This window comes from Sorex fumeus, unplaced genomic scaffold (assembly GCF_029834395.1).
Source record: "Sorex fumeus unplaced genomic scaffold, SorFum_2.1 ptg000002l, whole genome shotgun sequence".
NCBI classification, from domain to species: domain Eukaryota; kingdom Metazoa; phylum Chordata; class Mammalia; order Eulipotyphla; family Soricidae; genus Sorex; species Sorex fumeus.
Genome location: NW_026606059.1, coordinates 61,926,133 through 61,998,221, shown reverse-complemented (window position 1 = coordinate 61,998,221; position 72,089 = coordinate 61,926,133). Strand labels below are relative to the sequence as shown.

Genomic DNA, 72,089 nt, shown 5'->3' with positions numbered 1-72,089 from the left:
GTTGTGATGTCCCCTTTTTTAATTTATGATTTGGTTTATTAGGGTTCTCTCTTTCTTTGTGAGTCTTGCTAGTGGGTTATCAATCTTGTTCATTTTCTCAAAGAACCAGCTCTCAGTTTCATTGACCTTTCGGATTGTTTTTTGGGTTACCATGTTTTTAATTTCTGCTCTAAGTTTTTTTATTTCTTTTCTTCTGCCAAATTTGGGTTCCTTTTGTTGTTCTTTTTTTAAGATCTTGAGCTGTGAGGTCAGTTTATCTATGTAGGCCTTTTCTTCCTTCCAAAGGAATGCTTGCAAAGCTATAGATTTTCCTTTTAACATGGCTTTAGCTGCGTCCCATAGGTTCTGGTAGCTCGTGTCTTTATTCTCATTTGTTTTCAGGTATCTTTTAATTTTGTCTTTGACTTCCTTCCTGACCCACTCATTGTTCAACATTGAGTTGTTTAATTTCCAGGTGTTTGATTTGTTCCTCCATGTCTTTGTGTGATTCACTTCTTTCTTCAGCGCAGTGTGGTCTGAAAAGATTGTTGATGCTATTTCTATCTTCCTAATTCTATTGAGGTGTGTTTTGTGACCTTAAATTAGCCAAAAAAAAAAAAAACCCAGACACACCCCTTTCCATAGGTAGGTGGGTCTGTTTGCATGAACAGAGACCTGAATGCCTCAGGCAGAGGTGTAGTAAATAAAGGTAGGACCTTCTCAATAATCTTCCACTACTGCCAAGGGATATCTTCCTTGGGAGGGAGCATGCAGATGTAATATTGTATAACAGGGAAGCAGAGGTGGGTTATGAAAAGTCTACGGGTTATTGTAAAAGATAGAGGTGATATCATTTTAAAAACTAGATGTAGTCATTTTATTTCTAAGGCAGTAAAAGTTCCTCTGAAGCTTGGGGATTCTACGGGAAAGCAATTCTTTCTTTAAATTCCCAGGAGAAAATGAACTGTACGCTGCAGTTGTCGCTGGCCATCTATTCTACCCTTTCCTTATTATGTCTCAGCTCAAGGTTCAAATGGGACCAATCTCGTGCCTAAATCAACTGGAATAATCTCATCCTCCTTACCATAAGGCAGTCAGAGAAGACTGCAGTCAGAAGAGTGATTGAACTGGTCTTTGAAAAAGAAAAAAAAAATTAAGTGAATAGTAAAACATCGGCCGAAGTGAAGAAATGGGAATATACAGTTTATTCACGAACTATGAAGAAACATTTTTAACTGGAGCAAAATATTACTCTGTTGTTATTTCTCAGAGTTGGTCATGCGATTAAACTCAATTCTTACATTCAGTAAGAAATTATTGAGTGTGACATAGGACATATTTCTGTAATAGACAGCCTCCAAAAAGATTGAAAAAAACTCTGCTGCAAAGTAAGCTCATTGATTTTAAAACTAAAAGGACCCAAAATGTATATGATGTTGTGCAATGACATTCTAATAAAAATATTTTTAAAATAACTAACATCCTTTAAAAAGCTTATCATAATTGTGTATGTTTTCATTAGGGGGACATTTTATTTTTTCTCCAATATGTTATTCAATTCATATATTTTCAAATACAGAAACTGAGGGCCAGATAGAGTATATGAAAGTAAATCATAATGCATAGAATGAAAAGCTTAAGTCAAAAGAACCACTTGCACTCTTTCTAATTACTGTCACCTTAAAACTGGCAGTTGAAAAAGTTGTTGTAGGAGTTAGGGGGATAACTTAAACAAAGCACCAGGCATATGACAAAATATAAATATCCCTTTCATTTTTCCCCTTTATTGGTATAACATATTATTAATTCTAGAACAAAGTTATGAATAGGAATATGCTACTTTGACTTCCAGGAAAGTTTTCCTTGCACAGGATAACAACCCTAGGCTATGCAAAAGTGCTTCAACTTTCTCCAAAAAAAAAAAAGCAGATTTTGTCACACATTGTTTTCTTATTATCTTGTGCATATCCTAAACATATTTATGTTTGTATCTGTGTATGTCTTGATTCCAAACACCCAGAACTGCAACAAAGTTATTCTTCCTCATTTCCAAAAATCTAAATTCATTCAATTTATCACTTATTTGTTCAGATAGGATGAATAAAGTTATCAACCATGGGAACTACCATGCTAAGATTTGAAATTACAGTGCTAAAGAAAAAAAATACCTATCTTTAAATTCTATCTGGGTCACAGTCTAGTTGGCTCACGAATATACACGAAAATTTAAGGAAAAAGATTGTAGAAGTCTGAGCATAATATTCTGGGAATATAGGAAAGATAAGGCTAAGTCAGATTCAAGCATCATATTATTCTACTTTATTTCCAAATTCTATATATAACAATGACCACACATAAATTTACCCCCTAAAGGTATACTGCTTCCTAATATTATGGTGGGGTCAGGATGTAGGCAATAATGATGTTCATTTAGTTATAAAGTACTAAAGCAATCTAATTAATAAAATAGATCAAGAAAGTACCTTAACTTAATTTTTAAAAGAAATAGGAGTATAGTTTACCAGGATTATAAGAAGAATAATTCCTTAATAAAAATTATTGGTTTATTGAAGTAGTGTTAAATCTTAGTTTCACATAGGAATGATCTGGGAAGCATCAGAAAAATAAGTATATCTGGACCTTATCTTAGATTATGGAAGAATTTAGAGGGAATGAATGACAAACATTCAGCTTTTCAGGTGAATTATTGTTGGTTTTGATGATTATTTTCAAGATTTATGAAGTACTTGTCTATTTTTCCCCCAGATTTTCACTGTAGCACTGTAGCACTTTCCTCCCATAGTTCATCGATTTGCTCGAGCGGGCACCAGTAACATCTCCATTGTGAGACTTGTTACTGTTTTTGGCATATTGAACACGCCACAGGAAGCTTGGCAGGCTCTGCCTTGCGGGCAGGATACTCTCGGTAGCTTGCCAGGCTCTTGAAGAGGGACGGAGGAATTGAACCCAGGTCAGCCACATGCAAGGCAAATGCCCTACACGCTGTGCTATTGCTCTAAGCCAGATTTACTGTATACTGAAAATAGATGCAAATAAGCCACAACCAATTCTCCTCCTATCTTAGGAGACAAGTCTCTATTCTCAGGAAAAATAAACTTTATAGGTGGTAAAGACAGTTAAACCATGACATATAATCAATCAGATTAAAGGGAGAGAAACAAAGCAATGAACTCAGAGATACCCTAGCTGAAAAGTTTCAACTTACTCTTCAGAAGCTTTTTAAGGGGATGATTTATTTGCAACTAGATGAAGGGATACATAGGAGTCTCACAAAAGAAAAAAGTGTGGAGGACTATCTCAAGTTTCAAACTGAGTCTTCAGTTTATATGGAGCTGAACTGGAAAGACAGGTGGCCCATGTGTATAGAAGACCATTGAGAATTAGGGATGAGGATTGGGATGTTGATTGACTGCATCGACAATTTATAACTGTCTCCTGCAGCAATCTCATTTCTCATAGTCAGTCATGTACTGGAAACCTCTATTTCTGAGAAACAACATTTTTTTCAGTGGGAATCCAAAATAAGGAGTCATGAATTTCACAACAATGAAGACTATGAAATGCTCCCTGAGAAACACAGAAAGATGATTTGAAGTCTAAAATAATTAAATAGAGTTATCAGAGAAAGAGAGTACCATAGCAGAATCATTTGAGAGTGCAAGACATAAAGATGGGAATAAGGTTCTTAACTTTAGGAGACTTCAAATTCAATATGGCTAGAACCAAGCTCTGAGGAGAGGTAGCGGCAATGAGGCTGAGGAGGAAAGTGTGGTCTTAACTTCACCTTCTTGCCCTGTGGAATTGTGGTTACTTTATATGGGTAGTGATGGATTCTGATTTGTTTTGATCAACAGGTTGTTCTAAGAATCTGCATTTTCTTTCTCCAAATTGCATTCTCTTTCTCCAACTTACAACTTAAGGCATGCTATCAACAGGAATCTTATCTTGGATATTTTTTTGGTATTACCAATTGTGCTTAGCATAGGAAAAAGTAAGTATGGGGATGTCAATGGTTAATGTATTCATTAAATGACTAAGTGGCACAAACGTACACACAGGTAACTGATGCAGTGTGAGATTCTTGATTTTTTTGATAGCTTGTACCATCTTAAGCTGATCTTAATTTTAAAATGCAGTCATCTGAGAAGCTTTTAAAAATGGAGATTATGACTTCTTATGTCCTGAATGGGGCTGAGATGCTATATTGCTAAGGACTTTCTAGATGCACTGGTTCTATAGATTCCCAAATTCTCAGCAGCAAGGATCTTAACATTCAGTTGCCCTATTTAAAAAAAAGTTCTAGTGGTGAGATCATCTATGGACTGTGTGGATTTCTCCTGGATTATAGAGGTTTCATCATGAGGGACTGCACGTCCCTGGCTAAGACTTACACAGTTCCTTTGGGATTGATTTCGAAGGCATTGACATCTCCTTGCAGTCCCTTAGGTAGACATTGATGCTATTTGCCTTTAAGGGAATTTCTGCTGCTGCTGTCAGTTTCTTTTCTGCACTGCCAACTACTGAGTTCCATGCGAAAATCCATTCGCAACAGTGGAGTTGGTAATGGAACAGCAGATAAAGGCAGAGTTCTTGAAAAACAGTCTGCCATCAGCGTGAAATTTGTTTAGGCCTAAGTAGAACAGAATCTTTTCTCAGAATTTTCAAGTCTGAAATTGATTATGGGAAAGTTCATAACTCCTTAATTTTTTTCCTCTCTTCTCCGTTCACTTTCCCAAAGTGCCTGCCAATATAATGGCAATCTTTATGTCCCCAGGATCTCACCAGCTCATATGCATAAAGATAGCTTCATGAATTAGACTTCTGGTTTGATACCACACTGGGCTGACACTCTGAGTTACTATAGAGCTGGGAATGCAATTTGAGGTCCCCCTGACTTTTCTGTTGACTCTCAGAGAGAGAAATCTGAGTCCATAGACCTTGGTTTCCTGCCCAATGTTAATGTGAATTGTTGCTTTCCGTTCTCCCTCATTCAGCCATAGACCCACAATCAATGGACTCAGATTTCTCTCTCTGAGAGTCAACAGAAAAGTCAGGGGGACCTCAAATTGCATTCCCAGCTCTATAGTAACTCAGAGTGTCAGCCCAGTGTGGTATCAAACCAGAAGTCTAATTCATGCTTTATTTCAGATATCTCCCCAAGATATTGTCAGTCTCCGTTGCAGTTATTCCATTCATGACTATGGTTATTTCTCTCTTGGACAAAGGCTGACACTTTCTTATGACCCAACACCTAATTCTGCTGCTCCTCTCATTTAAATTGGTAGTTCATCAGAAAGAATTGTTTCTGCAGATATATTATCAGGTGCATTTTCCTATTGTTCCTGCTCTTTTCGATACTTTCTTTTTTGAAGTCCCCATAAGCTGTGTGAGTTGGGAAGGTTATTTAAGTACTCCAAACATTAGATTCTTTATATATATATATACATATATATGCATATATATATGTCTATTATATATAATGGGGGAAACTGGAGTTCTAAATGTTAAAATTGTTGAGAAAATAAGGTATTCTGCTTCACATTTAGCACTTCATACCGAGAATATAGAAATTGTTAAAGAAGTTTAAAATGTATTATTCTCATTATAAGATTTCCGTAACTTGACTTATGGTTCAAGAATGAAAAGTGAATTAAATCTGTAGAAAAATCCAGGTATCATAGCTCTGGGTATGTTCTTTATTGCCTACAGAACTTCCATTCTATGTCATAAGATATTTTCCCTGCATGTCTATAGGATGTTTTTACCAAGGCTTAATTTGACTCCAGACTCCTGGAGATTCACTTCTTTTTCCAACATTATATTCTTCTTAGGGTTATCACTGAAGGCATCTGCAGTTTCATGAAAGAGCATTCATATTACTGAAAGGGATTCCTTCACCATGGAATGAAGGAAAGTGTCTATTTCACCTTCCCAATCCTACTTCATAGGATTTCTTTTTGTGAATAACTGTACTCTCAGATCAATTTATTCTCTCTTCAGATGTATATAAGAAATTACCAATAACTAATAACAAGAGTTCTTTTCTCATGTTTTTCATCTCATTGCCTCTAAAATTATCTTTCTAAAACATGGTTGTCAATTTCACTTCCTGCTTATGGCCATTTGCTTTGCCAGGCTCTTCAGAAACTATATGCTATGAACTTTCCTGAGATACCATTTTTTCCTGTTTCCTCAGGAAACACCCATTCATTCTTCATCATCTGCTCGAATCTGACTTCCTCTTTGTATTCTTTCTAGAATCTGGTTCCCTGGAGGCCTCCATGTCCCCAGATCTCAAAACTCCCTTCTTCTCTCCTTCCATGACATTTTGCCCTAATTCTGCTGCTCCTCTCATTTAAATTCCCTCTGTGAAACAGGATACTACGTCTCATCTATTGTAGGGTCTCCAAATGTCTTCTATAGTATTTGTTAGTAGATATGGATCATAAATTAACTAATATTTATGAATTATTTGTGATCTACTCTGCTGTGATCTTTGCTATAGGACTCTGGGTTAACAAGGGAAAACAGTGCTACATCTCTGCTTATTTCTGAGAAAAGGAATTGGCAAAAGTGATAAGACCATAGTCATCCACCATTCCAGTGAGTAAAGACCGAAGTAAACTCAGATCTATTGAGTTATTTAAATTTTGATTCCAGTGATCCTTTTCAGTACTTTAAAAAAATAGCCTCCTTTTCACAAAAACAGTACCCTCATAGGAAAAGGATGTCGTCTAGTCTTCCCCAAAGGTAACTGACATCCAGCTATGTTGGGCTGAAGAAAGAAACAATGAGAAATAACTGTTGCAGAAAGACTAAGATTCTGGTTCATAATCTTTGGGTGTGATGAGGACTCGCGAAGATGCTCTTTAACTAGAACAAGGTGAATGGGACTCGGGATAGGAAAACATAAAACCAGATTGCACTTAAAATTTGTTTTCAAATCCCGCCTTGCAGAGCGTTGGTTCTTTCCAGAAGCTCTCCGGTCATGCTAAGTAATGATGGATTTTTGGTAAACTTGTATAAAATTCCTGAGCTGTTACTAAGAATCCTTTTTTTAAAGCCAAAAGCAAAACAAACAAACATGAAGTCCTACAGAGTCAAGAATAAGCATCAGAGAGTGAGAGCTATGGAAATGCTGGCATGGAGAAGGAGATCGCAATGTACCTTGTTTCAAATTCCATAAGCTTTGTCACCTCACCCACTTGTAGGTCTTGTGGGTAGTCTGATCTGAGCCTAGGGGTCCTGGAAGAAAATGCCAGGATGGAAGGGTACCGAGCAAATTCAGACTCAAGCCAACATCCACGGAGACCTTGAGTTATGTCATCGGAACTGTCTGAACTTAAGGTCCCTTACGCCAACTGAGGTTTCCGGAAAAAGGGTTTGCCACATATTTGGAAGCTGATCAACCAAAAGATGTCTAGTCGCTTTTGTGCATAAGATTTTTTTCATTTGTGAAGATCATATGATTTTGCTTAATTATGGGCTTTAAGGACATGGCAGAGCCCAGCGGAAAAAACATGAGCTCTGGGGTCAAGACCAGGGTCTGAATCATGGATACACCATCTTCTAGCTGCAGGACACTAAATGGTTGGCACCAGTCTCCTGTTCATAACTGAAAATTGTTTTGTAATTATTATCCCTTTTAGAGCACTTGTTAGCATTATATGATTAATACATTCCAAAAAATATTGATATTGTTCTGCTATTCTGATAATTAATATTCCGTAGTTATAGTTAAATGACAATAACTTGACAAATGAGCTTTTACTGATTCAAAAGAAGGTGTGCAGTGCTGTTATAAATATTTGACCAATTTTTTGCTTGTAATTTGTTTTTTTAATATTAAATTTTCATTTCCTGACAGAAATTGCCAATATTGAGATTCAAAATTCCCCCACATGCTTACCTTTCCTAAGGAATGTTTTTATTTTTTTATTTTTTTCTTTCTCTATTTTTTTTAAATAATTTATTTCTTTATTGAATCACTGTGGGAAAAGTTACAGAGCTTTCGGTTTAGGTCTCAGTCATGTAAGTATCAAACACATTTCCCTTTACCAATACTTATTTTTGACAGCGAACCCCAATAGAACCCCACCTCCCACCCCTCCCAATTCCTGTGAGCAGATGAGTTCTAGTTAATACTCTATCTACTTTGACTAGATACATTGTTTCGATAGAAGATGCACAATTATTGTTTAAAGTTTACGACCCGCCCCCCCAATCATACATGCTGAAACAGCATTGTGAAATGATTTGCTTTCTACAACTTGGTTTAAGAATAAAATGATGTTGTGGTTTTGGATTTCTGCTGTTTTACTTATTAACCCTGGAAGTATTTCCATTAAAAGTTAGATAGTTAAGAGATTGGTTTCTGGCCATCTTTGCAGCACTCAGCCGAAGAGAAGGACAACATGGAGGGCGGGATCCACAGATCCCGAAGGAAAAAAAAAAAACAGGTTCCAAAAAGAGCCAAGATCATCGGGAAGTCCCAGATGGTGTAGGTACCGCATCCCGCCTCCCCCAGATGGAACCCCGGTGACCAGAAGCCTCTACAAGCACAGCTCGAGTATGCGGGAACTAGGACTTTTCCTCAAAACCGCGCGGCCGCGTAAGTGGCCGCGTGACTTCTCTCTATATACAAAGTGATCCATGGGAAGTAAACCACCCAACCTTTCTCCCTGAAAATCAGAGTTAAGTTTGGAGCATGGCCACAGCCCCAGAAACACAAGGACTTAATGCATAACCCAGCAGCTTGGAGCAGAAAAGTGAATGGGCTATGCGTTAATCCAGGCCTTCATGTCTACCCGGAGGAGAAAGGGTGTTGCCCCATTCGCCCTCTCTTCTCTGGAAAGAAGGATGGCGGCCGCATGGGGGCCTTGTGGACAGCAGGTATGAGCCGGGGGTGTGGGGGCGACTAAAACCTCATGGGAAGGGGGGCGTTCTGGTCCGTCCTTCACGCCCTACCGAGGCCACCAGTTGCCCCCCATGAGCAGCTCTCCAGCATGGCCACAGCCCCAGAAACACAAGGATTTAATGCAGAACCCAGAAGCTTGGAGCAGAAAAGTGAAAGGACTATGCGTTAATTCAGGCCATCAAGTCTGCTGGAGGGGAAAGGGTGTTGCCCCATTCGCCCTCCTCCCTCTGGAAAGAAAGATGGCGGCCACATGGGAGCCTTGTGGACGGCAGGTATGAGCCGGGGGTGTGGGGGCAACTAAAACCTCATGGGAAGGGGGGCGTTCCGGTCCGTCCTTCACGCCCTACTGAGGTCACCAGTTGCCCCCCGCGAGCGGCTCTCCAGCATGGCCACAGCCCCAGAAGCACAAGGACTTAATGCAGAACCCGGCAGCTTGGAGCAGAAAAGTGAACGGACTATGCGTTAATCCAGGCCATCAGGTCTGTCCGGAGGGGAAAGGGTGTTGCCCCAGTCACCCTCTCCTCTCTGGAAAGAAAGATGGCGGCCGCATGGGAGCCTTGTGGACAGCAGGTATGAGCCGGGGGAGTGGGGTCGACTAAAACCTCATGGGAATGGGGGCGTTTCGGTCCGCCCTTCACGCCCTACTGAGGCCACCAGTTGCCCCCCACTAGCGGCTCTCCAGCATGGCCACGGCTCCAGAGCACAGAAACCAATTTCTTAACTATCTGACTGACTTTCAGTAGAAATACTTCCAGGGTCAATAAGTAAAATAGCAGAAATCCAAAACCAACATTTAATTCTTGAACCCAGCTGTAGAAAGCAAATCACTTCACAATGCTTTTTCAGCATGTCTGATTTGTGGGGGGGGAGTAAACTCTAAATAATAGAGGTGAATCTTTTATTGAAACAATGAATCTAATCAAAGCAGATAGAGTGTTAACTAGAATTCATCTGCCCCACAGGGACTGGGAGGGGTGGGGGGTGGGGTTTTATTGGGGTTCTTCATGGTAAAAAATATTGGTAAAGGGAAATGTGTTTGATATTTGCATGACTGAGACCTAAACCTGAAAGCTTTGTAACCTTTCCCACGGTGATTCAATAAAGAAATAAAAAAAAAAAAAAATTAAAAAAATAAAAAAAAAATTAAAAAAATTTAAAAAAAAAAGAGATTGGTTTCTGTGCTCTGGAGTCGTGGCCGTGCCGGAGAGCCGCCCGTGGGGGGCAGCTGGTGACCTCGGTCGGGCGTGAAGGACGGCCCAGAACACCCCCCTTCCCATGAGGCCCCTGCCGCCCCCCCCGCCCCCGGCTCAAACCTGCTGTCCACAAGGCTCCTGTGCGGCTGCCATCTTTCTTTCCAGAGAGGAGCGGGCGCTAAGGAATGTTTTTAAAATGAATCTTTATGCTGAATTTTTAGCATTTTGGCAATTTGTTAACTTGTTTTTTTAAAATTTTTTTTAAGTTTTTGTTCTTTAATTGTATCACTGAGAGATACACAGTTACAATATCACAGATACACAGTTGTGATCAGGTATTAGTCATACAATGTTCCAACACCCATCCCTCCACCAGTGTACATTTTCCACTATGACTTGCTTTTTAAATTTATTTTTGTTTGTTTGCTTTTTGGACCCCACCTTACACTGTGTGAGGTTTCCTCCTTACTGCTCGGAGCTTATTTCTGGCAGTGCTCAGGGGGTGATATTTGGTGCTGGGGATCAAATTAGGGTTGGCCACAGAAAAAACAAGAACTTTACCCATGGTACTATCTCCATGTTGTTGATTTTTTTTAAATGGCAACAAGTTACTTTGTAATCATCTATGCTATGATTAAGGAGACTTTTATATTTTTTAATTGTCATAAATGACATAGCTACATAGTTAATAGTATTGATACAGAAAGTTACAGCGTCCCCCCAGCACCAAGGTGACCATAAACCTCCATCACTCTCCCTTAAGTCACCTCTAGTCCTGTCTTCATTTTTCACCTTCTTTCCTATTATTGCTTGGAAATCTGAGTTTTGCAAACTAAGGCCAAGTATTTGTTTTTGTTTGGTAATATTTCTCCCATTGTTCTGTCTCTCTATATTCCACAGAAGTAAGATTATCTGGCATTTTTCCTTCTCCCTCTGACTTATTTAGCCTAACAGGATAAACCCCCAGGTTACTTTTCTTAAGAAAGGGATGCTCCCAGAAAGAAGATAGAAGATTTTATCTGTATCATTCAGTCTTTCGCTAAAGGGGATTAGACTCTTTAGCTCAAGTATAACAATTTGTCTTATGAAATTTACAAAGGAATCTTTTCCCCTTGATCTTCCCCTGGATCAGGGGTGCATTGGGGAGGAATCAAGAAAGGTCATGGGGGAAAGAATTTTTATAAGTTATAAAAATAAGCAAACACAGGTTCTGACATGGTTTTTGTTGTGGATCATTTTTATGTAAACAAGGTTTTCTTGTGCAGTGGCTACCTAACTAATGCTGTTGTCTGGCCAGTGTTCCATGCCCGGGAGATGCTTTGAGGTTACTTAGTGCCTCTTGATTCCACTGGGTGAGAGGAGATTGGGCAGTTTTCTTGGTAATAGTCTCCTGTGATTCATTTTTCTTTCAGTGCCCTTTGTGACCTCTGAGCATAGGGTGAGAAAGTAATTTCTTCTTTGTAATTGTGTAAGGAATAGTCCCAAACATTCAGCCATCTTTTGTTTTTGTTTTTCCTACTTTCAGCCCTATCTATCTGAGCAGTCACAGAATAAATCTATGCTACTGTGAAATTCAAGTTTATTGAAAACGTATTCTGAGTCCATACTCTGGGAAAGACACAGAATCTCCTCTCCACTACTGAGATACTGTGAAGAATGTACATCCCTCTTTGAAGATGGTTGGCTTGAAATAGTGCAGTAATTAACAGAGCATGAAGGTTAATAAGTGACCAAAAGGTGCTTGTTTCTTCGTTGAGAAAGTTTCTGTTCATCTCTTCTCCCTATTTTTGGACTTTTTTTTTTCTTCTATAAAACCCAACTCCCGGACATCTTATTATGACATCTTATTATCTCATTCCTACTTTGAACAAACTGGCAGGCTACCGAATGTAACTTGCCCACATGGCAGAGTCTGGCAAACTCCCTGTGGCGTACCCAATATGCCAAATACCAGTAACAATGATGGGTCTCATTCTCCTAAAGAGCCTTGAATATGGCACTTTCTTAAAAATCTCAGGGCTAGAATGAAGGAGACGTTACTGGGGCCTTCTCGAGGCAATTGATGAATAAAAATTTCTTCTAATGTTCTATCGTGATACATGTTTATGATATATATGTGTACACACACACACACACACACACATATATATATACAAAACATTAACCCTTTTACAAGATGAATGTTGGGTAGACATTTTTTTCCCATTCTGTGGACTCTCTTCCTTACTGGTGATTCATTTTTTGAGGTGCAAATACCTCAACTTAATGTAGTCCCAGTTGTTTATCTTTGTTTCTTCTTGCCTGGCCAGTAGTGTTTCATGTATGACGGAAACTCACTATGAACAATTCTATAATTGTGTATCTTACAGTGATTAGATTTTTTAAAAAAGATACCTGTTACCTATACCTTACTTTTCCCCTTACATTCTGTTTTCGGTTTCTCCTTTCAAAAAGGTCCCTTCTTCCTCACTCTTCCTGAACTAAACTGTCTAAAATTCAGTAGACCAGCCATGAACTTCATAAGCCTAAATCATTAACTTCATTAGGAGTATTCACAATACCAGAGAGAGTTCTGAGAGGGGCCATGAGAGTTTGCTTAGCTCCAGAAAACAATCTTAGATTCCTTCCCCTAGGCCTGTCTCCTTGCCAAGCACTTAATTTTAGTTTCAGTAGGATTCAGGTTGTACATTTAACTTCCAGAACTATAACAAAATTCATTTAGTTCGACATCAACAGGAAGTTATTACTGTGACTTCAAGATGAAGGATTTGGAGTAATGTGTGTTTGAGTGAGAAATGCTATGGAACTACAGATTAGATTAGATTCTTTCCTGTATGACAAACCACCTTCCATCCATAGCTTATGCAATGCCTTTTTAAGGCCCACCATTATTGCTTGGAAATGACCTGAGATTTAAACTCTGATCTCCTGTACTCCAGAGCTAATGCTCATTCTAATGAGTGCTTTTTCCTCCTTGAAAAGACAGGTTACAATTCTGGTAGTTTTACTGATATTTTCTTAAACACAAGGCCAAAGAGAAAGTTAAGACTGAGGGGGAAAAAAGATACTCATAGAAGTTGGGTAGAAAAAAAAAATTGCAAACCACTTGAATGTTTTAAGAAGATTGATCTCCTCTTCCTCTTCATCCCCAATGCCCTGCCGGTCTTCTTCCCCTCCCAGGTCAGTTAACCCACCTGCATTCGAACCCGGGACTTGGCTTTCGCTGTTCAAGTGCCCCAGGCGTCCTCTAGGTCGCTGGGACAAAAGCAGCCCTGAGCCTCTTCCCCTTTGTCCCCAACACTCTGCCGATCTTCTTCCCCTCCCAGCTAGTACCCCTCCAAACACCAGGTTCCATAGGGGCATGGCCTCTTTATAAATGGGAGTGGATCATGCAGAAGTGGGCGTGGACTAATTTCATGCAGGTGGCCAGTCACATCACACGGCCACAGTTAGCTTACTTACACCAAGAAATCTAGTGTAACATCTCAGTTCCCATACCTACACACCAACATGAAGAAACAACGCAAATCACCATCACGTGGGACAAAGATGAAAAGAGTCCAGAAGCCCCAGTAGATGCTACTTACCTAAAGGACCTCTCTGAGATTGAATTCAGATATGAAGTCATGAAGATGTTCAATGAACTCAATGAAACAGTCAGACAGATATCCAGCAACATGACAGAAAAAAATCGACAAATTAGGGAAGAAATGAGAGCAGAAATGTCATGAATAAAAGACTCTGTAGATGAAATAAAAAACTCAGTCTGTGCCCTCAACACTACAATGACCACAGCTGAGGACAGAATCAGTGAACTGAAAGATCAGTGCACCAAGCCAACAGACAACAACAAATAACAGCAAGAGACCTCAAAATAGCTCTAGAGAAAATGAGAATCCTAGGAGATGATTCCAAGAGGAACATTAAAATCATTGGAATACCAGAAGCTCAGTGAAACAATCCCAAATGAAAAAGCCACAGTTAAACAAATCATTGCTGAAAGATTCCCAGAGTTGGACAATGCAACCATTCAGATTCAAGGAGCCCGAAGGGTACCAGCTGAAAGAGACCCTAACAAAAACACTCCAAGACATATCATAGTTAGAATGATCGATGCCTATGCTGCTGATAGCGACACAATACAGAAAGCAGCAAAGTCAGAGAAGGAAATCACATACAAAGGATCACCCCTTAGATTCACAGCGGACCCATCAGAGGAAACCCTCCAAGCCCGAAGGCAATGCTGGGATAAAGTGAAAAAACTCACTGAAATAAATACTTCACCAAAATACTCTATCCAGTTAAACTCTTACTCAAACTCGAAGGAATGGTACACTATTTTATAGATAAACAGCAGCTCAGGAACTTCATAGACTCAAAACCAAATCTAAAAGAAGGGCTAAAGGGGCTACTATAAGAAAAGACAAACCCTACAAGCACAACTCACCCTTACAGAAAGATGACACAAAACCCCATAACAATAATATCTCTTAATGTCAATGGTCTAAATTCACCAATTAAGAGACAGAATGGCAAAATGGATTCAGAGACAGAACCGAACATTCGGCTGCCTACAAAAAACTCATCTCAACAGTCAGAGCAAACACAGACTCAAAGTCAAAGGATAGAAAACAATCCTGCAAGCAAACAGCTCCGTCAAGAAAGCTGGGGTGGCCATACTAGTAACTGACAACATCAATTTCAGGTTGAAGAAAATTAGAAGAGACAGCAAAGGCTATTTTCTATTCATCAAGGGATACATACAACAGGAAAAAAATCACACTCTTAAATGTATATGCACCTAATGAGGGAACTGCTAAATATTTAAAACAACTGCTAAGGAATTTTAAAGAGGGCATTGCTAGCAACACAATAGTAGTTGGAGAATTCAACATTGCCTTATCAACTCTAGATAGATCAACAAGAACAAAACTCAGCAAGGAAACATTGGCTTTGAAAGAAGAAATAGATGAGAAAGGGCTTATAGACCTATACAGGACTTTATACCCCAAAAAGAAAGAATACACATTCTTCTCCAAGGCACATGGAACATTTTCCAAAATAGACCATGTGCTAGGCCACAAAACATACCTCAATAGAATCAGGAAGATAGAAATAGTATCAATCTTTTCAGACCACAATGCACTGAGAATAGAAGTGAATCACACACAGACACAGAGAACCAAATCAAACGCCTGGAGATTAAACAACTCAATGTTGAACAAAGAGTGGGTCAGGAAGGAAGTCAAGGATGAAATCAAAAGTTACTTGGAAACAAATGAGAATGAAAACACGAGCTACCAGAACCTATGGGATGCAGCAAAAGCCGTGTTAAGAGGAAAATTTATAGCTCTGCAAGCATTTCTCAGGAAGGAAGAAAGGGCACACATAAACAACTTGAATTCACAGCTCAAGATCTTAGAAAAGGATCAACAAAAGGAGCCAAAATCAGACAGAAGGAAAGAGATCATAAAACTTAGAGCAGAAATCAATGACATGGAAACCAAAGAAACATTCCGAAAGATCAATGAAACTAAGAGCTGGTTCTTTGAGAAAATAAATAAGATAGGAAAACCACTAGCAACACTCACAAAGAGAGAACCCTAATAAACTGAATCAAAAATGAAAAGGGGTTTCTATCACAACAGAAACCAAAGAAATTCAAAAGATCATCAGAGACTACTTTGAAAGTCTATATGTCATGAAACAAGAGAACCTAGAAGAAATGGATAAATTCCTGGATTCGTATAATCTCCAAGGCTGAATCAAGAAGATCTAGAGGACCTGAAAAGACCAATTAACATCTAGGAAATTGAAACTTTAATCAAAATTCATCGCAAAAACAAAAGCCCAGGTCCAGATGGATTCACTAGTGAATTTTTCCAAACATTTAGAGAGGACCTATTGCCAGTTCTTCTCAAGCTTTTCAGGAAATTGAAGAAGCAGAAACTCTCCCAAACAGTTTCTATGAAGCCCATATCTCTCTCATATCAAAAGGAAACAAAGACAGCACAAGAAAAGAAAACTACAGGCCAATATCCCTGATGAGCACAGATGCAAAGATTCTCAACAAAATACTAGCAAAGAGAATTTAACAACTCATCAAAAGATCATACACCATGACCAAGTAGGATTCATCCCAGGGATTCAAGGATGGTTTAACATTAAGAAATCAATCAACATAACCCATCATGTCAACAAAAGAAAAGATAATAACCATATGATCATATAAATAGATGCAGAGAAAGCATTTAACAAGATCCAGGTAACCGTTTATGACGAAAACCCTTGCCAAAATGGGATAGAAGGGACATTCCTCAATATAGTTAGAGCTATGTACCACAAGCTACAGCAAAGATAATCCTCTTGGGGAAAAACTGAGATCTTTCCCCCTAAGATCAGGGATGAGACAAGGATGCCTGCTCTCTCCACTGCTGTTCAATATAGTACTGGAAGTACTTGCAATAGCGATTAGGCAAGAAAAAGATATTAAAGTCATCCAGGTAGGAAAGGAAGAAATCAAGCTTTCACTATTTGCAGATGATATGATACTATACTTAAAGAACCCTAAAACCTCTACCAAGAAACTCCTAGAAACAATAGACTTGTACAGTAACGTTGCAGGCTATAAAATCAATACCCAAATCTCCATGGCTTTCCTATACGCAAATAGTGAGAGAGAAGAAAGTGACATAAAAAAATAATCCTGTTCACAATTGTGCCCCAGAAAATCAAGTACCTAGGAATCAGTTTAACTAAGGAAGTAAAGGACCTGTACAAAAAAACTACAAAACGTGGCTTTAGAAGGGGGGCTTTGTGGGCCGTCCCCCACGCCCCACCGAGGTCGCCAGCTGCCCCCCACGAGCGGCTCTCCGGCACGGCCACGACTCCAGGGCACAGAAACCAATCTCTTAACTAGCTAACTTTTAATAGAAATTCTTCCAGGGTCAATAAGTAAAATAGCAGAAATTCAAAACCGCGCGGCTGCTATTGCGGCCGCGCGACATCATTTTATTCTTAAACCAAGTTGTAGAAAGCGAATCATTCCACAACGCTGTTTCAGCATGTCTGATTGGGGGGGGGGGGTCGTAAACTCTAAACAATAATTGTGCATCTTCTATCGAAATAATCTATCTAGTCAAAGTAGATAGAGTATTAACTAGAACTCATCTGCCTCACAAAGAATTGGGAGGGGTGGGAGGTGGGGGTCTATTGGGGTTCGGGGTTAAAAATGAGTATTGGTAAAGGGAAATGTGTTTGGTATCTACATGACTGAGACCTAAACCCGAAAGCTCTGTAACTTTTCCCACAGTGATTCAATAAATAAATAAATTATATAAAAAAAAAAAAACGTGGCTTTAGGAAATGAAAGAGGACACAAGGAAATGGAAAGATATCCCCTGCTCATGGATCAGGAGAGTTAACATTGTCAAAATGGCAATACTTCCCAAAACACTGTACAAATTTAATGTGATCCCTATTACGATACCCGTGACATTCTTCAAAGAAATGGAGCAAACACTTCTGAAATTTATATGGAACAATAAGCCCCCACGAATAGCTAAAGCAATTCTTGTGGAAAAGAAAATGAGAGGAATCAACATCCCTAACAGGGCTGAATATACTGACATCTCCCCCCAAACATATGATCATCTACTCTTTGATGAGGGAGCAAGAAATGTGAACTCTAGCAAGGAAAGCCTCTTTAACAAATTGTGCTGACAAAACTGGACAGCTACATGCAAAAATCTGGGCTCAGATCTCTGCCTAACACCATGTACAAAAGTAAGATCAAAATGAATTAGACGGGAGTCCATAAGTTACATTGAAGACAAAGTTGGCAAAACTCTCTATGACATTGAAGCTAACGGTATTTTCAAAGACGACAGTCCACTGGCCAAGCAAGTGGAAACCGAGATAAACAAATGGGACTATCTTAAATTAAGAAGCTTTTGCACCTCAAAAAATATAATAATACTAAAACAATATACAGAATGGGAAAGGATATTCACCCAATACCCATCTGATAAGGGGTTGATATCAAGGATATACAAAGCACTGGTTGAACTCCACAAGAAGAAAACATCCAACCCTACCAAAAAATGGGTGATGAAAATGAACAGAAACTTTCTCAAAGAAGAAATCTGAATGACTAAAAGGCACCTGAGGAAATGCTCTACATCACTAATCATCAGGGAGATGCAGATCAAAACAACAATGAGATATCATCTCACACCACAGAGAATGGCTCACATCCAAAAGAACAAAGACAGCCTGTGTTGGCACGGATGTGGTGGTAAAGGGACTCTCCTTAACTGCTTGTGGGAATGCTGACTGGTTCAGCCCTTCTGGAAAACAATATGGATGATTCACAAAAAATTAGAAATTGAACTCCTATTTGACCCAGCAATACCACTCCTGCGAATATATCCTGGAGAGGCAAAAAAATATAGTCAAAATGACATCTGCACTTCTATGTTCATTGCTGCACTGTTCACAACGACTAGAATCTGGGAAAAATACCAAGTGCCCAAGAATAGATGACTGGCTAAAGAAACGTTGGTACATCTACACAATGGAATACTATGTAGCTGTTAGAAAAGATGAAGTCATGAAATTTACATACATGGAAAGTATCATGTTAAGTGAAATGAGTCAGAAAAAGAAGGACAGACATAGAAAGATTGCATTCATCTGAGGAATATAAAGTAACAAAATAGGAGACTAACATCCAAGAATAGTTGAGATTAGTGCCAGGAGGTTCACTCCATGGTTTGAAGGTCAGGGCCACACATACTAGGGGAAAGGGCAGCTCAGATAGAGAAGGGAAAACCAAGTAAAGGGTGTTGTGTGATCCTCCCAGGATGGAAGATGCATGCTGAAAGTAGATTATACACCAAACATGATTGCCGCTCAATGCCTCTTTTGCAAACCTCAGCAACCGAAAGGAGAGAGAGAATAAAAGGGAATTCCCTGCCATGGAGGTGGGATGGGATGGGGGGTTGCGAGGGGAGGGATACCGGTATCATTGAGTATGGAGAATGAGCACTGGTGGAGGGATGGGTATTTGATTATTGTATAACTGAAATCCAGGCACAAAAACTTGTAATGTCCACAACTGTTCCTCATGGTGTTTCACTAATAAAAACTTAAAAAGAAGTAATTCTATTTGCAAATTTTTAAAAAATGAGAATTGAGGATGCCTGATAATAGGTTTTAGGAGAGGGTGGTAGCATAAGATAGTCGATCTGACTACCTTCAATGACAATGCATGTTGGGAATATCCCAAGTGATTAATGGTATCTTTTGATGCAAATTAGGTGACTATTAACAGACTCATGTTTTTAGCATGGGGTGGTCATGAGACTGAGCAATCACTTTGTTAACCTTGGCACTTTTTGATAGCTTGACTTGTTGGGTCGCAGAAGATCTAGAAATTGATTATAACCACTCCCACTTATGGAAAAAAAATGTTGGTTTTCTGTTCTGTGCCAGGCACCAAGCTTTTCAATTCTTCCAGTCTACAGAGGAAGACTTTAATCTAGCCTCTGCCTGAATATGGGTTGTGGTGTTTGGGTCCAGCTGATATCAAATAGATGAGTGAACAGAACTAGCCCAGTTTGGGGACCCACTCACCTTTCCTCCTACTACCAGCGAATTTTTCCCCTGGTTATGTAACAGGAAGTTAGTAACAGCAGCAGTTATGTAAGTTTTGCTGAATGATGCCTGATTCAATGTAAGGCCTGATTGAACATCAGCCTGACTCTCATGTAGCATAACCATGGTCATATACCCCACAAAATCCCATTTAAAAATCTGAACACAGAGTTTTCTGGTTTGATAAATTATTGATGAAGAAAATGCATCTGAAATGATAAGGAAGGGGCATGGAAACTCTATAGGGGACTTTCCATATCTTGCTCCTAGGAATATCCTTTATAATAAAACTGTCACCATAAATAGATCACTTTCCTGACTTATTCTAGCAAGTTATCTATCTTGTGGGGATAACAGGTACCCCTTTTTGTCAAAAGTGTGGATGACTTAGCTATCCAACGGTGGGAAAATCTCAGAACTATATAAAATCCATTTCTCCTTGACATTAGGACAAGGGGAAAAGGGTAGAAACCATCAAGTGCAGTTTTTAAAGGCCCTCCTTTTGATTATATTTTTTTGTCCTCCAAGGAACATTTTTTTAAACAATAGTAATAAAGTCGTCATTTTATAGTTGCAGAACAGTATACCAATCCCTCCATCAGTATTTCAAGATTAAGCTCCCTCAAACTTCCACAATTCCTTTGGGTCAGGCATAAAATAAATGTCAGTGGTTCTAAAGAAAAAATTGGGTTCAAACTGTTACTTGTTATAAAATGGTGAGCTTGTAACTTATTCTTTCTGAGTCACAGTCCTTTATCTTTTAAAACAGGAATGTTTAAGACAAATTTGTAATTCTGTTAAGAGAATGAACATAAAAGGGCAAGATTTCAGCCCATGACAAATGCTCAATGAATTTTCTTTTCTGCTGTCCTTTAAGATTGTTTCCAATTGGAATGGTTCTTTTAAAAAGATTTTCTTTTATCCAGAGTCATCAAAAGGAAGCCAGAATGATTGATGTGTCTTCACTGAAACTTCCAGGAATTGTCTGACTTTGGGTTTTTCTTTCTGGGCCTGGGGGATCCCTGCTGGGGATCTGCTGACTCAGTCTCTCAAATGTCAGGGGTTGTCTTAAGAGGGTTTTACCAAAATTGAAAAATTCATCACTCTGCTATGCATGATGTGAAGAAAGATCATTTCTGCAATGACTCCTTGTAGTCTGTAATGTCTGTCACTATTAATACCTCACAGATTCCCTCTTTCTAATGACTGTTGATGTTCTCTCTCCAATGCCAGCAGCTGCTCCCTCTGCAATGCCTACAATATCAACCTCTAGAAAATCGCAACAGTCTTTCCAATGCCTGCAGTTGCCCTCTATCATACCTGCACCTTCTGAGTGCTACATTTGTCAGAAACCTCCTGTTACAATCATACTGCATCTAAATTCTCATGGTTCCATGGTGCTGTTGGCACAGCATAAGTTTCAATTGTGTTGTCCAAGGAGGCACATTAAGTCTGGACCCCTTAAAGGAAAGCCCACCTTGTAGCTACTTCATTCTATCCTCAGCAACCTCCTCCTGATTTTTGCCTCATCGAATCTGTGACCAATGCTCCGAATCAACCAATAAGCATAGTTTTCTTTCTTGGCTCTCTCTGTCATCCTGTTGCAGAGCAATATTTGCTTCTCAATCTTCAATTCAAATGTATAATCAACACAGATCATAGAGTAGTGCAGCAAACATTGTGGCCCACTCAACCAGCAGACAATAGGAATTCAAACCCAAAAATGGTAGATGTCAGGGGAGTCAATATTTAATAAAATGGTGATAAAATACTTGGGTCAGGAATACAGCTAGTTGGATTGTATTCAATAAAGCAGTGTTGTCTAAATGTTGGGTAGTTCTCTGAGCAAAGGAAATTTACTATAAATATAAGGTATTCGTAGAAGCCAAATCTGAAGTTCAATTAATGATTTCTAGCTTTTGACTTTATGGAACATTATTTTCTAAGAACATAAGTGGATCCAGGTTTAGAGATAACAGGAAAGTGTATACCAGATGATAGTTATTATTATTGCCATTGTTGTTATTACCATTAGCATCTGTAATGAGGGACTGTTAAGCCATTAGTAGATAAAAATAATGATAAATATATGTACCATGTGGTTAAATGTGCAAAGAGAAAGATGGAAGATGGTTGTTTCCCATCATCATTAAAGAGAAGCACAAAAGTAAACATTTGTTTATATTTCTTAACAATTCCTTAGTAGGAGTAAGGAACTCTGAGTTCTGATACCAGCTGTGCTAGTGAATGAATCAGAGTTTCAATTGAATCCTCAATGTTTACAGACAACAATATTTCCCAAAATTGCACAACAAGAATTTTAGCCTCTCTTTCTTTCTTTCTTTCTTTCTTTCTTTCTTTCTTTCTTTCTTTCTTTCTTTCTTTCTTTTTTTTTGGATTACACCCAGTGATGCACGATGAACAGGGGTTACTCCTGGATCATGCACTCAGGAATTCCCCTGACGGTGCTCAGGGAACCATATTGGATGCTGAGAATGGAACCCGGGTTGGCTGCATGCAAGGCAAATGCCCTACCTGCTGTGCTATTGCTCCAGCCCCTAGTCTCCATTTCTGATGCATGGGATCAAAATAATTTTGAAATGATGCTAGGCATGTATATTCTGATTATCCTAAATAGTGCAGATGATTAAGTGTGTTTGAGAACCACTGTGCTGAAATCATTAATAATGGCCCACCATCTAAAAAAAATTCCCCCAAAGTAGAATTTTCTATTCATTTAGCCTTCTTTTCCATCTTCAATTTAAGAGGGAGAGTTTTTTTTATATCTGAAACTCTATTTCACTGACTATATGTGTGTGTGTAGTAGAGGAATTGTCTATATCAATAATGTATTTTAAGCAGTTAAATTTCAAGTTACTCTCCAGGCAGCTTTAGTGATGGTTGTCTTCAGACAGGAGGGATGAACAGGTGATTTCATGTCGTCTCTCAAAAACTATGATTTCAAGAGAATGACACGAATGTTATGCATGATCTGCTCTGTTTACCTAGTCTTGTCTGAAGTCAGTGAGTCACGAAAAACCAAAATTGCTATAGAAACGTCAATTTGGAAGCTGCTTTGTTTTCATTACAAGAATTTTTGAGGGAATGGGACTTACACTTTTGTGTCTCAAAAGATAAATTGTATTTCCCGGGGATGAGACTCAAGAAAAATGAAGGAAGTGGGAGATTTACTTCGTATTAAATACTTGGCAAAAGACAGGCTTTTGGTCTGTTAGTCAGAACTAAATACCCAGTGATGGTGCACTATTCTGATGAAACTTCTGGAAAGATTAATGGTTCTTTAATGTGACCTTTCCTTTCCACTCTGGGCTGCTACGTCTAGTCTGAGTTGTCTATTTACCTCATGGCTCGGTTGTTCTGTTAACAAACTATTCTGGTTTGTCTCTAGCCTATTTATGCTCCAACCCATTCTTTCTGCTCCTGCCAGAATAATCTGGAAATTCTACTTTGAAAACATTAAGGCTTTTCTTAAAACCTCAGTGGTTTTTAGTATAACGGTTATAAGTTAGTGTTATAAAATGAAATATTCTCAGGTGGATAATACCCTCAGAGTCTTCTTAATTAGCTTCTCCAATGCAGCGTTAGCATTCACAGACCTCTTACATATCTAGCGTATTACTCAGGACTTTTGTTTCTGAATGACAGTCACTAGCTTTGAATGAGAAGGAAAAGTTCACAAAACTAAGAGGAAGAAAACATGTTGCTAAAAATGGAAACTGCTCGTCAAATTTTTATGCCTGTCTGTTCTTTCTACTTCTCTCTGCTAACTCCCTCTCTGTGACCTCTCACTGCTTTAGGCTCATACGTTTAGAGATTTTCAGTGGATAGGGAAAAAAATCTTGATAACCGCAAATGCATAGGAAGGTCCTTAATTCAAACTTGGATTAAGAATGAGGGAGGTCAGAAAGATGTTAATTATTGCCAATGATATTTAAGACTGCATGTCTCTGTTGAAATGTTGGGTGGGAGAAAGCTATTTCATACAAGAATGAAGTACCAAATAGACTAACATGGAGCTTGGTAAAACAATTATTTTTATTTATTACAAAATATATCTGCATTATTAAATATCTATAAAGTTTATTTTATACTATTATTTGAATTTTGTATGAATTACATGACTCTAGTCAATGTATTTTTGGCATGTTATACTCATTTTACCCTAGATTGTTTTCCAGTAAAATTCCCAATTATAAAATATTTTTTATTTTCATTTTCATTTTTCTTTACATAGGTGTATCTACAAGCCAGGCTAAAATATGACTGCTTTTTGGCCTACCTTGAGATTCAGAGGTAAGAGGTAGTTGATGACTGTTGAATGTTTTATAAAATTCATTTGGCACTGAGCACGTAATTTATGGTAATAACAATTATTCTGTTATGTGTTTATTCTGTCTCCTCAACTAGATTATAATCTTAGAAATGTTTACAGTTACGGAAATCATTCCCAAGACTTATTATTATGGTTAAATCTCTGTTTACTCATTTCATAGATTTAGTAAGGCAAGAATTTGGAATCCAACAGCAGAAAGTCAAAGAATCAGAACACAGTTTTAGTCAAGATAAACATACTTAGTAGGAGTTGAACTATAATAGCCATTATTATGAAGTTTAATTAAGGAAGAGAATAAGAAGTTTATCCTGGTTGAATTTGGCTACCAGTGTAGGACACCTCATCAAAGGTACTAAGAATTTTGGAAAGGAGCTAATTCTCATGTTATAGATGTCTGTATTTAAGTTAAGTGAATACTTTGGCTTTAGACCTCTTTCCGCACACTTATAGTCATGTCTAAGCCCACTAAAAATATCTTTTTGTTTGATAAAAGTAGTTTCACAGATAGAAAAGTAAAACAACCAAAAACTGTACTTTTCAAGGTAATGATGGTGAAAACTCTGTTTTTTGCCTGACACAAAGTGCACTATTTAAGCACAGCAAGTTGTTGCTCTCTGTTAGTTAAAGAAAAGCATGGCATATTGAAACAACTTTCAGCATAGACTGATTTTTTTTCCTATGTGGCACATTTCTGGTTATAAAACTAGTCACAAAACTCGTATATTTTCTAAATGAAGGCCTCAAATAGTTCTAAAATTTTATTTGTATTTGTTCATTTATTTTTCTTATTCATATTTTCCAACTCAGTGTCATAGGTAGTCAGGGTCTAGTAACACACAAGACAGGACGCCACCATGGACAAGAAACTCTTAAATTATTTAAATATTAAATTTAAAGATTAAACTTCAATTTAATCATTTCAAAAATCATAAAGGCACACTCATACTCTCCTAGATTCACTCAGATTGTTCCAATCAAGTCATGCCAGTGAACTGAATATGCACATCAATGGGAAGTTGGAGGAAACTGGAGTACATGGAGAACGCCACACAGATCTGAGACTGATCTGGGGGCCAGAGAGATAGCACAGTGGCTTGGGTGCTTTCCTTGCACATGGCTGACCTGGGTTAAATCCCCAGCTTCCCTTGTGGTCCCATGACCACCCTTTGGAGTAATGTTTGAGTGCAGAGCCTCTCCAGGTATGATCGCTGAGTGCATAGCCAGCAGTAATCCCTAAACACCTCTGGGTGTAGCACCCCAAACAGAAAACAAATCAAAAAAAAAAAAAACGCAATGAAGAGAAATTGACTTTGTCGTATCAAATGTTACGAGAGTAGCTTTGAACCAATGACACTGAAGGTCTTTAACTGGCACTGAAAAACATTTATTATTTTGGAGGGACTTGAAACACACTGGCAGGACTTACTTTTGACTCTGCACTCCTATCAATGCTTGGGAATTACCCTTGGTGGTACTTGGGAACCATTTGCAGTACAGGGAATGCAACCCCGGTTGGCATGTGCAGGGCAATGCAGTACAGAGAATTGAACCCAGGTCGGCATGTGCAGGGCAAGTGACTTGCTGCCTGTACCGTCTCTCTACCCTACAAGATTTTATAATACTTGATTAGATCTCTTTACTCTAGAAATGTGCATATTTTATTCACTCTTTAGAATATCTGTTAATTTAAAATATGCTATGAATAAATCTAAGAGAAAATTTTACTTACATATCTTATTTACATATTTTTGGAATTTGGAACCACCCTCTGCAGTGCTCCTGGCTTTGCACTCAGAGGTCATACCTGGAGAGGCTCAGGGGATCATATGGGTGCTAGGAATCAAATCTGGGTCAGACACGTGCAAAGTAAGTGCCTCCTTTGCTGTAAAATCTCTCTAGTGCCAAAGGGAACATTTTAAAAATAATTTATTTTTAATGAATTAATATTTTCCACATATGAGTACTGTCACTGTCACTGTCCTCCCTTTGTTCATTGATTTGCTCGAGCAGACCCAGTAATGACTCCATTGTGACACTCGTGACTGTGTTTGGCATATCTAGTATGTCATGGTAGCTTGCCAGGCTTTGCCACGCTGGCAAGATACTCTCGGTAGCTTGCTGGGCTCTCTGAGAGGGGCGGAGGAATCGAACTCGGGTAGGCCATGTTGGCTGCGTGCAAGGCAAATGCCCTACCACTGTGCAATTCTCCAGCCCACATATGAGTAAAACATTAAAAATAGTTTATTGAATGAGATGCTTTATAAAATACGTAGAATAGAAAATGTGATTATAGAAATTTAAAAAACATTAAAACTGTTTGTGATAGATCTAGAATGTCACTGTCACTGTCCTCCCATTGTTCATCTATTTGCTCGAGCAGGCCCAGTAACGTCTCCATCGTGAGACTTGTTGTTACTGTGTTTGGCATATCGAATATGTCATCGGATAGCTTGCCAGACTCTGCCATGCAGGCGAGATACTCTTGGTAGCTTACCAGGCTCTCCGAGAGGGGCAGAGGAATTGAACTTGGGTCGGTTATGTTGGCTGTGTGCAAGGAAAACAACCTACCCGCTGTGCTATTGCGCCAGCCCAGGCCTAGAATAAGGATTTCAAATGGGTTTTTATTTGCAGGGGGAGATTTGCATCATTTAGTTCATAAGAATAGCACAAAAAGGTTTCAACTTGTGTAGGCTTCTGGATAGATAAAGAGAAACATTGGATTTGAACTCAGGGAGTTTTAAGTCTTCTCCAGTCTTACATCTGAAAACTTTTAAAAACAAAACCAATACATTATGGCTTTTGCCTTGGAGTAACATAAAGAACTGGAGGATCCCAAGAGCTGGAGTTGTGATACTCTAAAACCTATGGCAAAATAAATCAAATTAATTTTAAATTTCTGACAAAATTTAACAATTATGGCAGTGGTAGGGAGGGATGGGGGGAAGGGAGGTGGGAGGGATACTGGGACTGGTGGTGGTGGAGAATGGGCACTGGTGGAGGGATGGGTATTCGATCATTGTATAACTGAAACCCAAGCACAAAAATGTGTAAGTCTACAACTGTACCTCATGGTGTTTCACTAATAAAAATTTAAGTAAAAAAAGTATGACAATTAAATGACTATCACCAAGATTGAATTATAATATAGATCATGGGCTGGGTGATTATGATGTGCAATATGGTTCATTAGTTGTTAATTGCATCAGTTGCGTACTCCATTGGTGGAAAACATTGATATGATAAGGGCTGTGCAAGAGCAGGGACAGAGAATATATGGAAAATCCCTATATCTTAGCTTCACTTTTGCTACAAAAATTATACTACACTTTAAAAATAATCTTAATTAAGCAAGCACCATGGAGTGATAGCACAGCGGGTAGGGCGTTTGCCTTGCACGCAGCCAACATGGCCGATCCGAGTTTGATTCCTCCACCCCTCTCGGAGAGCCCGGCAAGCTACCGAGAGTATTCGATATGCCAGACACAGTAACAACAAAGTCTCCAGTGGAGACGTTACTGGGCCCGCTCGAGCAAACAAGCACCATGAGATATCATCAAATAAGTGACTTAAAAATCTAAGAGGTAATGATTACCAGTAAGGAGGACATAAAACGAAGTGTTTGTTTGGAATTGATGTAACTGGACACTAGTAGAAAGAACTCAGGAGGGGAGGCTTAAATGTTGATGAAGGCTGTGTGTGACTGGTAAAACAGTGTGAAATTCCTGGCGTTGTGAAACTATGAAGAATCTGTATCCTGTAGATGCTTTCTCAACATGCCTCCTTGTGCAACCAGAGAGTAAATCAGAAAAAAAAAAAAAAAGATAATCTTGGAGGAAGAAATAATAGCTCTGTGCAGAGGGCAAGAAGAGTGAACCTGAGGAAAACAAGCATTAATCTATGGGGGAAAAGCAAAACTGTGTGACTGATAGATACTCATTGCAAGGGCCTGTGTGATAGTATAGCAGATACCTACTTTGCATGCTACTGACCAGGGTTCAATTCCCAGCATCATAGATTGTCTCCTAAGCCCCTCTAGGAGTGAGGTGTGGCCTCACAGTAAGGTGTGGCCCCAAGACAAACAAAAAATACTCATTACAGTGGAAGGAAATAGAAAGTTACAAAAGCTTGTTCCTTAGCAAATAGACAGGACTAGATACTGAGTCTACAATAGTAAGAGGAGAGGCCAGGAGAGTAGAGAAAGGCTCACACTGTGACACGGATATGCCTGAGAAACAGCCTTAAGCAGTACAGTAAAGCTACATCTGTACCTCCCAAGACTGAAATATTTCAAATGGTTCATAAAAGATGGGAAGGGGGCAATTGTCTACAAAGAAAAGGTCCTTAAGGCATAGCTTAAAGAGAATTAAACTCAGACCAAACAGATGTGGCTTAGCTTCACTTCTACCACCCTATAAAAAAATGACCAGTGGAACTTGGAATCTATATGTACTTAATACAACCATAGGAAAAACTAAGCAGATGACCAAAAACCTCAAACGCAATCCAGTTACTAACTAGATTAATGCAAAAACCTTTTTTTAAAATTCTCACCGAAAGTAAGAGATTTACCTCAATTTCTACTGCTTTGCATATTGTACTTGGATATGAAGCTAAAAAGAAAGGAAAAAACAAAGAAAACAACCATACCAAAAAGGCAAGAAAACAACAGAGTAACCACTGTATCACTGTATCACTGTTATCCCGTTGTTCATCGATTTACTCGAGTGGGCGCCAGTATTGTCTCCATTCATCCCAGCCCTGAGATTTTAGCAGCATCTCCTTACTTACTTTTCCCAACGGACAGAGTAATAAGCAAAAATAATTTTAGAATACAGAAGGAGAGCGATGAAGAGTGCAATATTATGAAAGAATAGATTTAAAAATGGGTGGAATAAAAGAGAGAGTCCATAAAGATACCCACAGAAGTAGCAACAACTTATTTTTTATAAAGATAAATGGATAATTAGTTGAAAAAAATGCTACTTTTAAAAATAAATTATACTGGGACTACTGGATGACCATAGACCTAAAGCGAGAAGGGGGTGGGAAAGAGAAAGATGATTTTAAAAGGATATATCTTCAGGATATATCTTCAGGATATATCTTCAGGATATATATTACATAATTTTATGTTTGGGGGGGTTGAGGGCCACATGGAGCGTACTCAGGGCTTACTCCTGACTCTGTGGTCAGGGATCACTCCTGGTGGCATGTAAAGTGCTAGGGATTCAAATCTGGGTATGCCACACTTAAGGCAAACACTTAACCACTGCACTATCCCTCTGGCTCTGCTACGGCAAATCTTAGATAGAAAATTAATAGTGTGGTGGCAAAAGTGCCTGCCTTCAAGCATGACACCAATATTTGAGCCTTGGGACCACCCACGTAGACTTAGGACAGTCCTCGTAGCTCTGCTCTCTAGAATGCCCTGGTGCCTCCGAAGAGGTGTGTGAATACCATAATAACTAAAGTGTCTGGCCCCTTTGAACACTACGTCAATATGTGAGAGTTCCACAACCCAGTGTTAGTGGGTCCCTGGTCATCACAACAATAAAGCGAAAGGAATGCAGGGGACATGAACTCAGTTACCAAGGTTAACATTAACAGTAATTCTTTGGGCTGGTATCATGTGCTCCCAAAATAATGTAATGTAAAGGGCCACTGCCTACATGATTTTCTTCCCACAAATCCATAGACATTGGTCTATTCATGAGAACACATCAATGCATGTTTTACAAAATTTATAACTTGGTGGAGGGTATAGAAAAGGAACTTTTATTATGACTTACCTATTTTATCTCCCTTAGAGGGAAGCTTGCGGCAGACTGAACTCAGGATTCCGGGGAAGCCATCACAGTAGCGTTTTCACAAATTACATTTGATGCTCTAAACTTCAAATGTTTTCTTAAACTCAGATGCTATGTGGGCCATTTCATTTTCTGCAAATGGGAATTTGAGTGGAAGAACTGGAGCTTTTGAAGGGAAAGTTAATGGTCATTAGCTAACTCCTATTTGCCTGTTCATAGCTTCAGAACTTCAGTTCTGTCCTACTTTTCCCTGTTTCAAGGACTGAAACACTGGGAACTGCAGGTTTGAGTTTCTTATCTTCATCTCTGCTTTCTATTTCCCTGCATGTTAAGTTTGTGTAATATTTGCCTGGATTTGCCCTTTATTGAAGTAGCCACAACTGATACGCTTTTGCAAAGACAGGACTTTGTACCAACATTATATTCTAACTCAGTATGGGAAAAAAAATAAAACAACAAAGAGAAATAGATTGGGAAAGGATGGGAAATGGTACAACTAGTTCATCACATAAGTCACTCTTGGGAGTTGCAACTGTTTAAAACAAAACAAAAAGTAAAATAACAAGAACAACAATAAAAAAGACCCTCCTTGGCCTTGTCTTTAAACAGTCACAATTTAGGACAACCAGAGTCTTTCTTCTAGGGATTGGAAATTTTATTTATTTTTTTTTATTTAATCATTTTTTTATTAGTGAAACACCATGAAGTACATTTATAGACTTATAAATTTTTGTGCTTGGGTTTCAGTTATACAATGATCAAGTGCCCATCCCTCCACCAGTGCCCATCCTCCCCCACCACGGGTCCTAGCATCCCTCCCCCCCCCATCCCCCCCCCCCCCCCCCCGTCCCACCCTGCTGCTGTGGCAGGGCATTCCCCCTTGTTCTCTCTCTCTTCTTTTGGGTACTGTGTTTTGCCAGAGAGGCATTGAGTGGCAATCATGTTTGGTCTATAGACTACTTTTAGCATGTCTCTCCCACCCTGGGAGGGTCTTCACAACACCCTTTATTTGGTGTTCTCTTCTCTATCTGAGCTTCCTTTTCACCTAGCACATGTGGCTGGCCTTCAAGTCATGGAGCAATATTCCTGGTACTAATCTGAGCCATTCCTGGGTGTTAGTCTCCCGTTTTGTTGCTTTATGTTCCCCAGATGAATGCAATCTTTCTGTGTCTATCCCGCTCTTTCTGAATCATTTCGCTTAACATGATACTTTCCATGTAGTACCACTTGTATGTAAATTGGATTGGAAATTTTAAATGAAAACATGGATAACTAGAAACCATGGGGACCTGGGTGATAATATAGCAGGGAGGGCATTTGCTTTGCATGCGGCCAACTCAGATTTGATTCCCAGCATCCCATCTAGTCCCTTGAGCACTGCCAGGAGTAATTTCTGAGTGCAGAGCCAGTAGTGGCCCCTGAGCATTGCCAGGTGTGACCCAAAAAGCCAAAAAAAAAAAAAAAGACCACAGGAGAAAACACTATTACTTTCAGAGCCATCTTAATTCTGCCATCTCTGTGGTTTGGATATGATCCATGTTGCATTTTTGGTGGCTGATGAAGCAGTTACTACCAGCACAAAAGCAATATGTGCCAGAGAGTTCAAAGGGCTGAGTGCATCTACAGATTCTATCCCAAGCACTGCCGAGTGGGCCCCATAGCACAGAGCCAGGGATAGTTCTTGAGCACTGACAAGATCAGCCCCCAAATTAACGAGCAAACAGAAAACAGAATTGAGTGTTTTCATAGAGTTAGGAGCCAGAAGTCCAAAATTAAGATGTCAGTAAGCTGTACTCCACACAGATACTCTTTAGGGGGAAAATTTTTTCACTTCTCCTACTTTTCTTGGGCTGGAGCAATAGCACAGTGGGTAGGGCATTTGCCTTGCACGCGGCCAACCAGGCTGACCCAACTTCGATTCCTCTGCCTCTCTCGGAGAGCCTGGCAAGCTACTGAGAGTATCTCCCCTACATGGCAAAGCCTGGCAAGCTGCCTGTGACTTGATTGATATGCCAAACACAGTAACAACAATTCTCACAATGGAGACATTACTGGTGCCCGCTAGAGTAAATTGTGAACAATGGGAGGACAGTGCTACAGTGCTACTTTGTATGGCAATGGTTATAATACACCATCTCTGTCTTCATATCATCACCTCCTCATTTGCCTTTCTTCTATTTGTGAATAATTCAAGATACTTTCTTTCCCTCAAGACCCTTAACTTCATTTATGAAACACTTTTTCTAATTAGGTTAACAGTTACAGATTCTAGGGAACATGATATAAGATATGTTGGAATTTGTTTAAAATGCACATTTCAACCTTCCTCTACAGGGTTTCTCAATATTCCGGTACAGCAAACTTATTTAACAATTCTAAGATAGCCCTGATGATAAAATAATAGGAAAAATTGTGGCAACTCTGATCTATTAATGTCTGATTCAAATAAAAGCAAGAGGAAAAGCAATAAAAAATAATTTGATGAATTTAATGATGTTTATATAGTAAAAACATAAAATCTTTTAAATAAAGTACATTCAATTTCTCAGAGCATCTAATATTCAGATAACTTATATTTCATCAACTTTCCAACATTAAACAATTGACTTAATAATAATGAATTTTCTATAAAATGATATTACAGCTTATACAAGAAGAATTATATTACAAAGCCACTCGACACAGGAAGAATGGCAGTACCTATTAAAAATGCTACGAACTTCATTAAAAATATATATTTTATCTCTTTCATTTATCATAATAATAAACAGAATATATTTTTTCTTTCTAAAAATTGTCATACACAATTTCCCCTTAGAATGATAATATGTACAAACATTATATCTGAGTGAATATAAATAGCAAATACTGTAATAGTGTTACAGATATATTAGTAACTTTTACTGAAAAAAATATGGCTTTCTAATAAAAGCATCTAGAATAGGTGAAAACTCAAAGCTATTTAAGTTAGACATTCCCATATTAAGTAAGGCACAATAGAGGCTAGTTTCTTATTTCCAGTTGAATTACTGCACATAGTAATAAGGGAAAACAATGGTGGGTAGACATTGGATGAGATCTTTCAATTGGATAAACTATTTGGAAATGACTGAACTTGGGGGTGGGGAGGAGCTCTTAGTTCTTCCGCCACACCATAGCTTCTTGTGTGTTTTATGGTCCAGCCTAACTTGGTGTTGAGAAAGATGTCATTGTTCCCATCAAGTGCCTGAGAAACAGTTCACGTATCCATCCAATGTGGCCCAGAAACAGCTCAATGACCATTCCCCATTATAAGCAGCTTGTTTTTACCGACTGAACCTGCTTCCCAATCATTTCCATAAATAGCTTCTGATACAGTCTGGACATGGTGAAGCTGCGCAGGAACCGAATGGTCTTCTTCAGACTCTGAGTGACCGTTTTGGGAAAGTGGTATGCTTTCAAGTGTTTGAGGGCCTCCGACAGCCCCTTCAGACTGTCTTGGTCACCATTTTTTATTCTCCACAGGCTGAGCAGCTTCAGGACCTGCTCACTGGAGGAGCACATCTTTGTGGTTTGCTCAATGTCTTCTGGGGGCACTTTCTTCCCTGGCAAGCTGTCCATCAGCCTCTGAAGCAGCTCGGGGGTGAGGTTTGCCTGCCCCATGTGGCACTGAACGCTGCTTTCACAGAAGTCAATGTCTGCATCAAGAAAACACCCAGGATCAGTCACATGACATCTGTCCTTCTAAGCCACCCCCAAAGGACCTGAGCACACATTTCTCTCAGAGTTTCAAACTTTCAGTACAAAGTTTTCCTCTGTTTTTTTGTTAGGGTGGGGTGATATTGTGGTATGTGGCATGGGTTAAGTGATGTTAGTTTTTCCTGAGAACTGAGATCAATATTATTTTGTTTTGTAATAGACTGATGTGAGTTCTAGGCATTCACCAGATTTTCTCGAAAAGCTCTTGTTGTGAAAAAAAAAAAGAACCAAACTGTAGAAAGCTAGAGGCACATTCTATTTTTTAAGGAAAGTTTTAGGAAATGAAGCCATAACATTTTGGATAAACATAAGGCATTTAAATTAGCTACTTGGTAAGATTTCTCCAGTTGATAGTTAACAGGAACATACTTTGAAAGTGGCTTCAGGGGCTAGAGTGATAGTACAGTGGGTAGGGCGTTTGCCTTGCACATGCCAACCTGGGTTGATTCCCAGCATCCCATATGCTACCCTGAGCACATCCAGGGGTAATTCCTTAGTGCAGAGACAGGAGTAACCCCTGTGCATCGCTGGGTGTGACCCAAAAAGAAGAAAAAAAGAAAGTGACTTCAATGGGTATTTAATAAACAGCACCAGCAGGGAATTATCACCAGAAAATAGGATGAGTACAAGGAGTACCCCTGGCCTCGAGAACACTTCATTAATGAGGCAGGGCACAAAATGAGAGGGAGTAACCAGTGTTCTTATTAGTGACATGAGTCATTTTGTGTCCCTGAGCCGGAAGGCAAGTCTGTTCAGCTTTCTGGGTTGAAATGTCCTAAATTTTAAACAGGGATTTTTCCCTTCTGATTCTAAAAGTCTCTGATTCTTTTTATTTTGCTTCAGGGCTAATTATTCTTTCAAAGAATACGTGTTGGCCAACAACAGAGGAAAAGTTTAATCTTTGCCCAAGTGGAAATGTTCGGCTGCCCAAGATCTCAGTTTCCTAAAACTGACTGCTTCTATTTCAGATATTTTTACTGATGTGCAGGATTCTCTAGTCACTGATCAAGAGAAGTATAGATGACTCCACATCACTGTCTGATTTATGATAAGCCTCCCTCATTTTTCTGGCATGTCCTTCTATTGTTTGTAGAAGGCAGAATTCTTCTTAAAGCTTAAAGTTCATACTGGGTAAAACTTGACATTTACTCTTTGGATTCTTTGCTATCACCACTACCACTGTCACCCACATCATCCATCTTCTTTTCACTCTCTCATACTCTTTATAAACTTTAAAATAAGAGTACATGGTTTTAACTAGCCCTTTCTCTCACAAAACTTAAATACTATGAAAACCTTATCTCATTAATCCTTACAACATATGCTATTAAAATGGTAATTTTAAAACAGGCCATGTTGTGAGGATTAATGAAAGGATGGATATCTGTAAGACACTTAGAAGCTCTCTGGAGAGAATTACAAAATAGATGCAATATAACTTCATAATATAACGTCAAGGTCAGTTCCAAAGTGGTTAAAGAGCTTGCAGGTACACCAGAGGGTATGCTAATAAAACTACTGAGGAATGAAAGGCAGATTTCCTGGGGTCAAGTTCTGCATTTGGTTTTATTCACTTGGGGGAAGTGGATGGTGGAGATGACAGTAAAACCATGCCTAATATCTCTCAGAATAGCATCTATATTATCACTTGGAAATAGTCACTGAAAAAGGGAAACCATCGTGGATCAATGACACTACTGGAACATAGCTTCATTTCTGTTTTATGATAAAAACAGAATTTATGATAAAACAGGGTTGAAGCAATAGCACAGTGGGTAGGGCATTTGCCTTGCATGTGACCAACCTGTCCGACCTAGGTTTGATTCCTCCGCCCCTTTCGGAGAGCCTGGCAAGCTACCGAGAGTATCTCACCTGCATGGCAAAGCCTGGCAAGCTACCCATGATGTATTCGATATGCCAAACACAGTAATAACAAGTCTCATAATGGAGATGTTACTGGGCCTGCTTGAGCAAATCGATGAACAACAGGAGGACAGTGCAGTGCTATGATAAATGGATATCTTTGCTTTCTGGTCAACTTGATTATTTTCGATTGCCATACCTTGGATGATCTTCTTGACCATATCCTGGTCTTTGTTTTCATGTTTCCATAACTTTAGCAGCTGGAAAGTTTGTTCTTGTGAGCTGTGTCGGCGTTTTATTCTTTCTATACTCTCCGCATTTATTTTGTTGCCAGGCAGATTCTCTACCAGGACACTGAGCCAGTTAGGGGTAATTTTGGGAGGAACAGCAAACCTGAAGAATGCCTCCTCACAAAGAGTAACATCTAAAGGAAAGTGGAAAATCCAACAAAGTTTAGTCAACAACTGGATTATTCAAAGCCTATTAAATAAAATTTTAAAAATAAACAAATCCACCTTGAATTTTCCAAGAAATAATATTCTAAAATGAGAAATGGGAATAAAATAAACCTTCTATTAATGGATTTTTGGCATATTCCCAACCTCACTGGGCTTATATCCATTACAATGTTCTTTTAGTGCATTGGAGGAAGGATTTAATAAATATCTAATAAGAATACAATAGTGTTATAAATGCTGAAAAAAATGGTAAGAATCAATGTAGATATTAACATTCTATCTAAGATTTTTCTAGCTCCTACAGGGTACTTCAAGATCAATTTCAAAACAAATATAATCAGTGCCTTTAAAAGAACTTGAAAAGGAATGTGGCATAGTGTACTATTTCTTGCACATATGTCAGCATGGATTTTACCTTTGTGAAAAGGATGACAATAGGCATATCAGCATGCATTAAGTAGGGAAAAATGAACATTAAAAACATACCACTATGCTGGGGAGAAAGTACTGTGGGCAGGGCACTTGCTTCGCATGCAGATAACCTAGGTTTGGTTTTGACACACTATATTGACCCCTGAGCCCTGCCAGGAGTGATCCCTGAGCACAGAACCCTGAACACTGTTGAGTTCCAAAGCAAAACAGAAATGAAAAGGGTAATTACTATGGCATGAATTTATAGATAGAAATATTTTCAATTTTGGGTTTTGTTTATTTATTTTTTGGTTTTGGCTACCCCCAGCAGTGCAGTGATCACGGGCTACTCCCAGATCAGTGCTCTGGGTTTTAATCCAGTGATTCTCTGGGAAACATACAGGGCTGGCACCTCTGACATACAAACAATGTAAACTGAATCTTTGAACTATCTCCCCAAGCCAAAGAATTTATCAGATTCATCAAATCTGGGTTCGAATCCTGGCTTTGTTCTTCACTACCTATATTGAACCTGATCTAGTGTCTGATGAATGTTGAATTTTTTAATGAACTTAATAAAGATAATATTAAATTAAAAAATTCACTCTTAGCTCCACCTCTCCTCATTCTATATTTCAAATAAGGTAGCCTTAATACTAAAAGACTTGCTTAGGGACTGGAGTGATATTATAGTGGGTAGGACATTTGCTTTGCGCATGGCTGACCTGGATTTAATTCCCAGCATCCCATATCATCCCCTTGAGCACTGCCAGGAGTAATTCCTGAGTGAAAAGCCAGGAGCAACCCCTGTGCATCACTAGGTGTGACCCCAAAAGCCTAAATAAATAAATAAATAAAAGATTTGCCTAAGATTTCAGTTACACAGTACAGAGATGCTGGGACTGGGCTGTAAAATCAAAATCTTAACTCTCCCAGCCCACATTCTATTTGGCACAAGCTTCTGTGCCATACAAAAATGTGCAAGGTGGGTCAAGTTGAAAAATGTCATACTAGTTAAATCAGTAGTTAAATAGTAGCTAAACAAATTGCCAAGTGGCTGATACCAACTTCTAGGGTAACTTGCGAGATGTAAGCAGTAGTACCTCAGGTGCAGCTAGGTTGAGGGGCACGGGCATGAGCTTTCTATTTATTACGTTTCAAAAAATAGTTCTCTGAGGGCATGGGGGTGGGGGACAATGAAGCACTTTTTTTCCCCCAGAAAAGGTGGTAGGCCATTTAAGTTTGGGAACTTCTGGAAATACTCAAAGGCACATCTTCCTTGTTGTTATTTCAGAAGGGCTGTTATTAGTTTAGGGCTGGGAGGGATAAGGTGAGGAAACCAGGTTGATTGGTGCCCTAAGGACCTGGGGTGCATTTGAATATAGGTCACTCAGGCTTGGAATCAATGACTTTTCCTGAATGAAAGTGTGAGGAACTTGGAGCTTCCCATTTAATAGATGTGGTATTATTGAATTTAGCAAACGTGGCCATGTTTCTAATTTATCATCAAAGACCTCACTTTGCTTCTTAGCTGGAAAGATACTTCTGCAATTTGACTCTGATCATGAAGCTTCCCATAATTTTTTTTAATTTTATCAAATCACCGTGAGATTAGTTACAAGCTTTTATGTTTGGGTTACAATCACACAATGATCAAACACCCATCCCTCTACCAGTGCACATTCCCCACCACCAATATCCCCGGTATGACCCCCTTTTCCCACCCACCCCCGCCTTCATGGCACACAATATTCCCTATACTCTCTTTCTACTTTTGGGAATTATGGTTTGCAATACAGACACTGAGAGGTTATTATGTTGGTCTTTTATCTACTTTCTGCACACATCTCCCATCCCAACCGGTTCCTCAAGCCATCATTTTGTTAGTGGTCGGTCACGGTCCTCCCATTGTTCATCGATTTGCTCGAGCGGGCCCAGTAACGCCTTCACTGGAGACTTTGTTGTTACTGTGTTTGGCATATCAAATACATCATGGGTAGCTTGCCAGGCTCTGCCATGCGGGCAAGATACACTTGATAGCTTACCGGGCTCTCCGAGAGGGGCAGAGGAATCGAACTCAGGTCGCCATGTTGGCTGTGTGCAAGGCCAATGCCCTACCACTGTGCTATCGCTCCAGCCCGTTTTGTTAGTGATCCCTTCTTTATTACAGCTACCTTCTCCCCTTTGCTTATGAGACAGGCTTCCGGCTATGGAGCAATCTTCCTGTCCCATGTATGTACTATCCTTAGGTGTCAGCCTGATGTTACGTTGTTTTATACTCCACAGATGAGTGCAGTCCTTCTATGTCTGTCCGTCTCTTTCTGACTCATTTCACTTAGCACAATACTCTCCATGTCTATCCATTTATAAGCAAAGTTCACTACTTCATCTCTCCTGACAGCTGCAAAGTATTCATTGTATGGATGTACCAAAGTTTCTTTAACAAGTCATCTGTTCTAGGGCATTTGTGTTGTTTCCAGATTTTATAGCTTCCCATAATCTTAAGAGTCACCCCATTTCCTTGATTTGAATCCAGTGTGAGAAGAAGAAAATAAGAGGCTGAAATTTTATCTGAGAAGTTAAGAACCTTTGGGCAGCTTTTGCTTAACAGGTTGGAAGTGATGCACTGAGAATAGTCAGAGCTGGATAAAATTCAGGAAAGTTAAAATATGAATTTCATGTAGGATAGCCAGTGTTCAACTCATAGGTGGATAACAGATTATACTGTAGCACTGTCCTCCTGTGGTTCATCGATTTGCTTGAGCGGGCCCCAGTAACGTCTCCATTGTGAGACTTTTTGTTACTGTTTTTGGCATATTGAATACACCACAGGGATCTTTCCAGGCTCTGCCATGTGTGCAGGATACTCTCGGTAGTTTGCTGGACTCTCCGAGAGGGAAGGAGGAATGGAACCTGGGTCAGTCGCATGCAAGGCAAATGCCCTACCCTCTTAGCTATTGCTCCAGCCCTGCTATCAGTCCAGCCAGTAGATTATAGCTAATATCACCAATAGATTATAGGTAATATAATTATAATAGAATTACCTATTCCACATCTCTTAGTCGATTCACTGCTTTCAGAACATATATTGTCATGGGTCGCATTTCCTTTCTGAGTCAGCCGCAGACCAAATGCACTGCAATTTGTGTGTCTTCTACAGGGTGCTTTGGCTGATGTCTCATTCGAGAAGAACCCATATGGACATCTTTTGCAAACTGTGTTTCGCTCCGGGGTTCCTACAGAAAATACCAAGAAATTTAGTACCTTCTCAAATACTCTCACAGCAGATACCCTCTTAACACAGTTTCTGAAAGTGGTTTCACTTGGTTTTTACTGCTACTAATATGGTGCACAAAACTTCAGGCATTTTCATTTTTCACTTCATTAGACAGGGAGAAGGAAACTTCTGCAATTGAATCCTTTAGGCGGTCTCTCTTCCTCGTTCAACTTTGTTTTTTTGTTGCTCTCACAGTACTCAGAAAATGAGAACGGAAATAAAGATAGAGTGTCCATTAGTCCCGCCTTTGATGATGTGTCCATAAGATCATGTGGGCTACTCTACGCTCCACTCCATGATTCCTAAGAAACCATGCTGGAATATAACTATTATGTAACTGCAGTTTGAGCTCAGGGTCCAGTGAATACTACATAGTTAAATTCCAACTGTTTTCTACTGATGTCCTCTCTTTCCTGAATCCTAATTGGGAAGCAACTCAAATAAGTATGCTAACCTTGAGGGGTAAAAATTTACAATATTATAATACACTCTGGAAAGTGCACATAAAGTCGGGTGCTATCGGAAAAGTATGATGAGCCAGCAGTTAAACTACCCAGTAAGTGGAAGATGATATACACTGTGGCTTAAACCATTGAGTTTTAAAGACGCAGAGTCATTAAAATTTCAGCCAAGGGTGACTACAAGGGCATTTTATTTTGTGGTGAAAGATACTTGATAAATTTGAAGAAATCACTGGTAGGAAAACTTGAATCTGTCAACAACGAAGGATGAAATTAAAAATAAATACCTTCATACCCTTCACTTAAACATGCACAAAGAGAACTTATATTATATTTGCATATGAAAATACCCCCACCTAGTGTAAGCTAGTTGAACAAATTTGGTCTTCAATATTCAAATATAGCTTTCAAAGGCCAATTCTGGCTTATGCAAGATAACAAATCCAAAAGAGGCAAATGAAAGCAAGCAAAAGCAAATAAACTTCATTTCTGAAACATATTTTATCTCCGACCTCATCAAATCTTTAATCAAAACTAGAAAAATTAAAAGGGTGTTTTTTTTTAATCTCCTTCTATCCTTTTTAAAGGCATGATGCTGTTTCAGTAATGACCAGTGACAGGCAGGAAAAAAAGAGAAGGGAAAGCCATAGGCTAGAAATCCTCACATAGTAAATAAATTTCCAGGGCTGCTATGACAGCACCTCAGGAATCAATCACTGATTTTTTTCAAAAGTCCATTTAAAATAGTACTTTATTAGCATATCTTTCTCCTCAATTGTGTTTCTGCTTGACACCAGATTCCAATATGTTATAAGCAGACATGTTTAGACAGGGATTCCAGCGCACTCTATCTTTAATAATTTTCTGGTAGATTTGGACATCCTGGATATCTGGATCTTGCCCTTCCGTTACCAACTGACACATATTCTAAAAAGCCAGCTATCATTGTTCAGGCAGGATGTAATGACTTGAGTCTACTCAGACATCCTACTGAGGAAGTCATAGGTATAAGGCACTCTTTCATCTAATTTAGCCTTTAAATTTCTTTGACAAAAGGAAACTTAGAGTGATAGAAGTCAAAAACTATTCATCTACTTAGAAGTTTCATATAACCAATGCTCTCAGCTTCCCTTCTACTATAATTGATAGAACTTTTCTACAAAAAGAGATCTATTCTCCCTTTAAGTAAATGAGCTTGTCTTATTAATAGCAATACATATATAAGAAGTATGATCTTGCAGGCAAAATAGAAATACCACAAAGAGGAAAGAACTTTTGCTTTGGAATTGAGAATGTCACTATGTTAGCTAAATGTAGGTAATTACAATAGAACTGTGGGATTAACAAATATAATAAGAAAGAAAAATGGAGAGGTGACGGTCCGACTTCAGTGCAACAACAAAAAAAATATTGAGGAACTGGAAAGATAGTACAGGTTTTGAGGCATTTTTTTGCATGCAGCCAACCAGGGTTCAATCCTTGGCACTCCATATGGTCTCCTGAGACTCTGCTGATGTGGAGTAAGGGTAAGCCCTGAGCAGAGCCAGATGTGGTCATCCTCCCAAAAAAGAAAAGAAAATTTCTTGGGTAATATTCAGAGTAACACTACAGGGACTTCAGGGACTTTCATTTGTTGGGTTCTAGAAACCTTTGATTTCCCATGGGTAATCAAACTACACTACAAGCTTTTAAGGGAGGAAAGTACCATCCCCACTATAGTGCCCCCGCCACCCCCAACATGTGTACCTTTGCCCTGTTTCTTGGCTTTCCCTTTTTATTTTATAACATTTTTATAGTTTTGTGAAAAAAATCTTGCCATTTCTATTATTTTTTAAAATATCCTCATTTACAAGCCAAATAGTTTCACCTTACTTAATTTATCTAAGTGTACAACTACTGCATTGAATTAAATTGCTATTTTTATTGGATGGATTTTCTTATTCCACAGCTTGGCTTAGTTTTGAGTCTCAAATTATCATCGGATACAAATCAGGATGTGTCACCAATTTCTCCCTTAAATACTCAAGAGTGTTATTTTTAAGGACTCATGCAATTTTCACATTCTGTGATTAATTTCATTATTGTCAAAACTTTGGAAAGTTAATGTACTTCAACTTTTGAATAATTGGCTTGATCTGTCAACTGAAAGTATTTGTCATCAAAGAATTTAAACTGCATCTCACCATGTCTAAAAGTTAAACCAATAACAATTAATTAGCATCCTCTAAATCAAAGGTTTTAGAGATTATATCATCTCAGGGGCAAATGACAATTCCAGGAAGCATTTTAGTTGTCACAGCAGGGAAACATTGCTATTGGAAATTAGTGTCCCAAAACCAGTGATGTCTCTATAACTGCAATGCATAAGACAGATGCCCACAAAGAGCATTACCATGCCCAAAATATTAATAGAGATGAAATCAAGGAACAATGCTTCCAATTAGCCAGATTATACACAGATTTTTATTACTTCCACAGAAGTAAATAAATACTCTTAGTTTTCTTCAGTCATGAAAGGATACACACTAGCTTGAAACTTCATGAATGTGTCAGGGAAAAACCAAAATATGCATTGCAACTACAGAATATTCTATGTATTCTGGCTTTAACCTGTGTGCTGCTGAAAAGCAGATGGTGAAAGTACTTGGTAGACAAGTTCATACTCTTGGCTTGACTATCTCTTTTGTCTAAGGTAAAGAATATACACATTGGAGGGATATATCTACAACCTTTGTCCTCCCACTCAACTCCCAGGCCGAAGGGAGAACTAGCTTCATTTTTAATAATGGAACACATTTCCCTAATCATTCTCATTTCTTACATAATTAATGATAACTGCTCATTGTTGCACTCTAGAGTCTCATTAATATCAGCATAATTACTCTCTAGGTATCAATTAACATTTCTGATGTTTGTCAAAAAAAGAAAGGAAAAAACCATTGCCGTTTGAAGCCGTCCAGGCCGAAGAGAAACACAGAGGTACATGGCGACCGGAAGCATGCAACTCACAATGTATGCCTTTAAAAAAAGAGCAATCCATCACACATCTCATTAGAGAGCAATTTGCTGCATTTGAGATTTGTCACTAAATTGCCCTGTAGTGCCAAGGTAATCCTCTGAGAAATGGTCCTTTGGCAGCCATCCAGATGCAGAGTACGTACCTAGCAGGTTCCATTACCTTAGCAATTTGCTTTCCTCTAATGTCCCCTGGGTGAGTGTTCCCTTAAACTTTCCCAGCTCTCCTACTTTGTCGTCTACTAATGCATGTTTCCCTCCATGGCAAAACAGATGCATACCAGGGTGGAGGACTCCAGACCCAGGGGGGCAGCTCCTGTGCTTCAGGCAGAACTCCAGCTCCAGGTAGCGGCCTTCCTCGCATTCACACACACGGTTGTGGGTGGCGTTGCACTCCTGCTTCACGTGCTGCAGTTCCTTGCACACTGGGCTGCAGTAGAGACACTCCTCACTGATGTGCCAGCGGTCGGTGTAGTGGTGGGCCTGGCAGGAGACACACACAGTCTTCTGGCTCGCTGTGCAGTGCTGTTTGAGGAAAGTGCCGGGAGGACACTGGTCACACATCAGCTGCTTGGAGGTTTCTGGGTCATAATGAAGATACTTTGGAGGAATGGTTTCCTGGGTGGTCCACTTAACGGAAATGTCCAGGAGCTAGAAGGAGGAAAGGAAACAATGACTTTTAGGCATGGACACAGAGTCGTTTTTCTGAACAAAAGCATCATTAGATTCAATATTTCTTTGTTAAACACAAAATAAGCCATGGATTTGATGTCAGTGATGTGCACTTATGGGACAGCAAGGAAGCTAATTCAAATAGAGACACAACATATTAGGAAACAGTGACGTATTAGGGTTTATAATAACTAATGAGAAGTTAATTTTTAGGATGATTGATAAAGGGAAATCCAGACTCTTGGGTATCTGGTGTGGAAAGCTCAGGACAGGAGTAATTCCACTTTGATGCACTGCCAAATAATCCACATGCATGAAAGATGCTTTATCTCCCTGAGTTCAAGGATTATGTTTGATTTACTGAGTTGGTTGGACTTGTGGTTTTCTGAATAGCTATATATAAGAGTTGTTGATAAAAATGTACATTCCCAAGACTCATAACCCTAACCCTTCTTATCTCTTAGGTTTGAAGTAAGAACTGGGATTTGGCAAAGTCCTGCATAGATTCCTATGCATGAAGTTCATACTAAAAATTATTCATGTATTTATTTACTTGATTAATAATGACTAAGCCCATAATATTTGTTGGGCTCTCTTCTGGGGCACTTGGGGTATAGCAATAAAGCATGCCTAAGAAATTCAGTTCTTGTGGCCCAGAAGGGAAAATAAGAAAATGGTAATTCACAGATGTTCTCTGTTAGAAGATGAGTGCGGTGAAAACAGAGAGGAGAAATATTGAGAAGGTGGCGTGATGATAATCTTCAGATGCAGTGATTACACAGTCATATTTAAGATCAAATGACAGCACCCTGAGCTTGCTCATTCCGAGAGATGCTGATTCCAAACACATAAAACGTTGGCAATACTTGGAGATATGGTTACATGAACAGTCATCCTGATAAAGCATTTAGTCATGCAGCAGACATCCATTGAATACTGACTAGGAAGATCCCAGAAATATGTGAGTAAAACATGATCCTTATTCCCATGGAGACTGCTGTCCTCTGGAAAGATTCCTAGAATGCTAAGACTCATACTTTCTCTAGAAAATCCTATGGTCTAAACTTGTCTCCCACTCATGAATGATATCTAGAGGGTTAAGCAATCATCTCTCTTCAAGTTAATGGGGAATCGTTTCTCAGGGCAGCCTGGGTTTTGGAAGTTTTCATACAGAAATGCAGCACAGTTTGTGCAGCGGGGCAGAAAGGATGTCACAGGCTGGGGTGCTGCTTGGGAGGATAGCATCATCTAAGTATTCTATCTTGTATTTTAGATCTCAGAGGGTCTTCAGGGTGACCTTGAAGTAACTTTTCTCATCATTGATAGAGACTGGGGGAACAGTGATATTTGTGTATTGGGGAGGTCTGTTTGACTTTTATTGTTGGTTTTGAGTTTGGGGATTCACATGTAACTGTGAGAGGTCAAACACAGTCCTTTTTGCCAATCTCTCTTCCTTGAAGAACTTGAAAAACCTCACAGGAACATGCCCACCCCAAGAAACTCTTGGGAACAATATGTGAGACTTGAGTAACTGCATAGGCTCTGATAGTGCTCAAGGACTATTTCTGGCTCTGTGTTCAGGAGTGACTCCTCACAGTGCTCGAAAGACCATATGTGGAAGAGTGAATTTGAGCTGGAAGCAGCTGGATGCCAGGCTCCCACTGAACTATCTCTCCTAAACTCTCTCTCCTGTCCAACAAAAGGCCTTCTTCATGGGCATTTGGACATTGTATAAGAACTTTATTCACTTTATATTGGAAAAAGACAAGAGTTAGGAATGATTGGACCTAATATGAACCAAAAAAGCAAAGAAAAGGACAAATCATCTTACTTTGGACCATGAGTCTTTTATTTGTATTTATTTATTTATTTATTTATTTATTGACACCCACCAACTGCCCCCGGCACCGTGTAATCCCATCAACAGCCAAGACCCAGAGACTATAAAACCCTGCTCCTGGATGAGAACAGCGCAGAGTCTCCTGCCTCCGCCTCTGGCTTTCCTCACCGGGGCCCCTTGGAGGAGGGTGGGTTGAGTTTCCTTCCCCATCCCGAGCAGAGCACCGGTAGCTGAAGACCTCTGGTTCTATCCACAGTCATGCTTAAGACCGCTCTCCACACATTCTGATGAGCCTCACACATGAAGGAACCGGAAGAGGAATCCAGATGTGCGGGACCCGGGGCGTAGATCTCCAAGCCTGCTCGGATTGGGACTGGGGCCTCCTTCACCCAGATCCCCCATCTTTCACTATGTAGGCGTTACACCCACCAACTGCCCCCCAGCACCGTTAATCCCATCAACGGCCAAGGCCCAGAGACTATAAAACCCTGCTCCCAGAAGCAAGCGAGAGGCTATGCGACATCTTATTGTCTAGTTCTTGCTCTGGAAAACCTGGCAGGCTACCAAAAGTATCCTGCCCACACGGCAGAATCTGGCAAACTCCCTGTGGCGTATTCAATATGCCACAAAACAGTAACAATGATGGGTCTCATACTTCTGACCCTGAAAGAGCCTCAACTATGGCACTTTTTAAAATCTCAGGGCTAGGACGAAGGAGACATTACTGGGGCCTGCTCGAGGCAATTGATGAACAACAGGATGACAATGATACAGTGATTGCTTTTTGGGTTACACCCAGCAATGCTCAGGGGTTATTCCTGGCTCTGCACTCAGGAATTAGTTCTGGTGGTGCTTGGGAGATCGAACCCGGGTCAGCCGCATGCAAGACAAACACCGTACCTGCTGTACTATAGCTTGGGCCCCCCATGAGTCTTTTTAACTGTAAGCAATTTTCATAGTGATATGAAGTACTTGGAACAAGTAAAAAATAGAATAAAGTGTAAAATTGGGGCTACTTGTGTTATTTTTTAGGATACTCCCATGATGAAGTTTTCTGGAGGGAGTATATTTCCCTGAGACTTCTTTTTTTCCCCTTTGATGGACCTTAGATGAACTGACTTCCGAGGTGGAGAACAGGATCAGTAGTGAGTTAAAGTTTTAATTTTGCGTATAATGACTGGAAGTAGAATCTATTTCTACAAGTCATTTATTGAGTACCCACGCTGTACCATCCACTATAGACAGAACTATACTATGGTGGTGTACAAAATCACCCCTGCCTTCAAGGAACTCATAGTATTGCAAGAAAGCAGATAGCAAAGAATGAAGAAATGTGTCAAAAACAGCTATCATCTATTGAAAGCAAATAAAACTGGATGAAGTCAGAGATTTTGTAACTTATGGAAGGTCTATACCTTCAAGGATTATATATGTATATATATATACATATATATATATATATATATATATATATATATATATTTCAAGTCCTGTTGGATGGATTTGGTTCAAATACTGTTAAAAATACTCAATGCTAAAGAATAACAGCACTTGGGTCTGGAGCTATAGCACAGCAGGTAGGGTGTTTGCCTTACACACAGCCAACCCAGATTCAATTCCCAGCATCCCATATGGTCCCCTGAGCACCACCAGGAGTGATTCCTGAGTGCAGAGCCAGGAGTAACCTCTGTGCATCACCGGGTGTGACCCCCCCCCCAAAAAAAAAGAATAAGAGCACTAAGAAAAAAAATCCTCTTGCTGCTTCTTTTAGTTTTCTCAAAAGGCTCCTTTGAGAGTTCTGTTGTTCTAAGGATGCTGGTCCAGAGGAATGGATAGACTCCTTTGCGGATACTGAGTTTGTGACACCCGATAGACTCACCAAGACTTTTCTCAGTCTGACAAGTTCTAGTTCACCTTTTCTATTTCAACATATTTCAGTCATATCCATTTATTCATCAGCACTGACTCATTGGTCCTTTGCCATGTGATGAGAATGGGATGGGGAAAACCCCAAAAATGACCCTTGTGTTTCTCACTAGAATGATCTGGACAAAAACAAGATATGACCAAGTATGCTAGTATGCTGATGTCATTTTTTTCCCTAGGCAAATGGACTTGATACTATTGGCTTCCTAAAACCATGCTTTGGAAATGAGTCTCCATTGCTTCAACTACAAGGAAGTTGGGGGGTGAAAGGAATTACAAAGAAAATAAAATCAATTGAATGAATAAGGTTAACAAAAGGATTAGAGAGCAATTATGCTAGTATCTCCAAGACAACCACATGGAATTACACCATGTATTTTTGAAAAATCAGAAAGCTTTGAGAAATTACCAATTTCTTTTCAACAAGTTCCATTAAGCCTGTGTTTAACTTGAAAATTTTCCACTTTGGTGAAAAGTCAGAATTATGTGTGGCCAAAACTGGATGTTTGGAACTCAATCTCTGGTTAGCCCCAGTTCCCACACAGAGTTTCTGGAACTAGTAACTAAACAGAGGATGGCTAAGATTAATAGACCCTTCATCTCAGTCTTGTCTCTTGCCTTGCCTGCCTGGAACACCAATGTAAAAGATTCCAGAGGGCAGGCCATTTTAATATTGACACTGACTCTTTTGCCAGCTGATGATGCTTAAAAACTAGTAAGGGTTTAAATTTATTTCAGGACAAGATGAAAATTGTTATGTAAGAAACACTATCAGCAACAGTACTGTAAACCATAGCACAAGCATGCACCCGTGCACGCACAGACACACACACACACACACTCACACACACACACACACACAAACTGCCTCTTCCTCTACTTTGTGTGAAGAAACCCTTGTTCACAGCAGAACTCTATTTACTAACCTTCATTTTTCAGATCCAAACATGCCTTCTCCTCCCTCTGTAACATCAGTTCCCTGAGTTCTTAGGTCTTCTCTAGCATCTCACCTCCTGTCTGTTTTTTACCATGGAGTCCATGCTTAACAAAAGCCGTTGTATATTTGCTGTTGAATCACTGTTAGTTGCTTATAGATGAAATCATAAGTGTAATTATAATATTTAACTAATTAGATGATTCAACTGAATATTCATAAACATGGCTATGAAAATTCCTGTTTTTCTATGAAAAGTAAATCAGATATTTTGGGAACAAGTTGATAAATACCAAACTGAAACAAAGCAACACAACAAACTACTATGCTATGTGGAGTAGCTAAAATAGTTGTAAAACCAAAATGACAAAAGAATACTTGTTTTCTCAAAAGTCTTTTAAAAGCAAGAAGTTGATATAATTAATTTGATTCACAAATGCCTTTAAGTTCTAAAAGAGAAATGGAGAGGCAATATATAATACATTAGGGTTGCATAAGAAAGACAGCATGGAACTTCAGTTAACAAAAAGATATTCCAAAGAAAGGCCTTCTGGTCTTAAAATAAAAGGCCCTCCCATTGATCATCGATTTGCTCGAGCAGGCCCAGTAACGTCTCCATTGGAGACTTTGTTGTTACTGTGTTTGGCATATCGAATACATCATGGGGAGCTTGCCAGGCTCTGCTGTGCGGGCGAGATACTCTCGGTAGCTTGCCGGGTTCTCCGAGAGGAGCGGAGGAATCGAACTCAGGTCGGCCATGTGGCTGCGTGCAAGGCAAACGCCCTACCGCTGTGAATGTTTGTTTTAAGTGAAAATGCAATAATTAATATATTTAATTTCCTTAATATATGCTATAAATGATGTTTTACTTAATCCTTATTCTTTGTTATCTTTTTTGCATTATTATTGCAAAATGAGAATTTCAAGTAGAAAAATGTGGTAATTTTTGGTAGGCAATAAAAAAATAGAATTCTGTCTTCTATTTCACTCTGATAAACATGCATTGCATCTATACTCTGTAGATATGAGAGAGGGATTAAAAGTTTTTTTATAATACTTTTGTATTTGTTTTAAGATTTTTTAACATTCTTATTGTTAATTTCTCATCAGTTGTAAAAATGAGTCTCAGAATAATTAATTAGCCACCCTAGGTTTCAGAAATTAGTGGAGGCAGAATTCAAATTAGAGGCACTTGCCATAGAGTGTTATTTTGGGGTCAAATTGTTTAACATACACATTTAAGCATAATCCAAAAGTATGCCCCCAAACACCAATTTTATACTGAGATTCCAAATTAATTAGGAAAATTAGAAAATCAACCAAAGCCATCCAGAAATCCTGATCAACTGAATTTGACTATTTTATCTTTGTACTAAAACCAGTTTTCAACCAAGACAACTAGGGCAGACATTTCTTAAATTAACAAGTGACTTTACTAGTGTTCTACTGCTGCATGATTCTTCATACGAGACTGAAGCAGAATACGCTTCCTCCGATGAGTTTATTTTGCATTACGCAATGCATCCAATTCCTTTCTACTAGGCTTGCTCTCTGATTTGTAGAACCATGAGTGACCCAGTGGGTTTCCATTTATGGAAAATTCATTAAAAGGAGCCCACACAAAGCCTGAAATAACTACTTGGTTTGGGAGTTCCTTTTGTCATCCCTCGTCATGATGTTTGCCAAAGAAAACTATTTGAAGATGGTCCAGAGTTAGCTAAACTTCTGGTCAGTTTGGAAACCATGCCATTTTCCAGTTCATTTTAGCTAAGAAAGGAAACATTGTGGATATATATCATGGCAACTTTTCTAAAGTTTTCTTATGCTTAATATGGCTTTTACTGTAAACATTTTCCTAAAGAGCAATTATATTCTTAATTTTCTGTAGCTTTATAGTTCCTTACATTTCCCCCTCCATTTCTTAGGTAACTCATTCATTCATCCAGAAGACACTTACTAAAATAATTACACTCTGTAAACACTGCCAAGTGATGGAGTTGTAGGCACAATTGTCTAAAAGACCAGCCTGGTGGGAAATACTCACAAATCACTGCAAAACAGCTGTAAGCCAAGAGAGTGAAAAATAGATTCAGAAGAGAAATAGTGAGAAATTGTGAGAGGCTGTGGTTAGGAGCAAGTAAGGAAGAAGGGTCAGGGATATATGTGATTTTGGCTGATTGCATGAGGAAGAGTTACTCAAAAGAATTGAAGAACATGCCCATAAATTCTAAGCATTGGGATCACTGTTAACTACTGGCAGCAGAAGGAGGAGAGAGTAATATAGAAAGACAATGAATTCATCTGGAATAATATCCATCCATGTGATTCAAGTAATGTTCAGTAGATAACTAGATATATGTAATATAAATTCAGGGCAAGGTTGCAGCTTTCAGTATTGTGAACATATAAGCTGCCCTAGAATATGAGAGTTTGAATGGTATTATATAAGGCTATGTATGTAAAGTGAATGATTAAACTATTAACTTGGGTACTAATAAACATTTGGAAAAATGATTAAGTAAAACACATCTAACAAAGAATTTCAAGAAGACTGTTAAATGAATAATGATAAGTTCTAAAAAGTGTCTTATTTGGCAGTGCAATTAATATGAATTCCCAAGAGCACTTTCAACCGGGAATCTGCATTTAAAGTATGCAGAGCAGGAATTAAAATCAGGTTGAGGGGCTGGAGCAATAGCACAGTGGGTAGGGCGTTTGCCTTGCAAATGGCGGACCCAGGTTAGATTCCCAGCATCTCATAGGGTCCCCTGAACACCGCCAGGAGTAATTCCTGAGTGCATGGGCCAGGAGTAACCCCTGTATCACCGGGTGTGACGCAATAAATAAATAAATAAATAAATAAATAAATAAATAAAATCAGCTTGATTGCTAGGTTCACTAAGCTAGTTATTCTGGACCTTGTCTGTAAAATATGAACAATTTTAACTACCTCTATACAGCTGTTATATTTCAAGAAAGTTTATTTTTGGGAATAGAGTGATAGTACAGCAGGTATTGCCTTGCATGCAACTAACCCAAGTTCCATTCCTGGCACCAAATATGGTACCTCAAGCAATTCCAGGAGTGATCCCTGAGCATAGAGCCAGGAGTAAGCCACAGGGTGTGCTACCTAAAAACTATTTAAAAACAAAAAATGAAATGAGTTCACTCTTTTGCAAACCTGATGAAGAATAGGATCCCAGACAATTGTGAAGTATTATTAAACATGCTAATTGCACAGAAGATAAGAATAAATTTGAATCAGACTCATTTCTGAAGACATTTTGAAGTTTCTTGTAAACAAGTAAGTCATACACAAAATGTATCAGTGAGTTGTCTCCAGTAAAAGCCCCTGTTAATTTGATTTTAAAACCAGTTTCTCACTGTTTCCAAATAGCATTACTTTCCTAATCTAGATCAAATTTTTTTAAATAAAAATTCCGGTACATGCATTGAAAGTCCTGATAGGAAAGCATCTGTCTCCACATTGCTGACATTAAATACTTAGCATGGTTTCTTATACATTGTGAGTATTCAGCAGATCCAGTTTAATACTTGTAAATAAATATATAGAAAGCCTGTAGATAATAAGAGTTACTAGTGATTTTAACTATCAACCATGTAAAAGCGAAATTTGCAGATTGCCATAAAAATTCAGTTATCTTGCCTTCTGGAAGGAGAGGGATGGCAGGGTTTGCCTGAAGAAAGAATGTTTTTAGGTACCTTTCATCTTGCAAGCAATTTTGCTCCCACTCTAAAAGGGCAGGGGCACAAAAAGCATGTTCATTTGAGAGGTTTATCTATTGCTCCAGTTGCCCACCTGAGTACCTACCATGACTTAATCATTTTCACAATAGCCAGTTTAGCCGAAGATTCTGTCTCTAGGTGAGGAAGTAAAAGCAAATGAATTAAATCTGTTTCTTTGTACAGACTGATTTATTGTCAACAGCTTTTTCTAGGCAAACAGGGAAAAGGGAATGCAAGCAATTATGATTTATTAGATGAATCTCCGGGCCAGATTTTACAGTCTTTTGCTTCTCATGGGGTGGAAAAACTGTCTCCAGGTAAAATGTAATTGTAATGTGATTTTTTTGGTTCCCATCAGAAGTTTCCTTTAGCTGTCAAGTTTAATAGAAAAGACTTTTAAATTAGATAGCACTATCTTGTTTGTGTTTGGAATCAACCAGAATTCTCAGGATAGATTGGATTAAAATGCTTTGGGTACCGTGGGTTCTTTTGTAGATGATTAATAGACTTTTTTTTCTGTAGATTTGATAGACTAACATTTGAAAGAGAACATATCTCAGAGGAAAAGAAATATAAGTGCAGGTAAATACTTGAAACTTTCCAAGCTTATGGAGAAATCTTGAGTATTATGGTTCCTGTATTTGACATCCCTCCTCTGGGTTTCTATTAATCACCAGAATTGAATTCAAAAGACACAACTCAGTAGGAGCCCTAGTACAATTGTCCTAATACTTTGTGATGAGTATTTGTGTGGTGAGCACAAGGGTGGTATAATTACTTCAAAGTTTCCAGCTACAATGTCTGGCATTTGGGGCTCAGGAAGGGCAGTACATTTGAGCATCTTGAACGTTTTTTTGAACTTCAGTTCTTTCATTCCATTTCATTTGTTTCCATGGTGCTTTATTTCAGAGATAGTACATTGCTCTCACCACCTTTTCTGGGTTGCTAATGACCTGGATTAAAGCCCAATCAATTTATAGTTATATAAAATGGCAAGAAAAAGAAAAATGCCATGAGGGCTACGGAATAGAATAGAAACCAGACATTTAATATAAATGTTGTGAGTTAAACATGGAAACATTCAGTCTACCCTTACCATATGTGAAACACCATACTAGAAGAACAGAATGCCATACTTAAAGGACTCTTACTATCAATATCATATTATTATAAAGAAGGCTGATATTAATCCTCTTCTCCTGCTCATATCAGCCATCCCGTCCAGCCAGCACTAAAGTGAGAATTATTTTCACTCTGTAAATAAATAAGCTGACACAGAAAAACTGAGTAATCTGTCAAAGGTCACAGAGTTGGTACATAGTCAAGCTGGGATTCTAGTTTAACCCTGCCTGAATTTATGACTTTAACAACTGACTATTCTATTGGGGAACTTGAAATCTTATGAAGGACATAAGCATGTAAATATCAACTATAACACAATATAAAATTCAGTTTGATCTATTGTCTCTTACCTGTAAGGTAAAATTACTTTTTCATTATCTTTTGCTTATCTCTTTACCCGGAGCTGGAGCGATAGCACAGCTGGTAGGGCATTTGCCTTGCATGTGACCGAACCAGATTCAATTCCTTGGCCCCTCTCGGAGAGACTAGCAAGCTACCAAGAGTATCTCGCCCGCACGGCAAAGCCTGGCAAGCTACCCGTGACATATTCAGTGTGCCGAAAATAGTAACATGAAGTCTCACAATTTGTTGTGAGACGATACTGGTGCCTGCTTGAGAAAATTGATGAACAACAGGACAGTGCTACAGTGCTCCTTACCCATCTGCCATCTATCTATCCTGAAGAATAATTTTCTCCTCTCCCTATACTTTCCTGAAATGGAGTAGCTCATACAGTCTTCCAGGAAGGAAATCCTTAAAGACTGAGAAAATTGTTGCACTTTTTTCTAAGTACTAACTCATTAAGAACCCCCTGGATTTTGCTCTCTTTCCTTTTCTGCCACACTTGTGTTTCCAAAACTATTATCTCTAGTAAAGTACCAAAGGATAAGTACTTGCCCCATCCTCTTTTTTTTCTAAAAAATCTAGATTTAGAAACTCATTTTTAACAAGGGAACCAGAATATTTATACAAAACCTCTATGAAGGCAGGGTCAGTTGGAAGCCAGAACAAGAACCAACAATGTTTTCTTACTCTCACATAATGAAGTATTTGATTTATTGGTTGCTCTTACAGATTTCTTGTTTGTCCTATTTTGTATGACAGTTAAACTTAGATGTCATCTCAGTTCCCTACATTTTGAATTTTTAGCTCAGAAGCAAAAATGGGGTTCTTCCTTAAGAAATCTTCAACAATAGCTTTGATGAGGGAATTTAAACTGATTATCCCAAATCACAGATTTTATTTATTTCTGCTTTTTCAGTGTTCTCTTACAGTTACTTTCCCTCATGATCAGAGAAATACTGGCCATTCTTATGAGTCAGGTCTGGCTGGGTTTTAGGTCACACTGATAAACAATTTAAAAATCTCTGTGGTTTAAAAACCGCAAAGGTTTATTTCTCACTCATGCTACATTCTTAGTGGATCAACTGCAGGCTGTTAACATAGGTCTTTGCCCAGGATCTAGGATGATATAGCAACTAATCTTTGATGCAAGACTGGTTTGCTGGGCAGGAGGCCAAGTGAAAAAAACTATGCTAGGGAAACATACAGTGGCACTAAGTTAGAAGTGGTTCATCACTGGGCAGGACTATTCACATTCCCCACTCCCACCAAAAGGGGCTGTGAAATGTAATCTTAACCACGTTCCAGAAAAGGGAGAAGATTGGGAACATTTTACAATAAACTACTCTTCACTCAACCTTCTTCATGCTTTCTAGTTAACCTTTATTTTAGCCTTACAGAATTCGTTTTTCCCCTTAAGATTGCTGCTCCAATTTTTTATTCATTTAAAAATTTACCAATTTTGGGGCTGGAGTGGTAGCACAGCAGGGTAGGGCGTTTGCCTTGCATGCAGCTGACCCAGGTTCAATTCCCAGCATCCCATATGGTCCCCTGAACATTGCCAGGGGTAATTCTTGAATGCAGAGCCAGGAGAGACCCCTGTGCAACACTGGGTACAACCCAAAAGCAAAAATAATAATACAAATTTAAAAAATAAAAATTTACCAATTTTGCATGAGTGGAATATTTATTGTTTTATACTTGCACTGCTGCCTATACCATATTCATCAGCGTGCCAAGATTCTTCCATTATTAAAAGAAGGGATGGGGGTGGGGTCAGAGAGATAGTATAGTGAGTAAGGTGTTTGTGCCCTGATTCAATCCATGGCATCCTGTATGGTCCCCTGAGCATCACCAAGAGTGATTCCTGAGTGCAAAGCCCAGAGTAACCTCTGAGCATTGACAGGAGTAGCCCCAAACCAGAAAAAAAAATAATTTCATTAAAATAAAATAAAAGATGGAACAGGGTTAAGCTCTTGCCTTGCAAGTGGCTAGATTACCCTGGTTCAGTCTCTCACATGGCATACGGTTATCTCAGCACCACCAACAGTGATCTCTGAGCCCAGAGGCAGGACTAAGTATGCCTGAACTAAGCTGGGTGTGCTCTCCGCCTCCAAAAATTGAAAGAGGAAACAGAAAACAGAATGTGGGAACAGAGTTTTCTGTTTATTAGCTACCCAGGGTAATTTAATGGTTCTGTCAACCTTGGCTGGAGAGATAGCACAGCAGGTAGGGCATTTGCCTTGACATGGTCGACCTGGGTTTGATTCCTCTCAGAGAGCCCAGCAAGCTAGTGAGAGTATCCCACCCGCATGGCAGAGCCTGACAAGCTTCCTGTGGCGTATTTGATATGCCAAAAACAGTAACAACAAGTCTCACAATGAGACATTACTGGAGCCCACTTGAGCAAATCGATGAACAGGAGGACAGTGCTACAGTGCTACCCATTCTCAGGCTTACTGGACCTGAAGATCTAACATTTATAACAAACAAAGATGTGATGTTGCCAGGTTCCTTCCCAAGTACCTGCTATTGCTGTGTTTTTCTTGAGAAATAGAAATTCAAAGGAAATTCTACTTAGTGAGTCTAAAGAAACTGCTATTGACCATAATTGTAACTCGTTAGTATATGTCTTAGGGGAATGTCTTGAGCCTGGCTTCTAACTAAAAGGATTATTAAAAAAAAAAGTACATTGATGACTTCCATGCCTGCTAGCAAGAAGGATTTGTTAACAATATTGAATTATTTTTTGCTTTAAGAGAAAAACCTACACTCTTAATAAACCTTACTACATAAGAGTAAGTAATATTTTTATGTCCTTCTTGTTATTCCACTGACTTAAAATAAAATTACTTACATATAAAGTCAACTAAATTACTTACATATAAAGTCAACTGAGTAAAAGAAAGTGACATTTTTTGAATAATTTATTTCGCAATAAAAGACTTGTGTATGTTTGAAATATTAAGAGAATGTAATACTTGTTTTTAAATCTATCATTTAATGACAAAAGCTTCCGACTAAAGGAAAGCTTTGACATTCCATCAGCTCTAAACCGTTTTTCAGAGATGGGTACATAATACCCAGAGAAGTAAAGTCACCTGTAAGTTGGATTTCAGCATCTAGGGCAGAACTAAAATGTTAGAGCCTGTCTTCTCTATCATTTCAGTGGTTGTTATTGTCACTATACCCCACAACTGAAGGCTAAAAATTACATTTATTTTTGGTTGGTGATGTTGCTATGTAATGATGATGGAGGAATTATTTCAATAATCAAATCTGATATTCATATTAGAATAAAAGACATATTTTTGAACAAGAAAGTAATATCACATGGCAGAAAAATTGAGGCTTGGGTCAAAGACCTGAGAGAAAATTGAATTTATCAAAGGCAGTCAAAAAGCACAGATGAACCACTCACTCATTTAAAATCTAAATTCATCTTCACACCCATTTTTCTATGTTATAGTTGATTATCTAAGAGGCTCTTACAGAAAATCCAGACTAAATCTAAGTGAAAATTCTTAGACTATTTTCAGCATTATTATTAAAGAAACTTGAAGATAATTAAGCAATGTTTTCAAAGCATTAAGACCATCAAATTTTTCTGAGAGATAAACTTTCTTAAAAATCACAATAAAATAATAATAAATCAAGGCCATTAAGAGCATCTTTTTTTAAGGACTTTGGGAATGACACTTCCTTCCCTCCATTTATGACCTGGCTGAATCAGATGCTTCAGAGAAATTGAGATGAAAACAAAAATCTACTCAAGTGCTTGGATAATGTTCTGCCACCAGGCAGTTGAGAGAAACCATTTTAGCCATGTTCGCGTGCCTAGAGACTGTTCTGGCCTTTGGGAAGTTAATGAAGAGATTTCAAGTAGACAGTATTAGAAGGAGCAGGTTACTACAGAGCTCCTCACCTAATGTCTTGTAAGCCTGTTCTTATCCCTTACAACTGTCTAAAAAGAATTCTTTTTTTAGAGTTTCAAAGATAGTCACACCAAAATATTCTGTGGTAGTAAGCTCCAAAAACTAATTATATGTCACATAAAAATACTGTGCTTGTATCTATTTCAAGTTACCCATACCTCACTCCTTCTTCTTGCATAGATAGTTTACAGATGTTGCTAGGATTTCCGATTCACTAGTTCCTGCTATTGTGGGTTGCTAAGTTTTATTTTGATTTTGTTGTTTTTCTTTCTAAACACGGCTGCTATTACTGTTCATATTTGCATTTTGTTTACCAGACTATCAGAATCAAAAATGTTTTCTAAGGCTTGCTTCTCTCTGTCTTCTGCCATGTGAAATCTTCCCTGAGGCTTTAATAATCTGCTCTAGGTAAATAATCTAGATTTTTTTTATCCATTTTCTCTTCTCTGGACATTTTATTTTTTAGTCGAAATGTGTTTCTGGTATCTTCCATGTAATATTTTACAAACACTTCAAATGTATCAAGTCCCCAAATTGAGCCTGGGATGACTTAAAAGAGATCAGAAAGTGGTTCGGCTGAACTCAGAGTGCACCACACGGGGTTTGAACCTATTTTTCACTTGCTGCTTAAGAATGGGCCTACAAGAAAATATTCCTAGGAATCTTTATAGTAGAAATGTATAATAGGATATTTAAAAGATTAGTCATGGGACTAGAGCAATAGCACAGTGGGTAGAGCATTTGCCTTGCATGCGGCCAATCCGGGTTCAATTGCCAGTATCCCATATAGTCCCCTGAGCACTGCCAGGGATAATCCCTGAGTACATGAGCCAGGAGTAACCCCTGTGCATCGCCGGGTGTGACCCAAAAAGCAAAAAAAACAAAACAAAAACAAAATATAAAATATTGGTCAGGCAGGTAGGCTGTTTATATTTTCAAACAGAGCAAAACTAACATGCCTGGCAGTAAACTCTTTTCAGCTGGAATATCCATGGAAACTGCTGGTAGATTATAAGGTCCTAGCAAACCTTACCATAACTTCTTTGACTCAGCAAACACTGAGTGTTAGGCACTGTGGAAACTAGCAGCTACAAATATGAATAGGATGAAAATCTATGTTTGCAGAGAGCTCATACTTGGTTTACCACAGGGGTGGTGCTGCCTCCTAGAAGTTCTGGAAATTTGTGGGGGATTTTGTTGATACAATGACTGCAGGCTGCTAGACATTCTGAACAATCAAGAATAATCTTATAACCCTTACAATTTTCAAATGTCAGACAGACAACTGCTATGCTATTGATATGATATTAATTAAAATGTCTACCATGATCTGAGTGATTGTTGTAACCTAATTTCATATCCAACACAAGGAGGTTTTTGCAGAAGTTTTATACATACGGAATTTTCCAGAAGCTTTAAAACATAAAATTGATAGACAATAGTACTTTATTTTGAATACTAGCCAGATTTGTTCACTATTTCAGAAAAGAACCAAAGCGAACATCAAGTACTGATTTGAACACTAAAGCATATCATCAGTATTGGCTCCTGGTGGGCTATTCAAGTCAATTATACATAAAGGTGCTGACATACCATGACTTCTTTATGTCTTCTTGTGTGATTTGTTTTCTTTCCCTTTATTGTGTACTTATGCCAGTATGTTGATTTAATAAAACTGCGTGTTTAGTTTAAAATATATGTACTTGCCGCTCATTTCAGAAGACAAGGTTGTTCTAAAGAATTTTATATGAACTAGCATAGAAGAAGTCTGCTATGAGAACTAAAGTGTACAAATATAGGTAAAACATAAATACATTGATGATTTTCTGGCTCGATGATAACAATGTAAGAGACACCCAAGGGGTATCAGTATTTATGTTTGAAAATGCAAACTAAATATTTGTAAGATCATTCTTTTCAGTAGTATTTCACTGCTCTCGCACCCCCATCCCACTCCACTGCAAAAGAAAGTCTGGTTTAAGTTGGGAAAGTATTTGTGAAAAGCGAACGTGCAGAGGGTGCTGAGGGTCTTAGGGCACAATCAATAGGCACCTGGGCAATCAGGAAAGCAAGAATTTTGAGTGTTTAGTGCCCCCTTGATAGACTCTGCTACAGTTCTTGTTCTATTAGTTAAGTGGAACAAATATCTTGCATAGAATGCTTTCTTCCCCAAATAGTGGAATTTTACAATGGGTGGTATTAGCCTAAGAAGTAAAATGAAAGACTAGACTGGAATTAAGGACTGTGCTGAAGACTGCTAAATGATGGGGGCCAGGGGATTCCTAGACACAGAGCAGGATTGTTTTGAACTTGACTCTCATGTTTTTTTTAGAAGCTTCAGTGAGAAAATTGTCTTAAAATAAATAAATAGGTAATAGAAATATGCACCCATAACCACTGGAGAAGAGGAAGGACCCCCCTCTACCCCCAATAATGAAACAAAAGGCAGTTAGAAAAGACATTATCTAAAGGATATTATTTATTATTATTATTTTATTCTGCATTGAGAAAAAATTCTCCTTCCTTTTCTGTTTCTTTCCATCCTTTACCCCAAGTTCTACTGCTGTAACAGGAACTCAGAAGATAGCTTTGAGAAGTTAAATAGATGCTTCTATAACTGTAGCACTGTCCTCCCACTGTTCATCAATTTGCTCGAGCAGGCACCAGTAACGTCTCCATTGTGAGACTTGTTGTTACTTTTTCTGGCATATCGAATATGCCACAGGTAGCTTGCCAGGCTCTGCCACTCGGGCGGGATACTCTCGGTAGCTTGCTGGGCTCTCTGAGAAGGATGAAGGAATCAAACCCAGATCGGCCACATACAAGGCAAACACCCTACCTGCTGTGCTATCACTCCAGCCCAGCTTCTGTAACTATGTTATATAAAATAACCTTGACACCGGGGTTTTTAGACAGGTGTGACATGTGCTAATGGTGTCTCACCTTGCAAAGTTAAGACTTCCACTTGACAACATTAATGAGCATCCTAGACAAGCCCTTGAGTACGGAATTTGTCTTCATGGTCATATCCCTTGCAGCTTACCTACCAGGACATCTTCTGTGCTGACCAAATGGACCTAGAATTCTACTTTGCCAAACAATTTTGCCTTGTTCCTGCTTAGATTTGGGTACCTTGGTTTTCCCTCCCTCAGTGAAACATTCTGCTCTTCAATTAAAGAATGACCCTCTCTCCCTCCTTAGAGCATTAGCATCCCTTCATTCACAATATTCACATGTTCTAGAAGATTCATGGTCTAATGCGGGAAGTTGTAGATCATATGTGGGTCTATCAAGATCTCTATTTTACAGAAAGCTAAAGTACAAGAGAGATTTAATAGCCCACATTCCTTTATTAAATAAATGGGGCTGCTAGCGTTTGTATTTAAGTCCAAAATAACCAAATTGATAACCACAGCTTTATAACATCCCTTTTAAGAACCACTCAGAATTTGCCTTATGTATTTCTCATCATACAACCTTACAACATTTAATCACTGTCACTGTATCATTGTCCATCCCATTGTTCATTGATTTGCTCGAGTGGGCCCAGTAAGATTGTGAGACTTGTTACTGTGTTTGGCATATCAAATATGTCACTGGTAGCTTGCCAGGCTTTGCCCTGTGGGTGAGATACTCTCGGTAGCTTGTCGAGCTCTCTGAGAGGGGCGGAGAAATCGAACTCGGGTCGACTATGTTGGCTGCGTGCAAGGCAAACACCCTACTCGCTGTGCTATCGCTCCAGCCCACAACATTTAATGGCCTGTTCAATATATCTACCTTCAGTATCAGAATGTGAGTTTCACAGTGACAGAAATGTTTTACACTTATCCACTCTCACTCTGGTGTTTTGGACATCCTATGTAAAAAAGAACTAGATATTCCAGCTGCTAGAACTATACCTCAGTACTTATAAAAGGCCATTTTGACTCTAACTGTATAACTACAAAGTGTCTATTTCCAATCTTATGTGACACCAAGTCAATTTCACAAACTCTTAAAATGGAAATCTCTCCTACTTATTTATTTCAGGTCACACTATAAAGTCTTCTCTTTGGATGATACTGCATTGTTCAAGATTAGTATTATCTACACACATCTCCACATTTAAAAAAATAAGTGTTTATTATTTAGAAATATTTAGTATAAGGTCTGTATATAATTTAATAGAAATCCTAAAATTTAAATATTCGACAAAAAAAAGAGTTTGGAAGACTAAGTAGTCCCATTTAGCAAAGCAATTTACACTAGCCAATAGCTAAGAGTGAAAACAATCATGTGTATCCACGTAACGGAATACTATACAGTGATGAAAATGAGTGCATGACCTGCAGTGGAGATGTTCTCTTAATAGACTTGTATAAAAGACTCAGTTGCTGAGAACTGCATAAACTCTATTACTATTAAATTCAAATATAAGCAAAACTCATCTCTAGTGTTAGAAGTCATAAATATTGATTAATCTGACAAGGACACAACGGTGACAGGGAAGGATCGAAGAGATTTCTGGGGTACCCGGACTGTAATATTTCTTGACCTGGGAACTAAGTTCACTTTGAGAAACATTATCATTCAATTATAATCTGTACAATTTTTACATGTCTTTATAAAGCTTAAGTTTTCCAAAGTATTCACAATGGAGAATATACATGGTTACCATACTTCATGCAGACTTCTAGGACTCAACCTAGCATTTCTTTGCTATTGATTTACTCATTTACATATGTATATCTCAGGAACTAATTAGAAGACTTCTTAGCCTCCATTTCTTCTCTATCTGTGGGCGAGATGTTGAAATGTAAATATTTACTCCAAAATATCCAAAACAAATATGTGACTTAAAATTTCATTTCTTACCCACTTGGGAATGTCTCATTTATGTCATTTCATTTTTCACACTCTAGCAACATAAAGGAAGTTAGTCACTGCTCATCAATAGTTCACACACAAATTCTACCAACTTGATTGGTACACATTTAAATCAAAATAAAATTCACAGTTTTCCAAATATCTCCAAACTTTTCTCCTTTATACCGGCCACATTACAAAACAATGTTAAAAATAGTCCTACTTAACTCTGAATTTTAATTATTTATTCATGTTTGTACATAAATAACACCAACACACTAGTAATAGTACATATTCAAAAACGTTAAATTACCCAGGAAGAGTGTGTGTGCCTGTGTGGGATCTTTTTTTTCTGACGCTATCAAAAGGACCCAGAAGAGTCACGTAAGTGGAACCAAACCTAAAGCATCTTATAGTCATGACATCCAAATGTAAGTCGAATAGTTTAAAAATTGCTCTCTCGAACACAGGGGATTGCCCTGCCACAGAGACAGGGGGGATGGGGGGATGGGGGGATGGGGGTGGGAGGGATATTATCCATGGTGGTGGAAAATGGGCACTGGTGGAGGGATGGGTATCTGATCATTGTATAATTGAAACCAAAGCACAAAAAATTATAAATCTACAACTTTAAAAAAAATAAAATAAAATAAAGGGGAAAAAAATTGCTCTCTCCTCCAACGTATCCTGATTCTGATCAAGAACACACTCTTGGCGATATTCATCATAATGAGACTGACAAGTTAACCTAGCACAGATGGGGAGAACGGGGCGGGGAGGGGGCGGCTTAATAACCTGTGATGAAGAAGGGCAGTGAATAAAATGGATTTTTTCCTTTTTTAAGCATTTAAACAGAAAAGACCAGGCGCTCCTTCCTTCTCTGCCAGAACGTCCGGGTGTGAGAGGGAGCCCCTCGATGGGGCGCAGCTTGGAGGAGAGGTCCGCTCTCCCAGCGGGGCTCGGAACCTCTCCGGGGTGCTGAGCTTGGCCGGCCAGGGCCGGCGGGGCGGGCGGGAGGCGCGCGCCCGGGGATCTGGGACTTACCACGAGCGCGCAGCACAGCAACTTGTTCATTGTGGTTCCCGGGAAACCTCAGGCGTTCGGAGGCCGCGGAGGGGCGAGGGCGACGCTGCTGCGTCTCCGCAGCCGGTGCATTGCTTTATATAACTGAGCAACAGGAAGTCTCGGTAGGAGCAGCTTTGATCACTCTTACACAAAACTTTGCACCTTTCTTTTTTTAGGAACCTTGGGTGGGAGCAGAGGGGGGTGCGTCAAGCTCTGTCTGGGGTTAACGCTTTCCGAGCCAGGGCGGAAGCGGCTGCAAGGGGCCTGGGGGTAGGCAGCGGGGCGGGGAGCAAGGGCGGGAGGGGAGTCACACCAACTGGGGAAACAAAGCGGCTCTGTCGCCGCTTTGCTTTGAGGTCACCCGGCCCCTTCCCGCCATCAGCCTGCCTCTTGGCAGCGGCGACCTGCGGTGGAGGGGCTGCAGAGGGAGGGCTGGCACCCGAGCTGGTGACCCTCGGAATTGGCCGAGATCCGAGCTCAGCCAGGAGTGAGTCTCAGACACCCGATCTGTTTCTTCTGTTGTGACCCGGTAGGTAGTCCGGGGCTTCCGGAGACCTGGAACAGCAAAGTGTCTACTGCACTGTCTCCCTTTGGGAATATTTGTCACTTTCATCTCCAAGGTAACCTAGAAGGAACTTTTACTCGGTTGGGTTCAAAAGCTCCCCCCCCTACCCCATTGATTTCTTGTAAATCTGATGGAAGTTGAGCCAGAGATCAGATCGTGTACTTGCACCCTCCTGTCCTGGCCAGGAAAATCTTGACGGTGCTGGCACATCTTTTGGCATCCCCACCACCATCATCACAGGGTTAGGGATACCCAACTTGGTGTTCTAAATGCTGCTGTTCTCTTCAAGCTCTTTCCGCTGCCCTCTAGCTGTTGAAGGAAGTTTGGTGCTTGGCAAAAACCATCCTTAATTCTTCCCCATTCACTCCTGGAGTTGCTCATCTCACAGTGGGGTTCCAAGAAGAGCAGGCAAGTTCCCTGAGCATCTCTCCTGCTTACAGAAACTGGAAGCATCTTCATAGAGGTGGCTGGGCTCACGCAGTCAAGTGTTGAGTTCTGTATCTTCTGTAAGCAGACCTTCTGTTCTCACTATGGTCCGAAGAGAAGAAAGAGAAGAATCAGAAAGGGGTCCCCGGGGAAACCAGAATGACTAAGGCATTTGCTCGGGTCAGTATCTGCCCCTTCTAGAAGTCGTTGCACCAGGAGCGTAAAGAGAGTAGAAAGTATTTAGAGGGAAATAAAATCAGTTCTTTTTTTTTTCTGACTGAACTTCAGACAGAGGGTCTCATTCAACGTTGTCCTCTAAAACTGGAACATAACAGCACAGCAGTTTCTTACAAGGCGCTTATAAATAAATGAAGGCAAGGGGTAAAGGTAAAGGTAAAGGCCCTCCCGTTGATCATCGATTTGCTCGAGCGGGCCCAGTAACATCTCCATTGGAGACTTTGTTGTTACTGTGTCTGGCATATCGAATACTCTCGGTTGCCGGACTCTCCGAGAGGGGCGGAGGAATCGAACTCAGGTCGGCCATGTTGGCCACTTGTAAGGCGAACGCCCTACCTGCTGTGCTTTTGACAGGACGCCAGATCAATCCTTCAGTTTCTGAACTTCAGTTTTGACATCTATAAAGTGGGCGATTAACACTTGGACTTACTTTGGGAGTTGGGTAAAATCACCTGCCAGTAGCAAAATACTATATACATAGCACCATATTTTTTGTATTAAGGCCACATTTGTTTATAAGATAAAGACTTTTTGTACACCCCAAAGTGCCCAGTGACAAAAGAGTTAATAAAGAAGCAGTGGGGCCGGAGTCCAGCAGGTAGGGTGCTTATCTCGCATGCAGCCTAGGGCTCAATACTCAGCCCCACATACTGTCTCTCAAGCCCCTCCAGGAGTGATCTCTGAGTGCAGAACCAGGGATCTCTGCACTAAGAATTCCTGGCTCTGTTCCCTTCCCCCAAATAAAGGAAGTAGTGGCATTTCAGTACAATGGAGTATTATTCAGCTCTAAAAAAGATGAAGTCCTGTGTTTTTGCTGCAGCATGAATGAAATTGGAAAGGGTAAGAGAAGTCAGAAGGAGAAAAACCAAGACAGAATGCTCTTATTGATAGTTGATATATAAAGAAATAAAGGAGTGGTATAGACAATGCCCAGTGAGAACAAACCTTTAGACTGACAGTAGAACTGAGATTGTGTAAAGGAGGGGGGAGAACATATATATATATATGTATATATATATATGTCTACACACACACACACACACACACACACACACACATATATATATATCTTTAGTTTGGTTTTGGTTTGCTTTGGCTTTCAGGCCACACTGAGTTGTGTCATAGCTTACTCCAGCTGTGTACTCAGGGATGATGGGGGCATCTGGGGTGGCAGGGATCGAAGTCAGGTCAACCATATGCCAAGCAATCACCCTATGGGCCCTATACTTTATTTTTACTTACCCTATACTTTCTCTCGGTCTGATGAGAGGGGAAGATGGAAGAGTAGAATCCTCTGGACTAATGATTAAAGGATATTGGTTCTTTGGTAGTGGGCATGGTGGCATAGTATTGTGCTCCTAAAGCTTATAACCTTTCTACTTCTTTGTCTCACCTGGAAAGGACCAGTGTTGATTCCTGGCTCTGTGCTCAGGCACGGATCACTACTGGTAGTGCTCAGATGACCATAGGTTGTTCTGCAGGTTTGAGCCAGGGTTGGTGGGATGCAAGGCAAACACCTTAAACCATGTGTCTCTTTGTCTCCTAAAGATTTATATCTTTTAAACCAATGTTGCCTCAATAATTTTTTAAAAAATAAATTAGAGAATGCCAATATTCTGGCGTCAAGTTTCAGAGAAAGCTGATTAAGGACTGAGTCCTATACTCTGAGCTCTGAGAGGGTTTCATGCTTCTCTAAGATGCAGTCTCCTCCTAGGTGAGATAAAATTAATGGTATAGTTGGGCTGGAGTACAGCAGGTAGGGCATTTGCCTTGTATGCGGCTGACCCAGATTTGAGTCCTAGCATCCCATATGGTCCCCCGAGCACCACTAGAAGTAATTCCTTAGTGAAAAGCCAGGAGTAACCCCTGTGCATCTCCGGGTGTAACCCAAAAAGCAATAATAATAATAATAATAATAATATTGGTATAGAAATGTGGGAGATAATAAATGCATTTTAAAGGTTGCATAAATGATTTACATGTAAGATCGCTTAGCACAGTGCCTACCCCAAGGAACAATTTACTAATTTGTAATTATAGTTTTCCTAGGGGAGTACTAATATATTGATCTTCAGAGCCAGACACCTGGACTTGAACTCTAAATCACCCCAGCGCTGTGACCTAGGGCAAGTTACCTAAGCTAGTTGTGTTTCTCTTTCCATTTTTCATCTCTCTAGTAGAGATAAAAATTATACCTACCTTGGAGGATTATGAAGGTTATCATGAGGATTCCAGTTGGATGAAAAGTACAGAACAGAAAAATGTCTAACAATTATAAGTGCTCATTAACTGCTAGCTATTACTACTCTTCTGAGATGAGTCTAGATAAACTCTTGCAAGGGCGTGATGCATATATTTTTCCATATTTCTTAGAACTTGCAGCTGAGTTTTCTGGATCCCTGAAACCAGATAGTTAATAAAAGTAATAGTGATTGGTGTTAGTGACTTGTGTGCAATATTTGTGTGGTTAATTGGCTGTAATCTTGAGAATTTATGGACAATCATGAAAGAGACTGTGTATTGGCTGTTTCCTATAGCCTGCCTGGTCCTTTTAGTAACCACCCATTTATTAATCACTAATGACACAGACAAATGCTATGAGCTACCTGTTATTTCATTTATCATATTCCTGAGCAATTTGGCTGTCCCCGCACTCTCCCTGTCACCTGCTATTGTCAGCAGCATAACCTAAGCACAGTAATGTTAAAGTTCATTCATCTTAAGCACAAATGGAGTGGACCCAGAAACTCAGGACGGAGCCAAAGGGGACCGTTTAACATGAGCCTGACTGACTACATTATCTTCCTGTGACAGATCCCATATTGACAGAGGTCATCAATGACATTAAATAGAGTGCCTTGTAAATGTACCTTTGTCTCTGGGCACAAAAGAAGTGTGATATGCATGTCTAGGTAGCTCCTATCAGATCATCCTAATCATCTGACTCTTTCTTTGGAAAGCATCAAACACATTTTTGTTGTCATGATTCTGTCATTGTCCCCATTTCAGCTACTCCTAAGATATAAGGAAGTATCTGCACATTGAGAACTTCCGTGATGAAGACCACTCATCTCTAGCACTGAAGTAAGGTTCCTGATCCAGAGAGCCATTAAGAATCATCATGATCATGGAAATTCCTGAAACAGTAAAGCAGTGGATTTAGGTCATTCTGAAGCCCAATACATACTCAGGCTTAGAAGAGATTGATCAAGTATCCAGAACAGCTTACACCTAAATTACCTCACTTGAAAATTAGAAATACTATTTATAAGGCTACATATAACAATGTTTATTAATTTCAAGAATAGAAACAAATCTCTTATAATTTCATTGTTATTGGAAGCATTCTTTTTCTCGGATTTTATTTTAAAAAATGGAACAGAAAAGAAGGAAAGAGATCATAGAAACAGTCTATTGGATTTTATTGTATTTTATTCATATTTGTGAGAAAAATATGTCCTCGCTGGGGCCCCTTGGGGGGGCGGGTTCAGTTTCCCTTCCCCCCTGAGCAGAACCCCAGCAGAGCCCCGAAGACCTCCAGAACCAGCCACAACCATGCTGAGACCACTCCCCACATGCATGAAGGTACCGGCAGAGGAACAAAGGCATACGGGTCCTGGGGCTGAGATCTCCAAGCCTACTCGGATCAGAGCTGAGCATCCTCCACCCAGATTCTCCATCTACCAGTAGGCGGGGGTCACACCCACCAACTGCCCCGCCAGCTCTGTGTAATCCCATCAACGGCCAAGACCCAGAGACTATAAAACTCAGCTCCCGGAAGCGCACAGCCGCATTCGTGGCCGTGCGACATCTTATTATCTCATTCTTGCTTTGGAAAACCTGGCAGGCTACCAAGTGTAGCCTACCCACACGGCAGAGTCTGGCAAACTCCTCGTGGAGTACCCAATATGCCAAATACCAGTAACAATGATGGGTCTCATTCTCCTAACCCTGAAAGAGCCTTGAATGTGTCACTTTTTATAATCTCAGGGCTAGGATGAAGGAGACATTACTGGTGCCTACTCAAGGCAATCGACCAATAACAGGATGATCATGAACGTGATTCATATTTGTCAGCGTTTTTTTAGTTGAATTACTGTACTAGACAAAAGCTCTTTGACATGTATGTTGTTATAAACCAGTTACAGAAATGTACATGAACTTGATTTAACAAAAAACAATGTACAAATAGGCGAGGTGTGTATCTGAAGCCCTTTCTGATGAAGTCATCAGCTGACATTCCCTGGAAGTGTCAGTTGAGGAGACAAAAGTTTTGCTGTTGTTTCCAGCTAACTCAAAGTAACTCTGAATCCAATAACCTTCATTAAAATAATCCTTTCATTGAAAACCAACATTAAAGAAGCAACCAAGGACTATATAAACAGGACAGAGCATTGCTTGGGAAGAAATTAACCATGTTGTAGGATTCCCTGACTCCATCCCTATTAACTATGTTTCTGTTTAATGAGTATTTAATTAGTGGAGAGACCAAGGTGGGAGGAAGCCAGGTGTGCCATTTGAAGGAACTGGAAGAATCTGGTACATGGGTAGCTTGTTATTGCATGAACTGGAAAAGGCTGTTAGTAAACAATGGTCAGCCTGAAACAAACAATGTGTCCTAGTCTTCATCCCCAGAATCAGGACAAGCACTGGAGGATGGTGAACATGAAGGTGTCATGATCAATGTGGCATCTGTGGAGCTGATATTTCTGAAATCAACCTGCTAGAGTATTAGTTCAGGCAAGGAAACAGACCTGGGGAGAAATTTCTCTGAAATGGCAGAAAGATTTTTACAAGTTAAACTTTCTGGGGTTGGTTCTCCCAGCCAGTGCTCAGGAGGACAGGGGTACCCTCCTAGTTATTCTCAACCAAGCAAGCTGATTATTCAATGCGTGGGCCCAAGGGTACAGTTCTAATCAGAACCTGTGATGCAACTCATTACTTGGGCCACCCTGGTGGTACTTGGGTCTCCAGGGCTGTATCTGGTGATGCTCAAGGGATCATGTGGACCTAGGTCTGAGCCTTTTACTATCTTTCTGGCCCTAAATTATTTTTATTTAATGTCCTGCATATCTTAAAAATGCACAGGGTTTAAACACATATACAATGAATTATAAATTCCCACTGACCTTCATATAAGTTATTGATTCTCATATGTTCTTTCCAAGTTTGTCGTATACAAATATGTTTATGGATAGGTATCCTGTTATTCCATGCAATCAGGAGAATATTCTATAGTATCCCAAAGGTTATTTTTGCCATTGTTTCTTTACTAGCATAAAGTCTGAGGACTTTAAAAGTGAGAACTCAATAATAGAATAGATTATGGATTGTAAAATCACTAAGAAACCAGACAGAATATGGTGAACTAGCTTAGAGATGAGCAAGATCCACAAAGATATTATCTGATTTAACCCTTTAACCTGGAGGACTAAAAGGAAGAGTGGGAGGCTTGAATCACCTGGAGGAAGATGGACCACAGCAGTTCTGTCCAGTGACATCTGAGCTCTGAGGATAAAGTACTCCTACAACAGCTTTCTGTAAGTTGGCTAAACACAGACAGGAGCCAGCATGTTCCAAGATGAGAAGTGGGCATACATTTAAAATAAGCAGGTGCTCCTTTGATATAGAGAACAATAGGCCTTGCAAGAGATAGTTCGTGGAACAACAATACTAAGGCAGAAAGAATGAGAAATGTCTCATTCTTTTTCTCTGTAGCACAGTATCCTGATGTATGAATATATCATTATTTAACTAGTACTCTACTGATTAACAATTTGATGACTTTGGCAATTTTTCCTACTATGTTCTTCTATTAACCACATGGCAGTGATCACCTATATGCATCTGTCTGAGCATGCTTGAGTAGAATCACATAGGATCAATTATTTGAAATGCAACTATTGAAACATCTTAATAGGTATTGGCAAATATCACTCTAGTGTGGTACACTGTTAAATAATTATCTTATCATTGGGGGGAATCATTAAGCTTACTACTTAATATCTGTAACCCATGTCACACAGCACTTGTAGAACTTCATCCTTCACATGAGAGTTCAATTTTGTCAAGGTGAGATCTATAATGAGGTCTAACTATTTGCAATTCAGGGCTTATTATGTTCTTTCAACCTTTCCAGAGAAGGGGAAGATAGAAATATTTATTAACGAGCTTAAGAAATACGTCAAACACCATGTTAAACACCACAGAGTAAATGTTCTTAAACAACAGACATTCACTTTCTCACATCTCCAGAAGCTGAGTTCATGATGAGGGTGCCAGCTTCTAGTTCAGTCTCTCTTCTGACTTGAATGTAGACATAACATGCTCATATGAACTCTTGGTACATGTCTGGATGGAGGGCTAGAACTGTCTCTTATTACAAGGTTATGATCCTATCGAATTAGGTTTCTATTTTAATACAAGCATTTAACTTTTATTATTCTCTAAAATCCTTATTTTCTCATACAGCTGGTTGATAATAAGGGATGTTAGTTATGGGTTTGGGGGATACCATTTAAGTTATTCAATCCATAACAGTGTTTTGCTCTTCTCTTTCAGAATTCATGATCAGAAGTAATTTTCCAGGGAATTTTGACTTTTGACATACACAGTGGTCAGTAAATATCATGTAAATTAAACTGTTAAACTATTCTTTTCGCTAAAACTTGTTTTTCTAAGAGCTGGGGAGATAGTACAGTGTGTAGGGAATTTGACATAGACAACCCAAGTTTGATCCTTGTCATCCCATATGGTCCTCAGATCACCACCAGAAGTGATTTCTGAGTTCAGAGCCAGGAGTAAGTGCTGAGCATTACCAACTGTGCCCCCCCCCAAAAAAAAACAAAGAAAAGATCATTAATCTCACTTTCTTCGATTTAAGTAGATTATATAGTTCAGACACTTTCAATGTATATCTATAATGTCTTCTAATATACACCACCTATTTATGGGATTATGGCTTCTATGACTGTCTGGTTGGAAAGTTACTAGCAGGAGGAAATATTATATATTTCTAAGTTAATAATTTAATAGAAAAACTTAGTTGCATTAAATGGCATAGTATTCTCTTCTTCAGCAAAGAAAACAAAGTCAACTGTTCTGTACTTGGAATCACAGGATCACTGTCCTCCCGTTGTTCATCGATTTGCTTGAGCGGGCCCAGTAACGTCTCCATTGGAGACTTTGTTGTTACTGTGTTTGGCATATCGAATACGTCACGGGGAGCTTGCCAGGCTCTGCCGTGTGGGCAAGATACTCTCGGTAGCTTGCCGGGCTCTCC

The 72,089-nt window shown here is 39.3% G+C and overlaps 1 protein-coding gene across 1 annotated transcript; it reads right to left on the bottom strand.

The window, feature by feature from the left end:
* Positions 1-32,470: 32,470 nt before the first annotated feature.
* On the bottom strand, positions 32,471-63,693 carry TNFRSF11B (TNF receptor superfamily member 11b). Its single transcript, XM_056111082.1, has 5 exons — positions 63,559-63,693; positions 43,433-43,802; positions 39,443-39,634; positions 35,729-35,953; positions 32,471-33,605 (listed from the first exon to the last, which is right to left on the bottom strand). Exons 1-5 carry the CDS (start codon positions 63,586-63,588, stop codon positions 33,217-33,219), a joined length of 1,206 nt encoding a protein of 401 aa, XP_055967057.1. The 5' UTR covers positions 63,589-63,693; the 3' UTR covers positions 32,471-33,216.
* Positions 63,694-72,089: the final 8,396 nt, after the last annotated feature.

Coding starts and splice junctions, on each gene's coding strand:
- TNFRSF11B (XM_056111082.1), bottom strand. CDS start 63,588: ATGAACAAGTTGCTGTGCTGCGCGCTCGTG. Junction 43,803..63,558: donor TGCTGTGCTGCGCGCTCGTG/GTAAGTCCCAGA, acceptor TCCTCCTTCTAG/CTCCTGGACATTTCCGTTAA. Junction 39,635..43,432: donor GTCTGGAGTCCTCCACCCTG/GTATGCATCTGT, acceptor TATTTTCTGTAG/GAACCCCGGAGCGAAACACA.